Source organism: Neovison vison, chromosome 13, assembly GCF_020171115.1.
Source record: "Neovison vison isolate M4711 chromosome 13, ASM_NN_V1, whole genome shotgun sequence".
Lineage (NCBI taxonomy): Eukaryota > Metazoa > Chordata > Mammalia > Carnivora > Mustelidae > Neogale > Neogale vison.
In genome coordinates, this window is record NC_058103.1 from 148,092,690 (window position 1) to 148,162,624 (window position 69,935).

Genomic DNA, 69,935 nt, shown 5'->3' on the forward strand with positions numbered 1-69,935 from the left:
GGCGGATGCTCTGAGGGTGCCCTGCAGCCCCTGGGCCCCCCGCAGCAATGAACCCAGGTTCGGCTCCTGGATGGACGTGCAGTCTCAGCCTGTGGCCACAGGCGCACGATCCCCATGCATGGGGATCTGGGGACTTAGGTCTTTGGAATTGTTCCCCCATTTGGAAGAGGAACACTTCCCTCCTTCCCCAGGAGGGAAGAGCAGGGCTGGAGGCGTGGGGGCCCGCCTCCCCCGCTACAAGGCCACCCCGGGGACCAGCAGCATCTGCCTCTCAGCTGCTCACCGGCCCTTGCCTGCTCCCCAAGCTGCTGAGGCTTCTTCGTCCCCAACAGCCCCAAGCTGCCAGCCGGGCCTTCCTTGCCTGACAGGTAGGCTTCTCGGTTTTGGCACTTCTGACTTCTCTACCTCCTCTCTGTGCTCAGGGGACTCTCCCCACGTGTTCCTCTTGCCCCCGTGTGCTCCCGACTCCCGGTCTGCAGACCCCGATTGCCTCGGTGACCTGAGCTGGCGTGTGATCCATTCACGCGTCCGTCCGCTCGGCAGACGTACACGCAGCACCTCCTCCGTGCCGGGCCCTGCACTGACAGCCGCGGGAGGCACAGATACGTGAGGCAGTCTCAAAAGAGAAAGGGGTTCACGGGAAGGGTGTTGGGGCAGCTCCCAGAGCCAAAGGAGTAGTGAATGCTTGGGCTTGAGACAGTGGGAGCTGCTGCCGTGGGCGGGTCGGCACCAACCAGCCCGACTCCCTTCACTCGAGATTCGAATTCCCGTCCTAGAGCTCAGGGCACTGTGGAGAGGGACAGAGGCCGTCTTCCACAGGACCAGGATTCTTACCAGGAGAATGGTGGAGAGGAGGAGGGTAGAAAGGACTTGGTGGCAACAGCAAAGGTAACCCCCTCCCAACACGCACACTGTTCTTCCCCCCGACCTATTACGACTCTCCCACATAAAACCAAGAGCAAATTCCGCCCTGCCTGGGTGAGGCCGTTCAAGGTCACATCCGGTGACCGAGTCCAGGGGCTGCCATTCTCCAAATCCAGTGTCAGCAGTGACCCATTCTCCAGATCCAGCATCAGCAGTGACACTCTTCCCTCTGCTGTCACAATCCCATTTTGAAATTCTGCAACCTGGGATAAAAATGAACCATAGTCAACGCAAATTTTTGAACCCAGCGAAAGAGGCAGCACGGGTAAGGCCCGAGACCATTTCCAGAACAGCTCATGAGAACGAATGCTCCTGACTAGGGAATTTTCCACCTGTTGGAGTGACCCAAGCTTCCGTCCTGAAGTCCGGCTCCTTGGTGGTCCTGCCCTTGCGGCAGGAGTTTTTTTTAGCACGGCATACGGAGGCCCAGGAAGCACTCTTAGACCCCCCCCCCACCCCCAATGCCTCCATCTGTACTCCGGCCCCCTTCTAAGCAGCAGCAATCAAATTTTCCCTTGAAAGGGTTAATCACCCTACTACTCCCATGACCTCCTGCTGTGTGTCAAGCTCTAAGGAGCCTGTACCAGCCGGGTGTGCCTCAGTTTCCAGTGCATGTATTGCTATGACATTTTGAGGATGTGTCTCCTTGGAGAGCGAAGTCTCTCCCCTCTGCACTGCTTCCCAGCGTGTGAGGGCCAGTGAGCACCCGGAGATGCTCACCAGTTCCGAGAGCTTGTGCTGCCTCCAGCGGGTCGGTCCCAGCCACTGATCTAGCGCCCTGGCTGAGTTTCCCGCAAACCATCTCACCGTCCGAGCAAGCTGACTGCTCCTGGACCGCAGGGATCCTGATCCCAAGAGTGAATGCCATCGGCCCCCACCACTTGCTTTACTTCTGCCATAGAGTGTGTCCTTTGGTTGGATGCCCTGTGTGGGGTGTCACAGTGATGTTTCCGGCATCTGGTAATTCCATGGATATTGACGGTGGGAGAGGCATGATGGGGGGGAAAGCAAATCCACATGCAGATAAAGGGCCCATAGTGGTCGAAACCGATTCCTGTTCTCTTGAAATGACAGGTGTAGACTTGGGAGGTTCAGCGTAGGGCAGGAGGAGGGAGCATGGAAGGACGTGGGCGGAATTCATGCACGTGGCCTACCTGTGGCGTCAGAGCCCTGTCCTGGAGCATCTCCTTGATGCTCTGAATGCTTCTGGCCATGGCTCTGTGGCTGGGTGGTCAGAGAACCCCAGCTCATGGGGGGCAGCACAGCCCCCCGCTATGCTGTAACCAAACATTTAGGCTCCCCCAGAGCCCAGTGGCAAGCCAGAGCACCACGTCTCTAAAGGGAATGGTTCCTCGTTGGCCAGAGAATCACTTGGTTCTGAACGCTGGGTTTCCCTGCCATTCTCTTCTTGCTAGGACTTGCCACAAGCTTTATTAGCCCTCTGTTATGCCACAGGCCCCACACGGCCCCCCAATATGCCACAGAGGGACATACCAAGCCCCCTGGGATCTGTTGGGTCATGGGACTGGCAGGAGAACCGTCCTCCCAGCTGGAGAACCTTCACTTGCTCTCGGCCCAGCCCAAAGCTGGTGGCCCTCTATGTCACTCAGTACATAGGTCAGAACAAGAGGCCCTAAACTGGCATTTTTTATGGAACTGGGTCTTCGTGTTAAGGGATACAAAATGCGTTCATCTGTTCTATGTTGTGGAGGAAATATCCTGACCTCATCAGACCCCTCAACCTCTAGAAGCTTTACAAGACCTTTAGACCTATTTTTTTTTTCCATTTTCACATGATTTATCTCCCACCTCTGACTCACATACACCTTATCAAGGCATCTAGGGAAACTGCTGACTCCAGGCTCTATCAGCACGATGCGGTCAGTGTGAGACAACACTGTGCCAGTAGGGGCAGAGTCCCTGGGGGCCAGGTGGTGGCCCGAGCGGGTCAGCTAAGATATACTGCCCTCCTGCAGCCCAGCTGAAGATAAACGCCTTCTGAAGTTCTTTGTTCATCAAAATAGAAGAAAAAAATGAATTCACTAGATCAAAGGATTCGTACTGCACGTGAGGAGCTGGTATGAATTTGCTTGGCGAGAAGGCCATGTCTGGAAGGGCACCTGCCATGGGAGACGTCACTTTTTAAAGCTTACAGCAATCCAGAGACTTCCCCGTGTTTTGTGCTGACCAAGCGCAGCCGTGGTGGGAATCGCTAGGACTTCACTCTCGAGCCGTTGGTAGTTACACCGATTTCTACACTCCCCCTGGAAATAGAGTTCTACCTTTGATTTACCATTTTGGTAGGGAGGGGGATTCCAATGGCCTGTGCTTGTCGTATCCTACTCTGGTCGCTCTTACCCCACTCATCAGAGCGCCATTGTGGGAGGGATGCCTCTTTCAAAGTCGATCCGTTTCAACCAGTCAGTCAAAACAACCAGTGGCCGGCTTTGAGGTTCTTCTGTGTCTACCACGGTGCAAATTCAGTGCAACCATCCCCATGGGTTGGCAGACCGCATGCTTTTCTGTGCTGCCCAGAAACTGGACAGCTTGGAGCCAGTATCCTACGGAACTCCTCTCCCCAGGTTTGGGTATTTTTCTCTTCCTTCTATAGTTCCCAGATAAGTGGATGCAGATCACTTTGGGGAAGGCCAAGGAAGGTGGGCAATATGCATGAAGTGTTAAAGTAAGGTTTCCCTTCAACGATATTTGGCTTTCTCTCCATCGAAGATCTGGAAATTAGTGGAAGATTTTGACTCCATCTTGGCAGCTTGAGACAGAACTGTTTGCCCAACCGCAAGTCTTACGGTATTGGTATAACTAGATGATATCTAAGGGACTGTCTGGTCTTCTCTCCTGGGACCCCAGGGTTGATTAGCCGCAGCTGGAGGTCTGGTTTCCATGTCCATGACCATTGTGACGACGACTCTACTTTGTTCCTCGTATCCGTCTGAGAACAGGGTGCCCATTTTCATAGCAGCTCTTCCAACCAGCATTCCAGACCTGGAGAGGAAAGCCAACAGGGCCTCACCCACGTCTTTCTCATGGCAAGGAGCAAGTCCATCTTCTGGGGCCTGTCTGAGGACAGGGAGAGGTTGCATAGGCTGGATGCAGGCAAGGGACCCAATAAAGCGTTCTTTTCTCCTGAAATCTGTGAGCTCCTGTTTTCTTGGATAGTTGGTCTCTTTCATATAATGTAGCATTGGGTCAACGTTTTGGTCCAGATTTGTGTTATCCACCCCCCCAAGCTGCAATGGTTACAAACTATCCTGCTGTTTGAGATTCTGCATTAAATGTAGATTTCGCTGAGCAGACATATCAATAAATACAACCTGAAACAAAATTATATTCCACCTGTCTCGGTCCAACAGCCTTTAAAAAGTTTCCATAAATTTTCCCTATAGTTTTTGATCATGTGTATTAGCTATTTAATACAGTTTCTTCCAGGTGTAACTCTTCTTTTTCCTGCTCTGATTCTGCCTCTCATCCCCTGAGCTATGTTGAGTGTGGATTCTGGTTATTGGCCGATCAACAGTGTAGTAGGGGACAGGGTTGGGTCTCAATTTTATGACTCAATCGTGCCAGTACCCCGGTGCTGATAAAACTCAGGGAGGCTGTCTCATTCATTAAGCTTATGAGAAAACGGGATTTGTGCACCAAAAACCATCTCATTGATTTTTAATGAGAAGTTTAACCAACCAGGAAACCAGACACTTGCGTCGACCTGAGAAGCAAATTCTTCCCTTCTTTTTCCAAATGGAAAAGTTGTTAGGCAAGCTTAGAATGAGGGAGACAAACTCAAGTTCAGACCCAGCTTTCTTGGCCAGAGGAGTTGGAACCTGTTGCTTAAATTCCCTGAATTCTGCTGCCTCATCGTTGTTTAAATCCCTTTACTAGGACTTTCACAGACTGCCTATCATATATGACAATTATACATTCTGGGTACATAACAGTGAACAAAACAGACATAGACTCCTCCCCCAGGGAGCTTACAGTCTAGTGGAAGAGACAAACATTGAACAAACACACCAATAAACGTGTCATGGTGAATTGTGTGTTAAGTACTACACAGCAGAAGAATGGAAGAGAGCACCAGCAGAGTGTGGGACCCGAATTAGACTGGGGCTTTCAGGAGCCAACCTGAAGGCTTTGATACATGAGCTGAGATCAGAAGGCTGTTGGTCAGAGGAACGGGAAGAGCGTCCCAGGCAGGGGAAACAATCCAGTCAAGGTTCTGTGTCCAGTTGTAGCAGAGGGATGAAACGAAAACTCGTGTGGATAGTGCGCGGTCAGTAAGAACACTGTGGTATCGAAATACGAGGCTGAGAGACCAGCGGGGCTGGACATGGAAGGACATTTGCACTGAACCCGACGAGCAGTGGTGCCTCGGTAGGATCAGTGGTTACTGGAAATAGTAGAGAAGCCCTCCCATGGCAGTAGGGTTAAGCAAGACAGAGTTATTTCCTCCTCAGGAAGAGGTCCGTAGGTATTAGGAGATCTGGGCACGGCCCACGTAGGGCTGGCATGGTAGCTCTAGGATGTTGTCCAAGCCAAGGCTCCTCTGGGTCTCTTCTCTTTCCTGCCAACCCAAGCAGTAGCAACTGACCCCAAGTGCAATGTCATGAATAGAAGAACAAAAATGGTAATACAACTGTCAAACAAGAAAGCTGAATTCTCGTAGTATATAGTCAACAGAGAATGCCTGAAGTTGACAATAAAAAATAATGTCTACATATTTTTATCTATCAATCATCTATCCATCCATTTATCTGTCATTCGCCTATTTTATTTCTGGAGTTGGCTGTCAGAAGTGAATAGACAGTCTTTCTGTAGGTCGGGTTGAGGGTGGGTTGGTCTCTGGTTTTCCTGGTTCTTGTCTCCCTGAGACTGTCCAGGGGTGCCCTCCCTTTAAGTATCCTTTTTTGGTCATTTATGTGACTCTTACTTGAAACAAAAGTATCCACCTTGGGACCCCCAACTCCTTCTGCTTTAGGGACCACCTATCTGGGTCGTATCCCACTCAACCACGCAAATTGGAGCCCCGTTGTTGAATTGCAGTGGCAAGGACGAGGTTGATGGGACTCAGGCTCTAGGAGTTTCTGGATTCAGGAGGCTGCGGTTGTATGGCTGGAGCCAGCTCAGAGCAGGGGGTCCTGGAACCCATGAGGCACTGTCCTCTGGCCTCAGAACTCATATGGTTCACCAATGGCTCTTATCTATTGTTTCCAAAGGGTAATGAGGAATAGCAGCTGCTGTGCCCTCAGCCTCAGGGGACATGGCGCATGTGCAGACGGAGGGAGGCTCCTGACACTTTCCATACATCCCCGGGTGGCAGCGTTACAACAGGAGATGAGTCTGGGGATTCCCGGCCTGACGGAATGGTCTAGCCAACTGCTCTGGCCACTGTTTTTTTTAATGACTTGTCTAGTACTTCCAAGTCCAGTATAGGATATGGCCCTCATGGTTCAACCGGCTGTTGTCATTTCCAACCAAACTAGACACCCTGGTTTCACACTAAACCACTTTGGTTCCACTAAACCCTCCCATGAGATTGGAACAAGGCTGCAGACAAAGCCAGGGTCATGTACGAGACCCCCTGAGGCAGGCAGAGGACTGATGGGAAAGACTCTGGGCATGGGCCCAGGCCTGGGGTAACCCTGCAGCCTGCACCCTGCTTCCAGCAGCCTGGGAATGTGGGTGCCCTGCCCAGGCCCCTTTACTGGGGACCCATCCCCCAGGTGCTGTGAGTTAGTTAGCTCACAGCCACCCCTTGTCCGAAGAATTGCCCTGAGTCAAATGGAGGCCTCCTAATCCCTCCCCAGTCCTTGGCCCATGACCGACTGGTCTGGCCTGGCCTCAAGGTGTGACTAATCTATGGGAAGTTCGTGTTCCAGAGCTTTCCTGTGGAACCCAGCTAACGCCAGATTCTAGTCAAGACCACATTTTTATTTTTACCGTTGCCTCATTCGGTATCCCTTCCTCTCCTTCTGCCAAGAGCACCCCGTCCCTCGCAAATCACTTGGACAGGAATCCCCACCTCAGGCTAAAGAATGTACCTGAGACCATCAGGTGTCCTGTTGTGTGGACTCCACCATTGGAAGAGAAATTCCACTGGAGCTCTTCTTTTCTTTCAGGACAAAATGTATGTGTTTGTAGCAGTTGGAGTCAAATTACTCAGGCTCAGTGGGTGATTGTCCAGCATATCAGCCCCTGCAGAATTCTTGCTGGGTCTTGGGAAGTTGCTCAGAGACACAGTGTCCCAGATTTCACGGGGTCTGACCAGAGAACACAATATAGAGCCATCAGCTTTAAGAGTGAGCCCAGAATCCAGGTGCCAAGCAGCTGGCGAGGTGGAAACATGGGGTGGACAGTTTGTGTGCCCGACCCAGAACTCCCTGATACAAACATGTGTCACGATGCCCCATGGTTCTACTTGGGACTGTTCAACTTCTCCATGATGGCTCCATTTATGGCGGTGGTCCCCTCATCACACACCTGCATGGAGGACAGGTGGGGAGAAACAGTGGCGAGTACTGACCTTCATGGGTTATAATGGTTCATCAAGACCACACAGGTAGAGACCATAGCCCAGCCTGGCATATGCCAAGCTTCTCCCATCTTTTGGAACTATAGAATCCATCCCGGGGCCACTCACATGCTGCTCTTCTCCAAGGTGTGAGACCCTAGTGTCTCTCCCTTCTCTCAAGATGGGGTGGTTGACACAGATCTCTACCCTTGCCCCTGAAAACCATCTTGTCAACACTCATCCTGTGGGAGACACTCAGCACAGCCTCCTGACCCACAGGGTGGCCAGTGTTTAGCTCCTGGGATGGGCTCAGGCTCTCCACAAACCCCATGGCCATGGAGTGAAGGGAATTGGATCCAGCCTTTGGAATAAGAAACTTGCTTCTACAGGAAGAGTGAAATGGAAAGGAAATGTTTCAGAATGAGTCATGGTGTGTGACTGGCAGGTGCTCACAGGAGGAACAGTTGGTACTAGTCAGAGGAGAGGCAGAGGCGAGGCTATGTCTTTCATTCCATGGCTCGATGTTATCGGTGGAACTCCACCTGGGTGGAGGGAAGCAAGCTACACCTGGAAAGTTCCAATGTCTAGATGTGACACTCAGAGGTGTTCATTTTTGTTCTAACAATTGTATGTAATTTGTGAAACCCTCCTGGTCAGTACCTTTCCTATAGACACTACTGATCTGTGGTAGATTCATTTTATTGGCTGCTCCCAGGAGGCATAAGGTCCTCCTTGTGGAAACTTCTATAAAAATATCAGCCTTGGGGCTCCTGGGTAGCTCAAATCTGATTCCGACTTTTGATTTTGGCTCAGGTCATGGTCTTAGAGTACTGGGATGGTCAGTCTCTATGCTCAGAGGGGTGTCTGCTACTCCTTTCCTCTCCCTCTGCCTCTGCCCCTCCCCTCAGTCTCTCAAAAATAAATAAATGCAAAATCTTGAAAAAAAAAAAAAAACGGGCTTTGCGCTAAAGCTCAGTGGGGGTCCCATGAGACCACTTCTCTGACAGAGGAGAGGAGGGAACAATGAAGGACTTGTTTTTGCCTATGTAATGAACCAGCTTCTCAACTGTGACTCAGTGGGAGCTCTGGGCCAGCAAGGCCATGGAGATCCTAATTAGTAGCGCCCATGTCCCCTGTGGATGACTCGTGGAAAATGGTGCACCTCAGAGGGGGATTACAGCCTTTGGTATAAAATCTTTCAAAGCTAGAGACGTCATCCTTGAAGCCAACAGGCTGATGTGAATTATGACCTATCTTGGTTTGTAGAACATCTTAACTTGACCCAACTGAAAAGAAAACATCTCAGTCTCTCCTTACGTAAGAAGATGACAGGAGGTGGAAGGGTAGAGGGATAGAACAACAAGGGAAATGTTCAATGAAATGAACCACGAGGAATATAGACTTCACAAAATAGCAACCAGTTCAATATTTAGAGATAGTGATCTCTTAACTGTTCAGGGAAACTTCCCCTGCGTGGGTGTGGGACCAGGTGTCCTTATTTGCCCAGCTGACATAGATGAGCCCCAAAGTCATCCTCTCGTTCTCTTTTGGGTAATGGCCATTTGTGCCCATCTGTTCCCAATGAATGAGCAGGAGTGAGGGGTGGACTATATATCAGGGGACCCTTGGAGAGTCATGACAAGCCAGCTAGGGGTGGTGGTGGGCTGGGGCAGGGGGTGGGGGAAGGCTTTGGCCTGCTTCCTTCCCTTGTGAACACCTAGACATGTGGTAGAGTTCTAGGAAGAATGCCATCCTCTAAGTCTTGGGAGAGTCCATTCCCCAAATTTATAAAATTTATATGAGTTACAGTTTTTATACTAGAGGTTACAAAAACCTAAACTGTTTCTTCTGCTTTTGTAGTTTGCCCTGTGTATCTAGAATTTGTATGTCCCTTTGAGTTTGGAATATTTCTGCCACGACTACAGGAAGCCCATCTCTCAGCGCCCCAAGGACAGGAAACATCGGATGGGATCACCGGCTGTCCTTTCCGTCAACCAGCTGAGGAGTAAGAGACAGAAGCAGGTTTAGGAGAGAAGGATGACAAGCTCCTGTTTATGGACTCTGACAGCGAGAGCCTCTCTTGTGTACGGCCTGGACACGGGAAACGGTGCCACAGAAGGGCCTCATCTGGGAAGAGCCGGAGTGTGAGCACAGTCATGGGATGAGAGTGACGAGACCGGGGAACACACCTTCTGGTAACGTCTGCCTCTGACAGTTCGAAACAGCTCACTCACCGGCCCTACGAACGTTCTCTTTCTTCTGTCAGAGCCTGGCAAGGAGAAGGGTGCTCTCCCGCTCTGGCCAAGAATTCCCCCGACACAGGAAGTGGCCCCAGGGAAAACACACCAGAAGCAGGTGTGTGGCTGCCTCTGACAGAGTGGGACGGGGGTGGGAGAGGCAGAGCAGGCTCTTCCGTGCAAATCCTTTCAAGTGCTGTTTTGTTTTGATTGGAAGGGAAAACACACACACACACACACACACACACCACTGATATGGGAAGATAGAGACATAGAGATGTGGTCCTTGCCTCTGCCCTGGACCCAGCGTCCCCAGCTCAGTCCCAGGCTTCCCTCCCCCATTGCCGACCCCATGATGGGACAGACCTCAGAGACCACCTCCTCAGGAAGCAGGCATGCAGAGGGCCAGCTGAGGTCACTCAGCCAGAGGGTGGGGACAGCCAGGATGCCCAAGGTCCTCCAGCTCTGGGTTTTTCCCCGGGGATGTGGGAGCTGCTCACCCCAAACTATCCAGCTTCCCAACCTATCCAGCTTCCCAACCCCCAGCCTGGGGCTCTCGGCCAAATTCCACCTAAAAAAGTATTTGACTTCTGGGATCCAGGATCACTTGAGGAGATCTGGGGTCACTCCTCCAGACTCTCTCAGCTTGGAGAAGGAGAGCAGTGTCAAGGCATCCCCGAGATGGACCCTGTGACAGTGGTGACACCCACCAGCCTGACGGCACCAGGCTTTCTGCCGAACACCTCCCCTGCGTTAGCTCCTTGAAGCCCCATCAATATTTATTTCCGAGGTAGGTACTGTAACCCCCCTTGTTAACTTGAAAGAAACAAGTTAACTTTCAGAGTCTTTAGGGTCTAGCTCAGGATTCAAACCATGACACACTGCCTACGAAATCCGTGTTTTAGATCAGGGCACACAAAAATGTCAAGGGTTTTAGGTGCAGCATACGGAATGTTTGGTAGCAAGCTTGGCTGCTGCTGGCTGAGCTGTACTCTGTGGCTTTCCTCTGGGTGCCAAGAGAAACCAAGAGAGGAGGGGGGAGGCAAAGAGGGAGGAGGAAGGGGGAGTTGGAGGGGAGGCGAGGGGGAAGAGGCTAGAAGCAGGCAGAAACAGAGAAGCAGGTGCAGCCTCACTGGGGCTTGACCAGGCCCTCTGCTGGGACGGCTCCAAGCCCTTCCCTGGGGGGCCGCCCACGGAGACGGGCGTCCTTTAGGATAAGCCAGGTGGTGCCGTAGACACTGAGTTTACAATCAAGGCAACACAGGAGTCCCCAACAGAGTGGGGCAGGGGGTGGATCTCTGCCCCAGATGGCAAGAAAGCTGGTGTAGTCTCAGCCTCCTTTGAAAAAGCAATAACATAAAGGAAAAGTCTGGAGAACAATCCCACAGACTCTAGGTCGCCTTCAGGGGGCTCAGCTTCGAGGGGTCTTTAACTGGCTGTTGTCTGTTTATCTCTACAGTGTTCCATGAAGCACATGTAATGCTTTGATAATCACAGCGACGGACAAAAAATGTTTTTAAAGACAAGGGGCGCCCCCCCCCATCCATCACCCTGTCCAAACATCTAGAACAACCGGTGTACGCAGGTAACCCTCCAGCCTGTGTTACCAGGAAATGTTTATGCATCACATGGGGTTTTGTCCTGAGTGCACGTTATTAATTATTAAAGACATGTCGTCTACCCTGTCAGAACAGTTTAATGTTTAGTTGGAGGACTGAAACATTAATGTGTTTGTCCCTTGACTTCACATACTTTTGCTTAGGTGTTGGCTAAAAAAAAAAAAGAAGAAGAAGAAGAAGAAAGAAAGAAATGATTACATGGCATGTTAACTAACTGGAATTTAAGTAAAAATTTGAAAAAAAAAAAGAAAGAAAAAGAAACAAATTACTTATATGAGAAAGAAGGGAAAGAAAAGAAAGAGAAAGAAAGAAAGAAAGGAAGGAAGGAAGGAGGGAGGGAGGGAGAAAGAAAGGTGGCCAAACTGTGTGATTTCATTCCGTCGTCCTGACGTTTTGAAGGCTTGGACATGAGCCGCCGTCGCTGTTTGTGACAGCAGCCTGGTTTCCTTACCTTTGAGTGCGGGCAAAGAGCTTGCTGTCAGAATCACTAATTCTGTGAGGAGGGGGGCCTGGGGAGATGCGAGATGAAAAGCAAACACACATGATCCTCCAGCCTGGGTGACCTCGAGGGCCGGTGGAGAAGCGGGCCACGGGCTGGGTGGGGGCGAACATCAAAGAATGAGAATAGTGGAGACAGGCTTCCTGGAAGAGGTGGGCCCATGTGGGACCCGGGGAGAGTGGAGAGAAGGCATCTCAGAGGAGGAAGGCAGATGAAGTTTAAAAGCAGGAGCCCAGCAGGCCAGGCCCAGAGTGGGACCCACGGGCTCTGCGTCCCTTCTCCCTGAGGGCGGTTGGGGTCCCTGCCCTGGCCACCGCCCCGGGCTCTGGAGAGGGCACCGGACGGAACTAGGTGGGAGGCCCAACATCCAGGGTTCTGGACTCTGCCCAGGAACCGGCACTGAAAAGAGAAGACGGGCCGAAGTGCAAGCAGGTCAAAGTCATCTTGTCCCCGTGGAAATACACGCTCCTGTCCAGGCACGAAAGTAACTCGTTCACCACAAATACGTGAGTAGGACGGGGGTCCTGCCTGTCTCTGGTGGCTGTGCGTCTGCGCATGTGCGCTGGTAGCTAGGTACTCCTGGGCTCTGCCTGTCTGTGTGCTTGCACACGTCTCCTTGCTCGCGTGGGCACCCATGTATGTGCTTCTCACCGTGTGAGCTTAACCAGGCTGGGGTTTGGATCGAGTAGGGTGCTCCCCAAGGGGAAGAAACAGAGAGCAGACAGGAGTGGAGAGAGATGGGGCCTTAACTCAGGCTCTTATTCAGATGAGTAAAGCCTATGAACTTCAGGGAAAAAAAGACTATGTTGACTCTCAGAATTGAAAAGTCCAGTGGAAGGGCTAGTTTCAGGTCTGGTTGGACCCAGGGCCTGGAAGAGTCTTTGGGATATTATTTTTCCAGCTTTCAGAGAAGGGAGAGTATAATATGGTGAAGTGATCCCTTAGTGACAACGTTAGTCTTTAACCTGCTGTGGGAGTGCGGAAAGCTAGAGCCTCTTTTATAGAATCCTTTCCTTGACCTCCCCATGAGATGGACAGAATTTGCAAGGGCTTGGGCCCCACGGGTTCAGAAGTGAGTGCAGGAAGGGGCGCCTTCCTCTGCGGCCCCCCAGGCACAAGGAGGGTTGAGCTCTGGGGTGATGGAAGCAGCACCACGTGTCTCCTCCCCATTTCCATCCCTCTCCCATCCTCCTCCCTTCTCCAGGCCCCCTCCCTGGGTCCTGCCTCACCTTCTGCTTTCAGCTTTGGGTCCTGACTTTGTCTTTCAGCTGGAAGGTCTGACACATGGAAGACAAGACACCAAAACCAAGAGAGTCCATCTCGCTCACATCTGTGGCTAATGGTCTGGAGAACATGGGGGCTGAGTTCTTGGAAAGCCTGGTCTGTCTCCTTCCCCTTCCCTATTTTGGCTTGTGAGAGGGCCCTTTGTTCACCATCTTCCTTCACCCCCCTACGTCTTTGTTTGAAAACTTGGGAAACCCCCCCCCAACATGTTGGCCTCCTCCACACAGAGCAGCCCCTTTATTTCGCTCATTGTGCCCTTGTGGTGTGCTGGGACTACCTGCCCTGGTTGGAAGGGAGGTTTGAGCAGTGAGCTAAGAAACAAGGAGAGCCCACGTGACCAGAGGTGGGGTGGGGGTGGGGCTCTTTGGGGCTACCACCTTTAAGAAGCTGGCCATCTTGTCCTCGCTCTGGAATGGCCAAGTAGAGGCCCACCCCCCAGAACTCTGGAGCTAAATATGGCACCCTTTCCCCTCCCCACCATTCCCAACTCATGCCCCTGCCCCTTCAGCACAATGTGCAGCCCCGGGGTGTTCCTTTCACACTGTCCTCTGCAAGAGGAGCCCTTCTACCCCCCAAAACGCAACTCTGCAGACAAACGGAGGGCAGATAGTGTCCTGGGGCCATGCCATGAGTTGGCCCATCTGTGGCTTCCCCAACCAGCTGTCACTGAGCTTCCAGGGTCCCTCCTGCGTGCAGACTATGGGCTCCCTGAGGACAGGATGTGTCTGGTAATGAGTCCGCACACAGTAGGAACTCAATGTGTGCTTTGCAGAATTTAATGAAGTTGTCCTCTAATGACTTCCTGTGTGAAAGCCCAGCCGCCACCCCAGTCCCCTCCTGAGGTGCCCATGGTCATGCAGGTACCAGCCAAGGTCTCTCTCCGCTCTCACTGGTCCCTCTCTGGTGACTCTAGGAGGAAGGCCGGACCCCTGGCAACGTCTCAAATCCTGCAGAGGGTGGGGACAGCTGGACGGAGGCCCACCCGGAGCCCTTCTCAGGCTGGTAGGTGGTCTCCAGGAGGGACCCTGGCCTGGGGCGGAGGTCACTGTGGGGAGCAGGGACAGGAACCTGGTCTGCTGACAATAGGGAGGGACTCCCAGAACCTTTGTCACAGAAAGGAGCAAACGTGCTTTAGTCAACCAATGAGCACTGTGGGCAGCGGTGACCCAGGCCAGGAACTCCCAACCTGCCTTGAAGAGGCTGGAACAAAATCCCTGCAGGGACCTCAGTATATCCTGTGGGGCTCTTCTGACTGAAGCTGGCTGGGGGCCCCCGAAGCAGCCTGACCCACCCCCAACCTCTCCATCTACCTGCTACTCCATTTAGTCTCTGGGGCATCGCTGGACCTCCAGGCTTGGTTTGAAACCCCCTGAACCCGTCTGGTCCCCTCATTTCCCATGGGGTGGCTGAAGCCCTGAGAGGAAGAGAGACCAGCCCTGGTCACACAGGCAGCAAGTGGGAGCCTAGAACTCGGTCTCTGGATGCCCAGGCTCGCAGGGGTCCCCACTGGCCAGATCCTGAGCTGAGGAGAGCGGGAGGAGGAGGGTGGTGGAGGGGAGGTGGGGAAAGGCTGCTCCCCTTAGGAGGCTGGAGTTGGGGACAGGGACAAGAGGGGCGTCCCTAAAACAGCAGCTGGTGGCTGAAGTGAGCACCTCCTCCATGCCCAGCCTGTGGGGCCCCAGAGGCCATCCCAGTGCCCGCCTTTCCTCCCGGGATAGACAGGCGGCCCGGTGACCAGGCAAGAGCTGGCATTTGCACTGGGCCAGGAAGGCGGGTGCTGGGGGGCACTGCGGGCATGGAGTGGGCTTTCACAAGCTGCGAGGGGCTGCGACCCAGGGGGTGAGTCTCCCGTCCCCAGGAAGAATGCGGAGCTGGCAGCCTCCCCCACCAACCCCGGGCTCCGCGGACAGGTGGGCATGGGAGGGGCGGGCCGCGCGCGCGCCGCCCTGGTTTGCGCATGTCTGCAGCGGCCGGTTCCGCCTCAGCATCCGGGTCTCATCCCTCCCGAACCCGAGGGCCGCGTGCTGGGGCAGGCGGCGCGGCCGCTCCGGGCCGTTCCTCAGTTGGCTCTGGGGTCCTGTGACGTCGAGGCCGGCGCCCCGCTTGGCCCACGCCCGCACCTCGCTGGGGGTGTGCCTGGTGGCTTCTGCCCGAGGTGTTGGCAGGAGGGGTCTGGGGCCCCTGGCGGACCCTGCCGGTCCCCCCACAGGAGGAGCCTGTCGCCAGCCCTGAGGGCCCGACGCTTCTGCAGGGAGCACGCGCCGCGCTGTCGACGGATCTGCACCAGCCTGCTCTGTGCTGGTGAGCCTGGGGCCCCGCCCCACCTGGGAGACAGCCATGCCCCTCCCCCCAGGTCCCCTACCAGCGCCCACCACCCAGTCACCCATGTCCCAGGGCACCCGCTTCTCCAATAATTCACCACCCCACTCAGGGCCGGCTCCGGGCCAGAAGCTGGGATAGCAGAAGGAAGACAGATCAGGTCTTGTCCCCAAGGCCCTCTCTGCTCAGTCAGGGAGAGGGGAGCTAATGTTTCCCCATGACGCAGCCAGCCAGCTGGGAACACCAAGGAGGGATGGGAGTGATCGGGGAGGACTTCCAGGAGGAGGTGACCTTCAGGCCTCAGCAGTCGAACAGGAGCCAGCCAGGTGAAGCAGCCAGACGATAAGGGGTGAGGAAGCACTCCATGCAGGAGCCCCAGGAGCAGAGGTGAAGCCCGGCGCCGTGCGGGCAAGCTGCTCCGGGACCTGAATGTTACCCCAGAGCCAGAGAGCGCCACTGAGAGATTGAACAGGCAGGCGTTGGGCAGGATCCACGCTGTGGAAGCCTGGGAGAGGGAGGCAGGGAGGACGAGGAGGTGGTGAGGGCGGCCGTCCATGGGTGGGAAGACAGAGTGTAGGGGACGGGGAGGCCCTCGGGAATCTACTTCTCCAACAAACCCGGGAGACCAGCGAATGTGCAGGGTGAAGGACGCCCTGGAATCCGGGGTGCCTTGGGGTTCTACTCAGGCGGTCGGGTGCGTGATGGGACCTCCACAGCCGGGGAGCACGGAGTAGGCAGCTTTGTCAGGTGGAGAGATGGCCAGTTGTTTGGAACAGGGTGCTGAAGGCACCACAGCCAGGCCTTGGAGGAAGGGAGGGGGTCCCCAGGGACGCCTGGAGAATGAATGGAGAAGCGGGCAGTCTGGGGACCAGCTGAGGGTGTTGGCAGAGGAGGGGGCAGAGTGAGCCTGAGGGGATGTGGGGATGGGGGTGGGGGACGGGAGACCCAGGAGCCCCGGGGGGTAGGGGTGGTCAGGAGAGATGGAGGGCTCCTCTGCGGAAAGTGGGGCTGTGGAACAGGGACGGGGCGGTGCCTGGGGGATTTAGTGCCAAGCAGGTCACTCGGGGGCTGCGGAGGGAGGGGGGCTGGATTGCAGTGAATGGGAGGTGACGCAGGGTGGACGGCAAGGACAGACGTCTTTCCGGAGGGATTCTTTACGAGGACAGGTGGGAATGTTAACAAGCAGGGTGTGACAGTGTCGGGGAAGGTGTGTGTTGGAAACAGGAGACCCTTGGACCGTGTTTGTGAGCTGAGGTGGGGGGAGGGGGCATAGAGAGAAGGAGAAGGACGAGGAGACAGATGGCAGGTGGAGGGCAGCCCCCTAGACCTAGGGGAGGAGGGCAAGGGGCCCGCGTGGAGGGGCAGGTCACCTCGTCCTGCAGGTAGAGAGTGGAGAGGGTGTGGGTGTAGAGGCAGAGACCCCCGACAGGGGGCCGGGCAAGGAGAGGACGCAGAGCGCCATGATGGCAAGGGCCGGGGTCTCCATGTTAAAAGTGAAAGCAGGGCTGTCTGCTGAGAGGGGCTGGTTCGCGGCCCCTCGGAGCTTCCTTCTAGAGATGCCTGAGACGGGACGCCTGGGTGGCGCAGTTGGTTGGATGACTGCCTTCGGCTCAGGGCGTGATCCTGGAGTCCCGGGATCGAGTCCCACATTGGGCTCCCAGCTCCATGGGGAGTCTGCTTCGCTCTCTGACCTTCTCCTCGCTCATGCTCTCTCTCACTGTCTCTCTCTCTCAAATAAATAAATAAAATCTTTAGAGATGCCTGAGACAGTGAAGTCTTCTTTCGGCAGGATCTGAGCCCGGCCTTCTCTGCCCCTTGCTTCCACCCGCACTCAGACTCACACTGGCTTCTGCTGAAGAAATGCTTGAAGTAGGAGCTGCTGGTGGCTCAGCCGGTTAAGCCTCCAGCCCTTGATTGAGGCTCAGATCCCGATCTCGGGGTCCAGAGCGCGAGACCCTCCCTGCTCAGCAGGGCGTCTGCTTGAGCCTCTCTCCCTCTGCCCTCCCCCTCCTTGAATAAATAAATAAATTCTTTTAAAAAGGAAAGAAATGATTGAGGAAGATCATGAAAATGACCTGCCTCACCCTCTCTCGCCTTTGTCGTGGCTGTCAGTCTCTAAATGATCCTCACAACGCCCGTTCTCGATTTTCTCCACATTTGTGGTCTTGCTTTCCTCCCGCTGTTTGCTAACTTTACCGAATCAGGTCTTTTCTGTTGAGGCGTTTTGCGTACTTTCTGGGCGTAGGTGTGGCGGAGCAAGGAAGCTTATGTCCTGTCACCGTGTGTCTGAGCTGTCGGGGTCCTCCCCTCGTGTGGGCTCTCTCCGTGGGTGTGGAGATAGCCCTGGCCGCTCACCGACAGAGGGCCTCGGGGTCCCCAGTCTCAGCAGAAGTCCCTGTTTCTGGCCAGGTCACCAGCGGTCTTTCATTGCATCGCGTGCCCCTCCCTGGGCTCCCACTGCTAACGTGGGCTGGACATCACTGGACCACGGGGGCTCAGAGTGAGAGCAGACGCGTCCTGGCCCCAGAGGGGTTTACAGACCCTAGAAGAACACAAATAATTCCGAGGACACATCTCTCCATGCCCCGTCCGGGGACTGTCCACATTGCCCCATCTCGCACGGTGCGCCAGTCCTCCCCACCCTCTCAGAGGCAGACGGACCTAGGTAGGAATTTAAGCTCAGTTCCCTGCAGGTGTAAGTCACCCTGCTTTGCTGGCCTCAGGTGCCGCGTCTCTAACTGGGGATCAGCATAGACCTGGCTGCGGGTGGTTGGAGGCTGTGAGGTGCTGAGCGCAGCTCCCTCCCGCCCCAGCTGCCCCCCCGCAACCTCCCACAGCCTCCCTGGGCCTGCGTCCCAGCCCTGCCCTGCAGAGCCACACCAGCGTGCCCCCCTGTGACACCTGTGTAGGTCGGAGGCCCAGGCCACAGACCTCGGTGTGAGGGGAAGGGAGCTGGCTTTCTTAGAACTCGACTTCTGTTCCATTTCGGTTTCATCATCCCAGCTGCGTGATAGAAACTTAATTTCTGTCAATGTGGACTATCCCTTCACCCCTTTTCTCAGGGGTCCCCCAGGTCCTGACCTGCTCAGCTAGTCTGTCCTCCAACTAGTCTGCCCTCTGGCTAGTCTGCCCTCCAGTCAGTATCCTCTGACTAGTCTGGCAGCAGAGGGAGGAGGGTAGGATACTTCTACTTACACATACTCCAATTCTTACCCCGCGGAAGAACCGTAAGTCCTTTCCATTCTTCAGGGGCGCTGACTTCTGAAATCCGTAAGGCAGGGGAGACGTTTTTCCCTCTGCTCTCCACTGTCCTATTCCTTTCTCGAGCAGAGCACAGATTGACTTAGTGACTCGAAGAGGAGAGGAGCGAGCAGGGTGAAGGAAATTCTAGGAGGAAAATGGTCCATATTTTCAGAGTAGGATCCTGGCACACATGAGTGAACTCCTCCCCGGAGTGACTGACCCGTCTGTCTCCGCTCTCCGTGGAACCTCGCTCGTGTGGTCTGGGACAGAGCGTGCCCTCAAAGCCCCCTCCTTACATACCCGCGTCCCTCGCAGCCAGTCAGCAGGTTCAAAGCCCCTCCACACCCTTCCTCCAGCACAGCAGAGATGACTGTCCCCAACTCCAGATGAGGCAGCTGAGGCTCAGAGGTCCTCTGTGCTCGGGGTGGGACAAAGTGGACCTGGGGGGTAGGGCGGCCGACCCGTGTCATTGTCATTGACCCCTCTCTCTTTCATTCCCCCGCTGCTCCCAGCGTTTGCTGCCTTCCTGCTGATTGCCAGCCTCCTGGATTTCCAGAGGGCCCTGGCACTGTTCGTCCTCACCTGTGTGGGGCTCACTGTCCTCGCCCACGGCCTGCTGAAGAGACTGCTGGGGCCCCCACTGCGGAGGTGTGTGGAGCCTCTGGGACGTGACCGCCTGGGCCTCTGGTTTGAGAGGTGAGTGAGCTCAGAGCCCCAGGCGGGGTGGGCGGGCCGTGGCCAAGGCCTCTGGGTCACCGCTGGCCTGGGTGAGGGGGGCCTCAGTCCTTGCCCCACCTGGGTGTTCCTGGGCAATGGAGCACACACCACTCTGCTTGCCTCCCGGGAGCCTTAGTGAACCCCCAGGGGATTCTCACGCAGCCAGCCGTGTTCCTGGACAACAGTCTGAGATCCCCTGTTTTCAAACTGGGTTCCTTAGAGGTCTAGAAATCTTGGAGGTGCCACATACGGTGGGAGAGATTGGAGGCGAGAACATCAACCCCCGCCCCCAAATCTCCATTTCAACCAGGAAGCTCTATTTTATGTTTTATAAACTGAGGTTTGCAAAAAATAAAAGTAAAAATAAAAAGTTAGCTGGAAAAAAGGTTTGTGTGGCTTAAAAAAAACCTGAAGCCCCCCAGTCCATTTTAGGCCTCCCATTTTATTGATAAAGAAACGTGCTTGGGGCGCCTGGATGGCTTAGTTGGTTAAGCAACCGCCTTTGGCTCTGGTCGTGATCATGGAGTCCCAGGATCGAGTCCCGCATCGGGCTCCCAGCTCCGTGGGGAGTCTGCTTCTCCCTCTCATGCTGTCTCCCACTCTCTCTCAAATAAATAAACAAAATCTTCTTTAAAAATCCTCTTTAAAAAAAAAACAAAAAACAAAAAACTGGTGCTCAAGCATGTCAGTGACTAAGCGAGGGAGGTACCACAGCAAAATCATTTGGGCTGGTCTGTGGATGAGCACATGTTTTTCATCTAATTTATATATAAATGTATAATAAATAAAAATTATTATTAATAACATAATTTTTCATAATTTTAAAAGAATTAAAGTTTAAAATTAATGAATTACATAAACTGAGTAAAATTTTAAAAATTTATAATTTGTAATAATTAAAATAAATTTATAAATAGATTTTTTTTTTAATTGGACTTCTATTAAACTAGTACAGTATTAGCTCTGAGTAGATTGTGCTATGCTAAAGACACACATTGTAATCCCTGGAGCAGCTAAAAAAATTGGTAAAACACAAAAGGGTGTCACTTGAATACTAATAAAAAATTAAATAGTTTAATTTTTACTATTATTACTAGTAATATTACTAGTAATATTTACTATTATTACCGTGTAAGAGGACTTATTTTTACAGTCACCTTAATTGTGACAAATCATTGATACTGGTTGTCTATTTGAAGTATAGATATAAGGTTTTCTTTAAAAAATACATGCAGATTAATTAGACATTATGAAAAGTAAAAGCCTTTTTATTCAAAGGACACCATCAGGAGAGTAAAAGGACAACCCACAGAAAGGTTTTAAAATATTTGCGAATTAGGTATCTGATAAAGGACTTATATCTAGAATTATAACTCAGCAATAAAAAGACAACCCAACTGAAGAATGGGAAAAGGATTTGAATAGACATTTCTCCAAAGATATACAAATAGCCAGGGAGCACATGAAAACGTGCTTATCATCAACCATCAACAAAATGCAAACCCAAACCACATGAGCTAGCACTTCATGTTTACTGAGAAGATAACAAAAAGACAGATGGTGACAAGTGTTGACCCAGTTATGGAAGCCCTGAACCCCTCACCCACTGCTGGTAGAAATGGGAATCCACAGCTGCTTTAGAAAACATTAGTTCCAGGGGCACCGGGGTGGCTCAGTCAGTTAGGCGTCTGCCTTTGGTTAAGGTCCTGATCCTGGGGTCCTGGGATTGAGCCCCATGTTGGGCTCCCTGCTCAGCAGGGAGTCTGCTCCTCCCTGTCCCTCTGCCCCTCCCCTGTGCATGTGTGCTCTTCCCCCCCCCAAGAATAAATAAAATCTTAAAAAAGAAAGAGAGAAAGAAAGAGAACAGTTCCTCAGAATATTATGCATGGAGTTATATCGTAACTTGAGTTACCATATGTAACAATTCCACTCCTAGGTATATACCTGACAATTGAAAACATACGTCTTTTCAAAAACTTGTACACAGATGTTTATAGCAACTTTATAATAGCCCAAAGGTAGAAACAAACCAGGTGTCCATCAACTGTCCAACTAGTCTGTCCTCTAGCTAGTCTGCCCTCCAGCTAGTCTGTCCTCCAACTAGTATGTCCTGCAGCTAGTCTGTCCTCCAACTAGTCTGCCCTTCAGCTATTCTGCCTTCCAACTAGTCTGTGCTCCAGTTAGTCTGTCCTCGAACTAGTCTGCCTTCCAGCTGGCCTGCCCTCTGGCTAGTCTATCGTCTAGCTAGTCTGCCCTCCAGCTAGTCTGTCCTCCAGCTAGTCCTGCCCTCCAGCTAGTCTGTCTTCCAACTAGTCTGTCCTTCAGCTAGTCTGCCCTCCAGCTAGTGTGTCTTCCAGCTAGTCTGCCCTCCCAACTAGTCTACCCTCCAGCTAGTCTGCCCTCCAGCTAGTCCTGCCCTCCAGCTAGTCTGCCCTCCAGCTAGTCTGCCCTCCAGCTAGTCTGCCATACATTCCAATATGCATATCCATATAATGGAATATTATTTGGCCACAGAAAGGGAAGCTGTTGGCAGTAATAATGACGAAGCTTGAAAACACTATGCGACGTGAAAGAAACTAGTCACAAAGGACCATTTATATGAAGTGTCCAAATTAGAAAATCTATAGAGACAGAGAGTAGATTAGTGATCAACTAAGGTTGGGGGAGCGGATGGAAGGATTGGGGTGATGGCTAGAGGTGCTGGGTTCTTCTCTGGGCTGATGAAAATATTCTGAAATTGATCATAGTGATGTCACACAACTCTGAATATACTGAGGGCCATTATATTATATAATTGATTTTATTTTTTTGAAAGATTGTATTTATTTTTTTGACAGAAAGAGACAGGGAGAGAGCACAAGCAGGGTGAGTGGCAGGCAGAGGGAGAAGGAGAAGCAGACTCCCAGCTGAGCAGGGAGCCTGAGGCAGGACTGGATCCCGGGACCCGAAGGCAGATGCTTAACCAACTGACCCACCCAGGCACCCCATACTTTGTATACTTTAAATGGGCAAATTGTATGGTATGTGAATTTTGTTTCAATTTAAAAAACACATGTATTTGGGACGCCTGGGTGGCGCAGTTGGTTGGACGACTGCCTTCGGCTCAGGGCGTGATCCTGGAGTCCCAGGATCGAGTCCCACATCGGGCTCCCAGCTCCATGGGGAGTCTGCTTCGCTCTCTGACCTTCTCCTCGCTCATGCTCTCTCTCACTGTCTCTCTCTCTCAAATAAAAAAAAAACAAAAACAAACAAACAAACAAAAAAACACATGTATTTGATGTATTGGCTTCCAGTCAAGATGGAGTAACAGAGACAACTAAAGAACTGGAACAAATATACGAAACAATAGCTCTTAAAATACTAAGACATTAATATTTTACATATTTTAACATCAGGCCGCAGAAGACAGTGATCCTGGAGAAACAGGAAACAAGGGAGATGCGCCCTTTGATTGCCCCCCACTTACTGCATTGAGAGTTTCCAGGCCACAGTGCAGGGAAAGGGAACCAAGGTGGGCCAGCAGATTCTGTGGGTTGAGGATACAGGGCTGAGAAGCCAGGGAAGCCAAGGTGGTGGGAGCTCACGATACAGAGTATGAGAGAAGACAGTGGCACAGAGAGAAAACTCCAGAAATTCACAGAGGGTCCTCTCTGAGTATACAGCTGAGTTCTGATCAGTGAATGCATATGAGAAAATCATCCAAGGCCTAGGAAAGACCCATCCGAAAGGATTAGAGGGAACAGAGCCTGGAACGTGAAGCTGTGCTCATCAAGACAATATGGTTGTCAGCGTTAAAGCAGACAGCTACATCAGTGGCACCGAATAGAGTCCAGAAATGGAGCCACATATATGTAGCCAATTGCCTTTTGACAAGAATGGTAAGGCAATTCAGTGGAGAAATAATCATTTCAACAAATTATGCTTCAACAATGGTATATTTAGGGGTGCCTGGGTGGCTCAGTGTGTTAAGCCGCTGCCTTCGGCTCAGGTCATGATCCCAGGGTCCTGGGATCGAGCCCCACGTTGGGCTCTCTGCTCAGCAGGGAGCCTGCTTCCTCCCCTCTCTCTCTCTGCCTTCCTCTCTGTCTGCTTGTGATCTCTGTCTGTCAAATAAATAAATAAATAAATCTTTTTAAAAAAAAAAAAAACAATGGTATATTTATAGTCAAAAGGAAGAAGATGAGAAATGAAATAATAATTCATGCCTCCATCGTATATGGAAAATTAGCTGAAAACGGAGACAAAATGTAAATTGGAAACCTGGAAGTATAAAACTTCTATAAGAAAATGTAGGAGAAAATCTTTGTGTTAACATAAATTTCTTAGATACAAAACCCAAATCACAATCCATGAAAAAATTGGGCAAAGTGAGTTTCATGAGAATTAAGAACTTCTGTTCAAAAAACATGTCTAAGAGAATAAGAAGAGGAGGCATGGCTATGAGAAAAGTTTTGCAAATCACACGTTTGACAAAGGACTTGTGTCCAGACTCTGTTAAGCTCTCTCAAAATTCAATAATAAGAAAAGCCACCCAATTAAAGAATGGGCTCAAGCTGGGAGCAGACATTGCATTAAAGAAGAAATGTAAGTTGTAAATCACCACATGAAAAGAGGCTCAACATCATTAGTTATGAGGAAAGTCCAAACCGCAAAGAGATACTACTGTGTGTCGACTAAAATGACTAGAGTTTGGAAGATTGACCATCAGAAGTGACCAAAATATAGAGAAACTGGAACTGTTATTACATACCGCTGGTGGGGGGTGTAAAATTGTGTGGTCAGTTTGGGAAACAGTTTGACAAACTCCTACAAAGTGAGGTCTACTGTGTGATTCACCCGTTTCACTCCCCCAAGCATTACCCAAGTGATACTGACCCAAGAAAAGTGAAAGCGTGCATCTGTGCAAAGACTTGCCCTGGAACGTCTGAAAGTTCATAGACGCTTTATCGGCCACAGCCAAGCAGTGGAAACAACCTCAGCGTCCTTCAGCTGGGGAACAGATAAGCCAGTGGTGACGCACCCCCGTGATGGAAAACTGCTCAGCGATAAAAAGGAACGAGTCACTGATACCTGCAAAAACGTAGAGGAATCTCAAAATAGTTACACTGAGCAAAAGAAATCAGGTTAAAAAGGGATATGTATGGGCTGATCCTGTTTATATAAAATCCTGGAAAATGCAAGCTAATCTAGTGACAGAGGACAGATCAGTTGTTGCCTGGGGATGAAGGAGGAGGCCCGGAAAGACAGAGGGGCGTGAAGAACCTTTTGAGGGTAATGGGTATGATAAGTTCACTCTCTTAATTGTGCTGATAGTCTCAAGGTCATACATAAACTCATCAAATTATATGCTTTTTTCTCTTTGAGAGAAAGAGAGTATGTGTGTGCAAGTGGGAGGGGGTGGCAGGAGAGAGAATCTCAAGCAGGCTCCCTGCTGAGTGCGGAGCCTGACACAGAGCTTGATCTCCTGACCTTGAGAGCATGACCTGATCTAGAGTCAGATGCTTAACCAACTGAGCCATCCAGAAGCCCTTCTTTGAAAAAATGTTTTAATTGTACTTTTCAATATATTCTATTTATCATATGCCAAATGTACCTTTGCAAAGCTGTTAAAAACAAATGACAACAACAAAAACCCAACCCCAAACACGCACTTGTTATTTTTATTTTATTTTAAGTCGGCTCCACACCTAATGTGGGGCTTGAACTCATGACCCCGAGACTAAGAGTTGCGTGCTCTACTGACTGAGCCAGCCAGGTTCCCCTGTGCTTAAGTTTTTATAAAGCGACTTAGCATGAGGAGAAATAGTAAGGCAAGTGCACAGAGACGGGGCGAGAGCTGTGCATATGGCCCCGGGGGTGTTAGGTGCTTGGAAACACGGGCAGAAGTGAGCAGTGAGCTCTGGCCATGACCCGTGTGGGCTCCGGTCCTGTGTCTGCCTCTTACCAGCTGGTGGCCGTGCGCAGATCTAATTAAGAGGACAGGCTTGCTTCCTGCTGCCTGGGTTAAAATCTCATGTCTGCTACCGTTCAGATGGGCGGCTGTGGCCAAGTCATTCAGACTCACTGTGCCTCAGTTTCTTCACCTCTAAAATGGGCAGGAAACATACCTCTCTCGAGATCCGGTGTAGTTCCTGATATCCCGTAGGTGCTCCATGAACACGAGCCGCTCTCAGGGGTTCCGAGGGAGTTGAGGACCGGGTGAGGGGCAGGTCTCAAGCTCCCCGTGCCCAGCCCTCCTGGACAAGCCAGCTTCATCCAGGCACAGGGAGGAAAGCATGGCTGTGAAGGTTGCTTCCAGGCCTCGCGCTCAGGCGCTTGGCTCACCTGCCCAGACCGACATTATTGCCTCCGGAGTGCAGAGCCCACGGAGCTGACTGCCTTGTCCTGGGCCACACAGGCCCCGCGTCAGCCTGGCCAGGCTGGGCTGAGCATCGTGGCGGCTGTGGGAGCTCCTGCCCCTTGCTGGAGCCCCGTGCCCGGCCCTGTGTCAAGCTCAGTCCCTGCGTTCTCCTCTTTCGTCCTCTGAGCAGCCAGCAGACATGCAGGTCTTTGGCTTCATTCCCCCAATTTCCAGAGAGGCCGGGTGGTCTGTGTGAGGTCACACAGCTTTCTCTCCTCCCATCAGCCGTGAGCACCCTTTCCCTGCAGCCCTGGGTGCTATCATGTGGGGGTGGGGAGATGCCAAGAGTGGTAGCTTTCTGCCTCTCCCCTGCAGGGGTCTGGCCCTTGCTGCTTGCCTGGGCTTGGTCTTCTGGCTGGTTCTGGACACTTCCCAGCGACCTGAGCAGCTAGTGTCCTTTGCAGGAATCTGCGTGTTCGTCAGCCTCCTCTTTGCCTGCTCCAAGCATCACCGCGCAGTGAGTGCTGAGCTGTCAGGCCCGGCCTGGGCTTCTCTCCCTGCCCTCCTGGGCCTTGCAGCCACCCCCGGCAGCCAGGACCCCTCCCCGGTTCACAGTGTGGCCAGCGTCCCCGTCAGCCTCCAGCCAAGCCTCCCAGAGATCCGCATGCACACCTGAGTTTGGGGACCAATACTAAGGATCATTAAATGCCGAGAGGCAGCAGCCGCCCTCCGGCAGGGGTGTGGACATCGAGGGAATGGGGTCAGGGCAGCCGGGAGCCCTGCGTGTAGAGCAGGGGTGGGGGAAGGTGGGACAGACGCCACAACTCCAGCTCTGCCCACCCAGTGATGAGCCGGCCCGGGGGCCATGGCAGGTTGGAGCCTGCTTGCGTCTCGCATGTGCCCTCAGACCTCGCCCCACCCCTGACCACTGCCCCAGGCCCATGGCTGCTAAGAGTGTGGCCTGCTCTGACTCCAGGGTGGAGGTGACCATTGGCCACAGGCCCAGAGTTCTGGCTAGCTCCAGTCTCCGTCCTACAGACCAGCCTAACACCGTGCTCTCTGGCCTTGCCCCGTGCTGTTCCCTGCAGATACCCCCTTCCTCTCCCCCCCCCGCCCCCAGACTGAGCTCACCAGACCTTTCTGTCGGGTGGCAGGTGTCCTGGAGGGCTGTGTCCTGGGGCCTTGGGCTGCAGTTTGCACTCGGACTCTTCGTCATCAGAACGGAACCGGGATTTATCGCATTCCGGTGGATGGGCAACCAGATCCAGGTACATAGATGGGGCCCAGCGCCCCCTGAACATGGGAACACATCTTGAGCTGCCAGGAAATGGAGGAGAGGCCGCTCTGTTGGGGGATGCTGGGTGGTGAGGCCGTAGGGAGGGATTGGGACCGGGCCCGTGGGTGTGCCCCAGGGCCCAGACCACGTGAGCAGCTGGCGTCTGAGCAGCAGGGCAGCCGCTCCCCTCGGGCCTGGCACCACCTGTGTGGACGGAGCTGTCCCTGCAGAGGCTGGTGTGATGTGGAAGGGTGTCTCAGGACAGGAAGCTTCTTAGGGAACCTGGGCACAAGGCACGTGGCTCTCGGCGGTCATGTGTGATAGGGAATTTATAACACTTAAAAGTGCAAAAAGAAAATTCCAGATGATTTCCTTTGTGTATGTGTGTGCCTATAAATAATGTTCAGTTTGCTGAAGTCCCATTTTTAAATTCCATTGTTTTTGTAGTAAATACACATACCACGAAATCTACCATTTTTGCCATCTTTAAGGGTCATGAAGCTCATTCACATCGTGTAACCATCATGAGCTATTCTTTTAACTGTAAAGTATCAGGGGCGCGTGGCTAACCTCACCCCAACCTCGCCGGCTCGGATTTCTCTGTGCCGTCTGGAGGGACTGGGGACATCGGTGTGTCCCGGCACCAACTGTGTCTGCCCACGAGTCGTGGAGGAGGAGACGGAGCTGTTACCTTGGTCCCCGCCGTCATTTTACAGACGGGACTCCCGAGGTCTGGGCAAGAGAACTGACTTGTCCCTGCAGTCACAATGCAGGTTCAGGACCAGAAATCAGCTCTGCAGAAGGGTGGCCACCGGCCTGGGGTGGGGACAGGAGGGCGGCTGTGCCGTTGGACAGAGGGGAGTAAGTAGGTGCAGAAGGCACCGCCGAGGAGAGCCTTCCCCTACGTCTGGCTCCCGGTCTTCTTTGCTTTCCCGAAGCACACTGCCAGCTGGTGCCCCGGCCCCGTGAGGCCCAGGAGGCCCGCCGTCCCTCCTCTGCTGGGCTGCCAGGTCTCTCCAGCTCACCCAGCCCCGGCCTCCAGGCCACCATTTCTCCCTCCTCACTTCCTGGCTTCCCTCCAGGCTTTTGCTTTTTTTGTGTTTTGCTTTCAGATCTTCCTGAGCTACACGGACGTCGGCTCCAGCTTCGTGTTTGGGGAGGTGATGGTCAGGGGTGTCTTTGCCTTTCAGGTCAGCTCAACTCTTTTTTTTTTTTTTTAAAGATTTTATTTATTTATTTGACAGAGAGAAATTACAAGTAGGCAGAGAGGCAGGCAGAAAGAGAGAGGGAAGCAGGCTCCCTGCTGAGCAGAGAGCCCGATGCGGGACTCGATCCCAGGACTCTGAGATCATGACCTGAGCCGAAGGCAGTGGCTTAACCCACTGAGCCACCCAGGCGCCCAGGTCAGCTCAACTCTTGGCCCACGAGGCCTTTAGCCACGGGTGCCTGGTGTGTGCAGCTGGCCGGAGTCTGGGCGAGCCGGTGGCCCAGGGGGAGGGGAGGCCTCTTGCGGGTGGAGCGGTATCATGGGCAGCAAGAAGCCTGGGCCTCACGGCTGAGTAGGGGCCCTCCAATGTGCTCCCCGGCTGGTGTGTTTTCAGTGTACATGGTAACATTTGCAAAGTAAGATAGGTCTGTATTCTTTTCCTTAAAAATGAACCCCCAGATGCTGGAATTGTGCAAAGCTGAGGACAAGAAGGGAGGGTAGGGACATTCTTTTGTAGGACAAGAAGGTAGGTAGGGACATGCTTATGCCAGGAGGGCTGGCACCTGCTTTTGCATTAGCTGCCACCATGCTGGGGACCCGAGGCCTGTGAAGGACACTTTCCAGGACCCCTTAGTCGCAAACGACCCTCTAGGGCTGCTTCTACCTCAGGGCCCTCACGGGCCACCTCTGCAGGAAGCCAGCCCTGATCACCAGCAGCAGGCTAGGCCACCCTCCTCTGGACTCTCTTGGACCTACAGCCCCTCCCTCCCTCCTTCCCGCTGTTTATTGCATGCCTGCTGCCTGCACAGTACGACAGAGGAACCAGCGGGAAGGCTCCAGGGCCTTGTTGTGCGTGGTAGAGCCCCGACCGTGCCTCCAAGCGGGGCAGCCTGTGCTGGGTTTGCTGGTGCAACCACTCCCCTGTGCTGCCTGGAAATGCGCGTGTATTTCTGCTTTCTCCGATTGACTGCCCGAGCACCCACTTGCCTCCTTCCCTAAGACCTCTGCTGGGGCTCCCCTCTCCCCGCCTGACCCCCGAGCTGTCTAAAGACCCTGAAGCCCCCTCCCGGCTTAAGTTCCACTTGTGATGCCAGCGGTGGGGTGGGGACGGGGGGACACTCTGCCATTGTTGCCACGATGCCATGGACATGATCCCATGCTGCCTACACGCGTGTGCCCCAGACCACTGTCCATGTGGTGCTGCCGTATGGGCTCCACGTGTAGGTTTTAGAGGCTTCTGCTTTCTATTATTCTGGCCCTTGTTTCTGGATCCTCCCACTGCTCAGTGCTAGGGTGGAGGGTGTTGGGCCCCGGAGGCTTCCGGCCTGAGCTGTGGGCTCGGCTCTGCCCTGCTGGGCTGATGTTCAGTCAGCTGGTGAGTCTGGCCATCTCCAGGTCGGCTTCCCCTGCCACTGGGTGGTGGAGAGGCGGTCTTGGCTTCACAGCGTCTGCCTCAGCCAGCAGCTCTCAGGGAGGTGTCCACTCTCGCCAAGGCGTTCTGATAATGTCAGTGCTGGGAGGAGCCTGTTTCCTGTCCTCTCAGGAGTCTGGTGTGCCCTGGGACGAGCTGGTCAATCACGTTTCTCGGAGACCAGCTCTGGGTGGAGAGGGGACGTGGAGGGGCAGCCTCTGGCGGCCCCCTCCAAAGGTCCCTGAACACCATTCCCGTAGGGCAAGGCTCGCTTCACATTTGCATTTCCAAGTAGGGGCCTCCCAGGGCTGCAGCGAGAGGCAGAGACTGGCTGATTTACTGTGTTCACCAGACAGAGAGACAGCAGCCCGCATCCTCTCAGTCTTTAAAAGACAAATGTACAACACTCTGCAGCTTGACCTCCCCAGGAAGCCAGGTTCAAGTGCAGTTGGCACAAGGAAAAATGCCCAGGCGGTCCCTTTAGGGAGGGATGGCTTCCGCCGGGGACAGTGAGGATGGCGCCCCCCAGAGGCGGTGTTTGCTGTGGAGCTGCAGGACAGGCAGGACAGGAGAGATCTGGATGAAGTTCACGGGACAAGCACCGAGGGGAGAACCTGCAGGTGTGTCCCAAGTACAGCTGGAGTTCTGTGTGACGGCTCAGGAGCTACTGGGAGGAAAGCATGGGTCAGGGCACAACCCGGATGTGTGGCAGGGCTGTACCTGGAAGGGCCTGAAATGCCAGGCAGAGGCCCCTGGGTTTTGTCCCCAGGAAATGGGATCTATTGAAGGTTTTTGAGCAGGGAGGGACTTTTGTGGAGCTTTGGGACTGTTACCATGTCAACAGTGGGTGGGAAAGGTTGTAGTCAGGATGCTTGCGATAGAGGACCAGAGGAGGTTGCCTCATCCCCACGTGGCGACCTGGGGCCACCAGGCTGCCACGGTGCAGGAGAGAGGTCACCGCGGGGAAGGGAGGCTGAGGGGGCCTGCAGGAAGCACGTCACTGCTGTTGTAGCCGTGTTTGCATTTAGCTACTGGAGGGCAAGGCCTGGGTCTTACTCCTCCTTGTGTCCCTTGACTGACCCTGAGCCCCACAAAGCCCCGCCCAGGGCCTGAACACTGCTCTTTGCTGAGCAAATGGTGGTTCTCCGAGGCCTGCACATGGGACGTCCCTCTGTGCCTGCTGGGAAGGTCCGGCTCTGTGGGCCGCCACTGTGGGTTGGGCCCCTCTCCCTGGCGGGGCCACCATTCCCCTGACTGTGTGGTCCTGAGCTGCTCTCCCTTTAGCCCAAGACCAGGGCCAAGCTCTTCTTCCTCCAAACCTCCCCGGGATTGAGCCCCGCAGGGCCAAGAGCTACACATAGGCTTTCCACCAGCTCCAGGGCCACCAGAAACCATTTTGTCCCCCTCCAAGACCTTGGTGAGCAGAGTAGAAAAGAACCAGGAGAAGGAAATCATAGTAAGAGCCCCTGGCTGTGGAGTCAGAGCCGTCTGCCAGGCACTCGCTTTACCCTCCCAGCCACCCACAGGGGGAATGCTGTCATTATCCTCTTTTTCACAGATGAGGATACTGAGGTTCAGAGTGGCTGTTACTTGCACAGAGTCACAAAGCTGGTGACTGCTGGGATTAAGATTGGAACTCAGGTCCAAAGCTCCTTGTATTAGCTTCTGTGCCTTGATATCAAAGCGCTTTCCTTGGTAGGCAGTGGTGACAAAGGGCCTGGATCTTAGGTGTTTGTTTTTCCCTTCGTTTGGAAGAAAAGAGTATTCACTTAAAAAAAAAAAAGCTTTATTTATTTATTCACAAGAGACACAGAAGAGAGAGGCAGGAGGCAGAGGGAGAAGCAGGGTCTCCGCTAAGCAGGGAGCCCGATGCGGGGCTCAATCCCAGGACCCCAGATCATGACCTGAGCCAAAGGCAGATGCTTAACGGACTGAGGGTCCCAGAAAAGAGTATTTTTGAGGAGTGTTTGGCTGCAAGGGACAGAGATCCATTTAAAACTTGCTTTAAAGGGAGGAGGAAAGGAGGGCTGTTTCTGGCCTCACACGTGGGAAGGCGTGGTAGAGCAGGTCAGGCTGGACCCAGGCCAGTCAGGTTCACGGCCCTCAGCCCCACATTTCTGCTTATGCCAGGACATTGGCTTCACTTTGGCTCACCAGATCCCCCCCGGGGCCCCCAGCAACATCAAGGGCCCATTCTCACAGCAAGTGAGGGAGGCTCTTCTCTGCCAGCCCAAAGCAAAAAATCCTGGGGCAGGCTTCAGACTGCTCTGCCTCGGGTCATGTGACCATTCCTGGACCAATCGCTAGGCCCAGGGCCTGGGATCCTACAGTGGCCACAACTGGGACTTGTGCTCTGGCCCAAAGCCAGGAAGTGGGGTGCTCTGGCTGAGGGGACGCCACCCTGAGAAGCTCGACACTGCAAGGAACACAGCCCAGGGGAGCCAGTGCCATCCCTCCAGGACAGAAAACAAGGCAGCCAGCTCCCTGTAGGATCTGTTCTTTCAGGGAGCCCTTGTGTTCCACAGGGGGTTTTGTGGCCTAATACAGGAGTAGGGCCCAGGTGAGAGCTAGCACACCTGCCTGGGAGAAGCAGCAGGGGCATTGACCCTTTGATCTATGTTCCTCTCAGCCGTATCGTGGGGACATATTTGGGTGGCTGGGTGGGTGCTTAAGTCAAAAAAAGAAACAAAACAGAACTAAAAAAATCAAGATTGATTTTATAACTGAGAAGTCCAGGGGTCTCGGACCCTGCCAGATATGGGTACTGGGCGTCACCTGGGACCCACCTGGGCTGTGTCTTGGTTTTGTGTTCTTGGTGTTGGTTTTAGACTTAGTCTCAGGCAGGCTCCCTTGAGGTAGAGGCAAAGAGATACCAGGTTTATGCCCAACCAACTTAGCAACCTTACTTTGCAGGGAGAGAGAGAGAGAGGGCGCATGCCTGATTTCCGCTAGCTCTAGCAGGGAACCCAGGAATGGGTTCTTCTTGGCCTGGCTTGGAGTATATGCCATCTTCAGATTATAGCCAGGGAGGATAAATGGCCTGGATCCATGAGACCTGGAGTCCACAGAGGGAGAGTGGAGGGGGGGGGTGTCTCAAAGTTTTGCTACCAAAAGCAGCAGGGGGAGGGGGACAGGGCCGGCCAAGCAGCCACTGTCCACTACCTTGCTTCTCTCCCAGTCTGGCACTGAAACGATCACCTGCCTGGTCTGCTGCTGTCTCCATCCCTTTTCCAGTGCTTTCTGTGTGCCCTCCCATCTCTTCTCCCTTTCTGGAAGAACATGTGCACATTGCTACTTGTCTGTCTCCCCAGTCACCCTGTACAGCCATGGCTTCATCGACTGTCGGGCTGGAAGGGAGCTCATGGATCTTTGGGCCCCCCTTAACATTACCGATGGTCAAACCACACCCCAGAAAGGAGTGGTCACCTGGGCACAGTCGCTCAGTGAGTTAGGGCAGAGCCGGGGCTAGAACGGGGTGACTGGACTGCCAGCCAAGTGCCGGTTTCTTCTCACACCGTAAGGTGAAGTCAGGGACATTGCATCTCCGTTCCAAATACAAAAAGCAACCTTAATGCTGATAATGTTAAATTTAAAACATATTAAATGGTTGCTAAAGACTTGGAGTTTGGATGTTCAGCCAAAAGAGAAAAAACAAGGGAGGAGGGTTTATCATTAGCCAGACTCAGCGTTTCCCAGCAAACACTAACTGTTTTTTGGCTCCTGGGAAGCCCTGTCCTCTGGCCAAACTCGTGGTTAGTGGATTAGCCAGTGGCCTCCTTCGCTAAGACAGACCAGATCAGCAAGGATTTAAATGTTCCATGGCCATGGAATTCCCTTCTCCACAGGATTCATTAATCACGACTTTTCACTTGCCCACCCCACCCCCTCCCTGCGTTGGGCACACACTCACACACACACACACACACACACACACACAGAGGCACAAGTACTTGCTAAACCCTGGGGCTAGCCCTCAAGGTGGGAGTGGTTTTGTTGGTGCTGAGTCGAATGGAAGTCTTGAGAGCTCTTCCTTTGCCTTCTTTCCATGGGTCATGGGACCGTGGTCCAAGGCCTTTGGCTCCTGATGGCCTGGGGAAGTCTTCTCTGAGCTCACTCAGATGTTCAGAATCCACGCTGTTTCCTGCTGGGCCACGGGCCAGCTCATCACTTCTCCAGGAAGCTGAGCCTCAGCCCAGGCCTTCTGGGTCATCCCTCCACCTCCCCTGGCCTGGAGTCCAGCACCCGTCGACGTGGCAGCCTCCTCTTGGCTGTATCATCTTGATTAGTCATCCCACCTTGGCTCCATCTCCCTTCTGGTAATTTCCCACCCACACGGTCACCTCCCCCGAGGCTCCTGCTTCCTTCCTGGGTCTGGTGGACCGGGTCGCGCTTGCTCATTGGTTCCGACGCTGTGGCTCCCGCCTCTGGAACGTGCACCCACGTGCCGAGCTCAGCAGTGCTGCCCACATGTTCTCCCTGAGGAACAGCTGGGGGAAAGAAAATGGTTTCCTCTCCCAAGAGTTTCAGGGGGTCTGCCCGCTGTAGCCTCGGCCATCCCCAGTGGTCGATGGTGCCACATCTGGCCAAAAATAAAATCGAGTAAGAAATGGGCTAAAAGGCACCGACTGTGGTTGACTTAGTAACCAGGGGGGCCTTGGTAACCTCAGTGAGCGTGATTCTCGGGGGAGGGAGGGGGAAGTAAGTGGAAACTGGGGTCGGTGCTAGAAGGAAGGAGGTGGGATGACGGGACTGCGAAGAGCTTGTGAGAATCTGGTGTCTGCAAAGGTCTGGGAAGGAGACTCTGCCCGGCAGTAGGGTGCAAGAGAGCAGTGGTGAGGTCATTCGGGGCAAGGGGCAGCGGGAGCAAGAGATCAGGAGGCATGTCCACTTTTTGTGACCATGGAGTAAGTGTCCTCTGCCCCCGTAAGGCATTGGGCCATCTCCCTCCCCAGAGGGATCGTCTGGCTTTGCGTTACTGCGTGTGTATGTGGCTGGTGTGTGTGTGTGGTTCTCTTTTTCCTTCCTTTTCCTTCATTTTTACTGAAGTGTAACTGACATGACACCCTATTCATGTCAGGTATATATCACAGAGCTTTGATATTTTTAGACATTATGACATGATCCCCATAATAACTCATCTTAGAAGTCATCCGTCACTGTACAAAGCTAGTCCGGTATTATCAACTGTATTCCCTAGCTGAGCTTTGCAGCCCTGTGACTTATTTACTTTTAGAAACTTTTTTGGTTTTATTTATTTATTTTAATTAAGTTCCACATCTAGCGTGGCGCCCAACGCGAGGCCCCATCTCACAAACCTGAGATCATGACCTGCGCAGGGACTGATTAGCTGAGCCACCCAGGCGCCCCTCTTGGGTTTTTTGATGATAGCGAATCTGACCAGCGTGAGGTGGTCTCTTGTGGTTTCGATTTGCATTTTCCTGCTGACAAGTGATACTGAGCATCTTTTCGTGTGTCTGTTGGCCATCTGGGTGTCTTTGGGAAAATATCTATTCAGGTTCTCTGCCCATTTTTTAATCAGGTTACTTTGGGAGAGTATTAAGTTAATTATGTAAGTTCTTTATCTGTTTTTTATATTAACACCTTAACAGATAAATGATCAGCAAATATCTTCTCCCATTCAGTAGGTTGCCTTTGTTTTATAGTTGCCTTCCTTCATTGTGCAGAAACTTTTTTTTTTAATTTTTAAATTCTTTTAGGAATTTATTTGACAGACAGAGATCTCAAGTAGGAGGAAAGGCAGGCAGAGAGAGGGAAGCAGGCTCCCCGCTGAGCAGAGAGCCCCATGTAGGGCTCTATCTCAGGACCCTTAGATCATGACCTGAGGGGAAGGCAGAGGCTTTAACCCACTGAGCCACCCAGGTGCCCCATGCAGAAACTTTAATCGGATGTAATCACATTTGTTTATTTTAGCGTTAGTTGCCCTTGCCGGAGGGGACCGCTCCAAAAACATCCCTCAGACACGGATCAGAGAGCTCACTGCCTCTGTTTTCTCCTAGGGGGTTACACTTTCAGGCCTTACATTCAAGTCTTTAATCCATTTTAGTTTATCTTTGTGTCTGGTGTAAGAAAGTCGCTGGGTTTCATTCTTCTGCATGTGGCTGTCCGTCTTCCCAGCACTATTTGTTGAAGAGACTGTCTTTTCCCCATTGGATATTTTGCCTCCTTGTTGTAGGTTAACTGACCACATAAACATGGGTTTGTTTCTGAGCTCTCTGGTCTGTTCCATTGATCCACGTGTCTGTTTTCGTGCCAGGACTGTACTGTTGTGACTACTATAGGCTCGGAGTGTAGCTTGAGATCAGGGAGCGTGCTACCTCCAGCTCTGTTTTTCTTTCTCAAGATTCCCTTGGCTATTCAGGGTCTTCTGTGGTTCTAGACAAGTTTTTGTATTATTTGTTCTGTTCGTGAAAAATGCCGTTGGTGTTTTGATGGATTGCATAGGATTTGTAGATAATTTGGGGTAGCGTGGGCATTTTGACAATATTAATTCTTCCAATCCTTGTGTGTGGGATATCTTTACGTTTATTTGTATCATCTTTAATTTCTTTCACCAGTGTCTTTTTTTAAAGATCTTTTATTTATTTGAGAGAGAAAAGGAGTGAGTGAGCACGAGTGGTGGGGGAGGGGCAGAGGCCGAGGGAGACGGAGACTCCCTGTAGAGCAGGGAGCCTGACTCGGACTTGATCCCAGGACCCCGGAATCGTGACCTGAGAGGAAGGCAGACGCCTAACCGCCTGACCCACCCAGTCGACCAGTGTCTTATAATTTTTCTGATAGCTCGTTATTAGTATATAGGAGCACAACTGATTTGTGTGTGTTAATTTTATATCCTGCAACTTCAGTGATTCATTTAGTAGTTCTAGTAATTGTTTGATGGAGTCTTTAGGGACATTTTAAATATGTAGTATCATGTTATCTGCAAATAGTGACAGTTTTACCCTTCCTTTCCAGTTTGGATACATTTTGTTATTTTTTCACGACTGATTGCTCTGGCTAGGAGTTCTAGGTCAAATAGAAGTGGTGAGGGTGGACATCCTTGTCTTGCTCCTGATCTTAGAGCAAAAGCTCTCATCCTTTCACCACCAAGGACGATGCAGACTATGGGTGCATCGTGTGTGGCCTTATCATGTCCAGGTACGTTCCTTCCACATCCACTTTGCTGAGAGTTTTTATCAAGCACGGATGTTGGATTTTTGTCAGATGCTTTTTCTGCCTAGGGTGAGAGGATCGTGTATTTTTATCCTTTGTTCTGTTAATGGGATGTATCACGTTGATTGACTCGCTGATGTTGAACCACTCCTGCTTCTCTAGAATAAATCCCAAATACTGATGGTGTAGAACCCTTTTAACATATTGTTGGATGACTTTGGATTTTGTGGTTTGGGGTTTTTGTGTTTTTTTTGTGGCTCTGGCGATAGGGCCCTATCTGTGTGCTTAGGCCTTTGGAGCTGGGGGTTTGGAGGTTCAAGCATCAGGAAGAGCAGTGGTTCTCAGACTGTGACCCCCAGGCCAGCAGCACCAGCAGCATCTGGCAATGCTCATGTCCAGATCCTCAGGCCCACCCTAGACCTATGGAATCTGAAACTCTGGGGGTGGCGCTCAACATTGGCATTTCTAGCAAAATCTCGGTTGATACTGCTGGTCCGGGGACCATACTTTGAGAACCAGTGGCCTAGACCAGCTAGAAGTCCCCCTTCCTTCAGTGATGGTTGAGCCTCAGCACTAGACAGACCAGCTGGCTGTGGTCAGAACTTACAAGACGCTCTCGCTCTTGGAGGAGATGAATGCTTCTATGGAGACATAGAAATGCGGATCCAGGACTGGCCCCAGGGAAACCACCTCAGGGTCACAGCAGGGCCTCAGCAACCTGCTGGAGACCAGGAAGGGCTCTGTCTTTTGCAGGTGTGTGACCTTGGGCAGGTAACCCACATCTCACACTCTCAGCGTGCCCACTGGGGAAGTGGATTTACATCTACCGCAGTTGGTGTGAGGACAGAAGAGTCACCACACCCTGGCCTAGGTAGGGCTGCGTGTGGACACACAGGAGGGCCGCGTGTACTTCCCCTCCCTGACCACGGCAACACCGGCTTCTGCTGCCTGTCCCCTCTCCTGGCTCCTCACACACGACATAGGCCCCAGAGTTGTTCCCCAGGCTGAGAGATCCCGTAGGCCTCAGGGACCGTACTGATTATGAAATGTCCCGCTTGAGAAATTTGGAGGTCACCTCTCTTCCATTGCATTTATCTCCCCTCCCAAGACAGTCACGGTGTAATGCAAAACACAGCCTCCCTTCCACCCCAAACTCCACGTCGCACGGGTAGAAAATGTCTCTCGCTTGCTGCCGGGAGAGTCCCGAATCTGCAGTCTGGTCCAGCCGGCCCGGGCTCTCTCCGCCCTGATGAGGGCCCTGCCTGCAGGCCTGCCAGGCCCTCGCCGCCGGGCAGTCCCTCTCATGATAAATTGGACAAGCGGTCTAGACACTACGTGATTGTCTCTGTGTCTGGCTGCGAGGGCGGGTGGATGACGTCAGCAGCCTCGTGCTGGGGGCGTGGCCGGCTCCGGGCAGCCAGGGCAGTCACGAGTCGCCGGCAGGAGAAGGGCTCCTCCACGCACAGCCTGTGTTCCCTGTGGGATGACATCCCCGCTGCAGGGAGGCTGGAGACGGGGCGGGGGTGTGGGGCCGGTCCAGAGAAAACCGCAGCGTCCGTGTGGACTGGGGCAGGGGAAGCACCTCAGCTGGGGCCTGATTCTCGTCTCCAGTGGAGCTGCCTGGGATGGAGCCTCTGTCTTCCTCTGGGCCCTTCTGCAGTCCGCATTCATCTTGAACCAGAGCCCGAGTGTGATTCCAAGACTCCCCTTATTAAAAACAAAACAGCTCCTCCTTTGTTCCTCACCTCTCCTCACAGCCTTTCCTCTGCACAGCTGAGCTTCTCGAAAGAGCGGCCTGTTCTTGCTGTCTCCACCAGGGACCCCTGGATTCCTAGCTGTCAAGGGTCCGTGTCACTCCTCACCTTTCTGGAATGCTCGGACGCATCTGGCAGAGGTGACCGACTGTCCTGCTTGAAAAGCTGTCCTCAGTGTCCATCACAGCCCTGGCCTGGCCATCCTCCATCCTCTCTATTTCTTCTCTGCCCCCTCCCTGTGCCCCTCCTTCCCTCTCCCTGTTCTGTGAGGCTGACCCCAGTGCCCTGTCCTTCCTCAGTGCTCTCCTCCCTCAGGGCGATATCCTCGGGAAATTACATCTGTCCTGTGGCCTCAGTCTATACTCTTGGGCAAACAGGTCCAAACCAGGCCTGGCCCAGACCTTTCCTCTGAGCTCCCGACCCTCTTATCCACCTGCCCACTCCACACTCCCCTTGCTCTTTGCACAGGCGTCTCAAACCAGCATGTCCAGAACGCAGCTGATGAGCCTCCCCAAGCCTCCCCTCTGCCCGTGCTCCCCTCCCTCGAGAGGTGTATCCTTTTACAGAAAATGACAGGAGCAGATGAGAAATTGGAAATACAGAAAAAGAAACCGCATTTCCCTAGTCCCAGCACACAGAGCAGCTACTTGCTGTTGGCATGTACTGACTTCCAGCCTTTCTACTATGCTTTTAAGATCTAGTTTCTCCACCTAACATTTTAGCGTAAGGATGCACCTGCTATTACCAATTCTGTGTAACTTATTTTAAAATTGTTCGGAGGGTCACCTGGGTGGCTCATTTGGTGAAGTGTCTGCCTTTGGCTCAGGTCCTGATCCGAGGGTCTTAGGATAGAGCCCCATATCAGGCTCCTTGCTCGGTGGGGAGTCTGCTCCCCCCCATCCCTCTGCTGCTCCCCTCCCCAGCTCGTGCATACACGTGTGTGCACACACACACACTCTCTCTCTCTGTGTCAAATAAATAGAATCTTTAAAATAAGAAAATACTAAAACTTAAAAAACAATAGAACTGTTTGCAACAACTAACATATTCTTTTTTTTTTTTTTTAAGATTTTATTTATTTATTTGACAGAGATCCCAAGTAGGCAGGGAGGCGGGCAGAGAGAGAGGAAAGGAAGCAGGCTCCCCGCTGAGCAGAGAGTCCACACGGGGCTCAATCCCAGGACCCTGGGATCATGACCTGAGCTGAAGGCAGAGGCTTTAACCCACTGAGCCACCCAGGCGCCCCTAACATATTCTTAACAGTACAGAAGGGGACATAGTAAAACACAAGTCTGCCTCCCACCTGGACCCCTGCCCCCTGGTTCCCTCCCCAAGGCGACTGCCCACATTTGCCCTCTTTTAACGCTACTTGGTGCCCACACAGCGCCAGTCACCCTTCCTGGCCCAGAGACCAGCACCGCGCACACCCTGTTGACATCTGCCCCTTTCCCGTTAAAGACGCGGTCTTGGAAATCATTCCCTGATGGCCCGCGGAGAGCCTCATTCCCGTTCCCGCCCTCCCCGTGCGCTGCTGCCTGGTCAGCCGAGCTCAGGAGGCTGGCCGTCCACCGACAGACGTCTGAGTGGTCGGCAGCTGCGGCTGTTCTCTGTCAGACTGGAGGGGACACGCGCTGGGATGGCGCCAGGCCCCCGGCGAGGAGGGAAGGGGTGTGAGGGCAGTTTTGAAGGAAGAATTGATGAGGCCTGGAGTAGGCAGAGCGGTGACAAGCCTGGTGACAGGGACTGCAGGTCCGCCGTGACTCCAGTCCTGAGCTCGTTGGTCTTGACGGGGAGGGAATTCTAGAGAGATGAGAGGCCTCTCCTTCGGGCCCCAGGCTCGGGAGGGAGGCTAAGCCCAGAGGCCGGGGCCTGGGACTGAGCTCACGCAGGAGGGGGGCCGCTGTGCAAGGTGCTGGGCCCCGAGCCGGTTCCTTTGCTTCTCGCAGCTATTCGGGAAATCGGCATCATCCCCACTTTACAGACGAGGGGATAAAAAGTGCGGGACTCGAGTCCTGCTTCCCTGCCACGGCGCAGGCCTCCTCTGTGGGCGGGAGGGGACAGGGAGACGCGGCTAGGCCGGTTGGCAGCGGAGAGGACCGAGGTGCCTCCAAAGAGGCCCCGTTCGTGACCTCAGGCACTGAATTCGGACCTTGTTCCTCGACCCGGTCAGGTGTCCGCGTGGCAAGGCCTTGGATCGAGTGGGCTGTCTGGGGTCTCCTAGGCCCTGGGTACCCTGCCGGCTTTCTGCCCCTCACCCCGGGACCTGTGCTCTCCCCTGATAGGTTCTGCCCATTGTCATCTTCTTCAGCTGTGTCATGTCCATGCTCTACCACGTGGGCCTCATGCAGTGGGTGATCCAGAAGGTGAGTTCCCAGTGCCATGGGCTGGGCTGTCCCGGGACCACCTACTCATGGGGCTCATGCTCTCCCAGAAGGGCTTGCACCCAGAGCCCAGACTGTTGCTCACTTCCCAGCTCGGAGAGCCTGAACCTTCCCAGAATCAGGTCCACACCCTCCCAGAATCCTGCTCCCAGCGTCTACACCTCCCACTCAGAGTCTACTGTTAGTCAAACACCTTCCCCAGAGTCTCCTGTCATGATCCTGTCATGATCCTAAGGAGAAATGGCACCAAGTCCAATGTGATCTTCGTGTGAGGAAAGTTTGCAGAATTGAGGCCACTTTGAGAAGAAGGGGAGGAAAAGAGATCATTTGTACTGAAAAGACCTTAAGAGATGGGAGCAGTGGGCCATGTGGGCCAGACTTAGCTGGTGTAACAGTCAAAGCCTGTGCTTATGTTCATAAAATGTATAGCACAGAACCAGGATTCAGGAGGTGGTACTGGGCAGGCGTTGGACCTGGTGATGAGGGCAGGTCTGAGGTTTTAGCCGATTGAGCTCAGGACAAATCAGTCGCAGCAGGGGACCGCCAGAAAGGCAAAACCCACCTGCATTATGGGAAGAGTGCCCAGCTCGGGGCAGGAGGGAGGAAGGTCTCTCCAAATCTAGAGCATGTGTTCAGCCAAGGGGCTATAACAACTGAAGCCTCAGGGGCCAGTGATGGGCCTAATGCCATGCCCTCTACAGGATGGTGGCAAGAAGTAGGGCTGGTAAGCCCTGCTGGGCTGGAGAAGAGAAGTGTGGGGCAGGAGGAGGTGAGGGTAGGAGAGCTGTCTCCAAATACCTAGAGAAGAAAGGTTAGGGGAAGGGAAGCCAGAGAGGTTCCTGCAGTGGGAGAGATTCCAAGGAAGCAGACTTCATCTTGATTGAAAGGGAGAACTTTTTTTTTTTTAAGAATTTATTTATTTATTTGACAGACAAAGATCACAAGTAGGCAGAGAGGCAGGCAGAGAGAGGGGGAAGCAGGCTCCGGCCGAGCAGGGAGCCCAGTGGGGGTACTCAATCCCAGGACCCTGATGATCATGACCTGAGCTGAAGGCAGAGGCTTAACACTGAGCCACCCAGGTGCCCCAAAAGGGAGAACTTTCTAATACAATGTTTCCCAAAGGCTTTTTCTTCTTTTTTTTTTTTTTTAGATTTTTTATTTATTTATCAGAGAGAGAGAGGGAGAGAGAGCGAGCACAGGCAGACAGAATGGCAGGCAGAGGCAGAGGGAGAAGCAGGCTCCCCGCCGAGCAAGGAGCCCGATGTGGGACTCGATCCCAGGACCCTGGGACCATGACCTGAGCCGAAGGCAGCTGCTTAACCAACTGAGCCACCCAGGCGTCCTGTCCCAAAGGCTTTTTCACAAAACTCCAGCTCCATAGTGGGTTAACACATGTTACTAGGTAAAGGGATCCCACAGTCAAATACTTCTGTGAGGCTGGGGTAGACAACTTTGAACAAATTTTTGTGCAGGACTTTTCAGAGCCTTTACTAACCTGCTATGTATTTGATAACCTCCAAGATGTGCAAGTACAGCAATTCTCAAGTACATTGGGCCAGGGAATGCTTTTGTATAGAGACAGAGAACATGCATTTTAGAAGTGCTACTGTAGTGATTGGAGCTATCCTAAGGTGAAGTGGGGGGTGGGACTTAGGAAATGGTAAGCCCCCGTGAGTGGAGGTGTGGAGGGAGAAACGGAGGTGAGGGTTTCCTACGCTGGGCTGGAAATCAGAAGGAAGACTTATTAGGTGTGTCCACCTCACACCTGACTCTCTCCAACTCTGGGGTCTGCGGGTGCCCTCCCGCCCACAAAGAGTGCTCTGCCTCCTAGATCAGCTGGCTGATGCAGGCCACCATGGGCACCACGGCCACAGAGACCCTGAGTGTGGCTGGAAACATCTTTGTGAGCCAGGTGGGTACTGCAGCTCCCTGCCCTCTTGGTCAGCGGCAGCATCCCCGGGGAAGGTGGGTGCCCTGGGTCCCCGGAGCTAGATTCAGTCAGTGGAAGAGGCTCTCAGACCTTCTCCCAGGGTCACCAAAGGCCACTGCCCTGGGGATGCTCCGTCTGGGGAGGCACTCTTTCCCTGGGTCGCTCCGGGGAGGATGGCCTCTATCTGGCACCTTCTACCACTCTAGGCCGTGGAGGTCTTCATCAGCTCAGAGACTCACAAATCGTACAGGTGGCATCCACCTTCCTCCCTTCCAGCACAAACAGGCTTGAGGGTGGGAACAGCTTGCCAGGACCCCGCAGTGTAAGTCAGGACTTAGAGCCCAGCTGTGCCCTTCCTGGGCAGCATTCCTGACATGACCTCATTTTGTCTTCTTTCCTCCCCTTTCTTTCTGAAATGCATTTTCCAAAGTAAGTGTGACTCTGAAAGCACCTGTCAGTCCCGAGCCCCTTCCAGAAGGCCCAGCCCTCCTGAGGGTGAGACCCCAAAGCCCGTTCCAGGGACCCAGCCCATTGGACCAACTGTGGAGTCACCAAAAGACATACTTGCCACAGAATGCCATGTTCGCGTCTTTTGGCTGTAGTACCGGTGTGTTGATTTCAAAGGTTTTTTAAAACCCTTTAAGGACAGATGCGCTCCTGTTTCAAATCCCTTAAAATGTTTTTTTTTTTTAAGATTTTATTTATTTCTTTGACAGACAGATCAGAAGTAGGCAGAGAGGCAGGCAGAGAGAGAGAGAGGAGGAAGCAGGCTCCCCACTAAGCAGAGAGCCCGATGCGAGGCTCGATCCCAGAACCCTGGGATCACGACCTGAGTCGAAAGCAGAGGCTTTAACCCACTGAGCCACCCAGATGCTCCCCCGCTAAAATGTTTAAAGTGAAGCAAAAGTGAAAGAAATACGGAAACACAAAAGCATTTATTTAAATTAAATGTGGCAAATGTGCTCCATGGTTTTTGCTGACAAAATACAAGTTTTCAGGTGAATGGGTTTTGGGTGATGTGAAGAGCTCCCCAAGTGAACTGACTGTCGACCAGTTGGCGGCCACATTGACCTAGACCCCTGGGTCTTTGCCTCGATTCCCCCAAGGGAACGGGGAGCCTCTGAGGGTCAATGGCATCATCTCAGCCCCAGCGTTGGCAGCCTGTGCCGTTTTCTCTGGGCACACTCTGTCCTATAAGCCCCATGGTTTAACTACTGATGGCACCTGTGGTGTGTGATGTCATCTCCTTGGGATGGCCTTTGCTTATTACTCAATTCTAAATACTCTGCACCCACTAGGGATTCGCCCGCACGTATCTCCATAGCTTTTAGCATCGTCTATGAGACACTTTATCTCCTAGGTTCCTTTTTGGGTGTCCATTTCTTCCCATAGCCCACCCTCCTTCACTACTCCCAGGATAAAAGCTCCACGCGGTCAGGGCTCTATCTTGTTTAATCCCCATCCGTATTCTATAGAACAGTCTGGAACATAGGAGGTGCTCAGTAAGTGTTTATTAAGTGACTACATGAATGACTCCAGGCTTCCCCAGATGCCCTGCAGTAAATACCACCAAATGCCCATCTCCTTTTTTTCTGGCAAACCCTATGGCTTCATTAAAAGCTCAGGCCTGGAGTTCCATCTGCTTCTGGGCCCTTGCATGAACAGAGGTAATTCTCTGAATCTGTCTGATTCTCTGTGTGCTCTCCTGGGAAAGGGGGATGACCACTTCTTTCCCAGATCATGAGTGACACATGTAAGGTGCTTGTGGGATGCCAGGACCTAGTGGGCACTTGACCCAAGGGAGCAAACCAGGCCAAGAGGAAGGGCTGGAGGTCCTTCCAGAGAGCAAGGCCAATGCCGAGGTCCAGGGAGGCCCACCCAAGCACAAACTATGGCCCCAACCCCGTCTCTGCCGCTGGGGTCCCCAGGACCCACTGTGACGTCCCCACTCCCGGGGGGCAGAGGGAGGAGACACCCTGGGGTCCACACTGGCCTGGCCAGCTCTGTCTGTCTGACATCTCTCCTGTTTGCAGACTGAGGCTCCTCTGCTGATCCGGCCCTACCTGGCCGACATGACCCTCTCTGAGATCCACGCGGTCATGACCGGAGGCTACGCCACCATTGCCGGCAGCCTGCTGGGCGCCTACATCTCTTTTGGGGTATGTCGAGCTCTCCCTTTGCTTGCTGAAAACCTCAAGAACCTGAAACCTTCCTGGGTGGGAGCCCCACACAACCCATGGCCAGAGCAACCTAGAGTCTTCTCTCGTGGGCTGTGTCTAGAACCTGGGCTGCTGCGATGCCCCTGAATGAAAGTGGGCCAGGTGGGCTGGACCCTTCCGACTTCTCACGTGGCCACTGGGGGCAAGAGGTCCCAGTGTTCCTCCTACTGAGCACACTCACGTACCAGGCAAAGTGCTAGGTATCTTGACATCCCCATTTTACAGATGAGGAAGTTGAGGCCCAGAGACTAGGTGGGATGCCCCAGTCGGGATTCGAACCAGCATCTGACTCTAAGACTCCTATACACGGTCCCTCACCTGGGCTGTCCCTGGAGATCTGTCCTACTCCCCCTGCCCTCCTCTTCCCCACACCCTTGCTGGGCACAAGTCCCTCGTCTGCCCCTAAATTATTGCTTGTGCAGCTTTTGAGAGCAATGCATTTCTAGGTCAAATTCCAATGGTGTGACTCGAGCCCTCACCCCAGTCCCCATCCTGCGTGGCAAGCAGGCATGCATCTTCCCACACGTCCCTTACCAAGTGCCTGGTAATAGCCTCCTACATTTGTCCAACACTCTGTACTTCTTTGAGCTTTCACATGCAAATCTTTAAAGATCTTAATGTTTTTCTTAACTATCAAAGAAATTCTTGCTTATTGCAGAAGCGAAGAAAGTAAAAAAAAAAGAAAAAAAAAACTTCAAACCCACTTCTCAAGGGAACTGCTTTTACTAGATTAGAAGATTCCAGCAGCAGTTTGACTGGAAGCTTGTTAGAAATGCAAATTCTTGGGCCCCAGCCCAGACCTGCTGAATGAGAAACACTGGGAAGGGGGCTGTCTTCCAGTATTATTACAAGCCTTCCAGATGACTCTAGTGCTCAATTAGAGAACCACTGACTTAAAATTCATCATTCCAGATCCGTCTGTGTCGTCATTTAAGTATCTATACCTGAATATGCATATACTTGCCTTTTTTTTTTTTTTTGGCTAAAAATGAGGTAATTCTACCCATGCTTTTCTGCAGTTTGATATTTTCTTGCAAAATCTGAGCATGATATGAAATCCAGAAGTATAAGGGAAAAGGCTGACAGAGCTACTAATAAAAATGAAAGATGTCTGTATGGTGAAAGTCACAATGTTTAAAAAGTTCAAATGATTGATTAGGTGAAAATAGTTCATAAATCATGAAAAGATCTTCCAGCTCACTGATGGTCAAAGAAATTAAAACATTAGTAACCTCTGTTTCTTCTGGAAGATGTGTAGCATTTTATATGCCTCTATTAAAAAAAAAAAAATGCTTGACTTGCCAGAGAAAGAGGGAGCACAGGCAGGGGGAGCAGCAGGCAGAGGGAGAAGCAGACTCCCCAAAGGGAGCCTGACTCGGGGCTCGATCCCAGGATGCTGAGATCTGGACCTGAGCTGAAGGCAGACCCTTCATAGACTGAGCCACCCAGGAATTCTTTGTGTGCTTCTAACTGGCAAGACTATGGGACACCGTTAACAGGAGTGTAATTTGCCGTCACCTTTGGGAGAACATCCGTCAGTTCAAATACTCCTTCTCGGGTGCCTGGCTGGCTCAGTCAGTTAAGCGCCTGCCTTGGGCTCAGGTCATGATCACGGGGTCCTGGATCAAGGTCCCTGCTTGTTGGGGAGTCTGCTTCTCCCTTTCCCTTTGCTCCTCTCCCTCTGCCCCTCCCTGTTCCTGCTCTCTCTCCTGCTCTCTCTCTTTCAAATAAATAATTAAAATATTTTTAAAGATACTCTTTCCCTTTCATCCGGTTAGGACTATTATGATACAGAAATATTTTCATAAGTGGTTGAAAAATGCCAAATGCCAACATTATTTGTAATAACCAAAAAAAGGGAAGGAAAGAAAGAAAGAGCTACAGCCTGAGTGTGGTCCCTGTTATGCCCTGGGGCTCAGCCCCTAGAGTGAGGCGGGCCTCCTGGTGCGCATGCGGGGGGTGTGTGTGTGTGTGTGTGTGTGTGTGTGTGTGTGTGTGTAGGGGGGAATGCTAGAATGACCCACCCTGTCCCCTCCTCTGGTCCCAAATTCCCCCTGTCTTTCTCATCTCCGTCTTCCAAGGGGGCAGGGTAATGGGCCAACCTGCCCTCAGGGCACAGGGGTCACAGAGGCCACACACACACCCCCCAGCAGCACAGAGGCTGTGGGACTTTCCCAAAACTCCCCCTGTGCTCTGGGGTTCGGTTCTTCTGGGCTTGGCCCTCTCCCGACGAGAATCTTAGAGATCGCCTGGTTCCCACTTGTATCACCGAGGCCCAGGAGAGCCCCCCTACCCTGAACTGATTTTGGAAGGAATTGGATGTTTCAAAAATGGGAGCCCACAACTTTGTTTCTGAAACTTTTGTCATGGTAGCGTGTTGGCGGGGAGGGGTCAGTAAAAGAAGGGCATTCTTCCCACCGGGGAAGCCTTGCTGCCCTGACCGGTCCACTTCCCTTTAGCTCAACAGAATGTGCAGAGGCCGCCAGATCTCCTGCACCGGCCCTGGTACGAGGCCCCAGCCCCGCCCCTAGCTGGTCCAGGTGGAAAGCGCCCCCCAGACCTTCCTTTCCTCCTTCCCTCCCTGCTCTGGAAGGTCCTCTAGTGTGGTAAAAAAGAAGCTCTCTTCTGCCCCCACCTGGCTCTTGGCTGCCACTGCAGCAGCCCCAGGGCACCACTGCTGGGGCCGCCCCCCTCACCCCCCCACAGCAGGGGGCCTTACACACACCGCCCCCCCTTTCTCTCCCAACCCCAGGCAAATCCTCACTGTTTCTTTGACTCTGCCCTCAGCCCCTGAATTCCAGAAGGATCCCTCTCGCATGCTCCTCCCTTCTCTCCCTTGCTGTCCGAATGAAACCCTGACCACTAGCCACACGTGGCTGCTGAGCTGCGAAATGTGGCTGGTCTGAGGGGAGGTGTGCTGTGAGACTCCATGCAGCAAAAATGGATATATTTTATGGATAAGTCTTATACTGATTGCATGAAGGGAAAGGTGATGTTTTGGATATGTTGGGTTTAGTAAAATGCATTACCGAAAATAATTTTACCTGTTTCTCTTTACTTTTTTAATTGGCCACTAGAGAATTTAAAATCACAGACGTGGTTCTCATTGTATTTGTATTGGACGACACTGGTCTAGACCTCCTCCCCTGCTCTGAGGTCCCAGGGCTCCCTTGACTGAATTCTTTCATTGCGATCTTTTCATATGTCTCCCTTTTCTTTTCCTTTCTTGTTTTTTATTTTTTTTTTAAGGGTATTTATTTATTTATTTGTCAGAGAGAAAGAGAGCTCAAGCAGCGTGAGGGGCCGAGGGAGAAGCCATATGGGATTCGATCCCAGGCCCCTGGGATTATGACCTGAGCAGAAAGCAGACGCTTCACTGACTGAGCCACCCAGGCGCCCCAGTAAAGTTATTTTTTTTTTTTAAGATTTTATTTATTTATTTGACAGAGAGAGAGATCACAAACAGGCAGAGAGGCAGGCAGAGAGAGAGGAGGAAGCAGGCTCCCTGCTGAGCAGAGAGCCTGATGTGGGGCTCGATCCCAGGTCCCCAGGATCATGACCTGAGCCGAAGGCAGAGGCTTAACCTACTGAGCCATCCAGGTGCCCCAGTAAAGTTATTTTTGATGGAGGGCTCATACCCTCTCTCCCTCTCCACATGGGACACCTTTGGGTAGAGAGGAGAAAGCTTTGAGCAGTAGGCGGCCCTGGGATTCTGGAACAGGTGTTCCTGACAGGGTGCCTGCCGGCAGGACTGGAAATGTCACAGCCTGAGATGTCGCTGGCAGTGGGGAGTCCGTGTGTGGACTGACCCAGTGCCCCAGGGAGGCCAGCCGGGGCAGAACTCAGCCCTTTCCAAGCTGAAATGACCAGCCGGAGCCCTTGAGGGGCTCAGTGTCCAGGAATGTGACACTCAGTGTCCAGGAATGTGACACCGGTAGGATGTGTACCCTGCTCAGGCTGGCAAGGCAGAGGTGACCTCCAAAGTGCAGTAGGAAGAGTGTCCTGGCTGCTGGAGGGGAAAGCCCTAGATTCTGGTTTGGCACAGTCCCCATGGGATCTGCGCAGCCCCGTGGAGGCTGGTGATGTTCCAAAGCCTAGCCTGGAACGTGGAGAGGAGACCACTGCCCCGAGGCTGGTCTCTTCCTGCAAAGAGGGGGCCCTGCACACCCAGGGCCTAGGACAGGTGTGCAGGAGGTGGGCATTGGTGCTGATACTTGGGTTAAGGGGTTTCTACTCCCCACTGAAAATAAATGAAGGGGTTTTAGAAGAACAGGAAGGAAGAGCCCCTGGGTGGTTCAGTCGGTTAAATGTCTGACTCTTGATGTCGGCTCAGGTCATGACCTCACACAGAGCCTCCCCGTGGCGGCTTGACAATGCTTAGCCGTTCCCTTGAGTTAGATGTTTGGGTTGGTTCTGGTTTTTCCACTTGGTAAATAATACAGTGTTGGAAAAACATCCCATCCATCTCTGGAGCGGAAAACAGGGAAGCAGGGGCTGGGGGGCTCAGTCAGTTCAGCATCCGCCTCTGGGTCAGCTCATGATCTTGGGGTCCTGGGACTGAGCCCCATAGCAGGCTCCCTGCGCAGCAGGAAGTCTGTTTCTCCATCTCCCTCTGCCCCTCCCCACCAGCTCATGCTCTCTCCCTCCAATAAATAAAGAAAACCTTAAAACACACACATACACTCACAGGAAAGGGAAGGGTTTGAGGCCAGAGTGAGGATAATAGCTCAGGAAGGACAAATCCCTGAGGCTCAGGTTGCTGGGCCATCGTGCTGGGCAGGAATTCCATAGCGTGTCTCCTGTGGACAGACCCAGGGCCAAAGGGGGCCTGCTTTGGTGGCTCTCTGACCACGGCAGTGGGTGTGATGAGCTGCCTCGAAATGGTAAGCTCCCTTCCCAGTAAGTATTCAAGACAAGAATCCTATAGAGGAAGGACATTCCTCTATCATGAGGTCAAATTAGGTCACAGTTTGGATCCATCCCAACTCCTGTCCTCTGAGCTTTGTCTGAAACCCTCACAAAGCCTTCAGGGGATGGTGGACCAGCCTTCAGATGAGTGCCCCAAGGGGGACAGCCCAGAAGGGAAGGAAGAACTCTGAACTTGGAACCCAAAGACATGAAGGTTCTAATTCCTTCTCTGTCTTCCTTCTGGGCAGGTCACATTTAGTGTTGGGGGGGCCCCCTCAGTTTCCTTGTCCGGACAGTGGGCTAACACTACTTGCTTGGCTCCACTGATGAAGTCCTGCAGGGAACTAGCATGTTCCGAGAATACAGCCAGAAAAGGTGTCCCTCCTGTCACCACGGATGACAGCAGTACTGCCAGGATGACCCAGTGAGGCAGAGCATCTGTGCACCCAGCTGCCCTGGGCTGCACTCCTGTCTCTCTCTGTCTCCCAGTAAGCCTCACTCCCAACCCTGCAGATCGATGCGGCCTCCCTGATTGCTGCCTCCGTGATGGCCGCCCCTTGTGCCTTGGCCCTCTCCAAGCTGGTCTACCCGGAGGTGGAGGAGTCCAAGTTTAAGGGCACGGAAGGGGTGAAACTGACCACAGGGTGAGCACTGCAGGAGGGTGGCCTGGGGGGTGGTTCGGGGGGCATGCCACGGTGTGGGGGGAGAGCGAGGGAGGAGGAAGGTTCTGGGGGAGAGAGAGGAGGTTCCGGGAGAGGGGGAGGAGGGGAGGGAGGAGCAGCAGTGTCTCTGCTCTCAGCCCAGCCCCAGGCCCTCTCCTTGTTCCCTGCCCGGCTTGTGGCTTCACTCACAAAACACCTGGACTCTGGTCCTGCATCTTAACTTCCTGGCTGCGTCCAGAGGGAAAGGACCAGCAGGTCCCATGGGAGAGCAGCCTGGTGGTGTGTGTGCTGGGGAGCATCCTGGAAAGTCCCCCCCACCTGTTCCCCTTGCCTTGACCTCCCCCGCCAGGGGGGCCACATACAGACTCAGCACCTCCCTGATTTCCCTCCCCTGCTAACATCTCTCATCACAGCCCAGCGACCACTGTGTAACACGGACTTTGTTAAAAGCGTTGAGAAGGCCCTTTTGACCAGTGTGCTTGGGGACACGGCAGGCAGGTCTAGAGCAGTGCTGCCCCATGGAACTGGAGTGTGGGCCCCATCTGGAATGCTAAAGGCAAAAGAAACAAGTGATTTTAATAACATATTTAACAACATAATCCAATGTGTCTAAAATACTGTCATTTCGACATGTAATCAATATAAAACATTATTAATGAGCTATTTCATGGTTTGTTTGGGGTTTTTTTCTGTCCTGAATCTCTGAAATCTCGTCTGTGTTTAGGCTTACAACACACCTCCATGTTGACCAGCCTCCTTTCAAGTTCTCCAAAGCCCTAAGTGGCCGCTGGCAGTCCGGGCCTTTCCGGACCCGGGGTCTCAGAAACAAAACAAGGTCCCTCAGCTCCGAAATACTTTGTCCAGTTCCTCTCAGAGCCTACAGGATGAGGAGCCCCGCTGTGTGTGGGGACAGGCCCATCATGGTGGTTCTTGGTCCCCCAAACAGAGATGCTCAGAACCTCTTGGAAGCCGCCAGCAGCGGGGCCGCCATCTCGGTGAAGCTGGTTGGGAACATTGGAGCTAACCTGATTGCCTTCCTGGCGTTGTTGGCCTTCGTCAACGCGGCCCTCTCCTGGCTGGGAGCCATGGTGGGTGCCCAGGAGCTCAGCTTCCAGGTACCGCTTGGCTGCCTGCTTGGCCTGCAAGGGGCAGCCCGGGGCCGGGAGGGGGGCGGCTCTGGGGGACACCTGGCAGAGGCCCAGCCAGCCCTGGTCCCAGCAGCTGCCCTTGCCTTGTGTCTCAGCTCATCTGCTCCTACGCCCTGAGGCCCGTGGCCTTCTTGATGGGGGTGGCCTGGGAGGACTGCCCGGTGGTGGCGGAGCTGCTGGGGACCAAGCTGTTCCTGAACGAGTTCGTGGCCTACCAGGAACTGGCCCAGTACAAGCAGCGCCGCCTTGCGGGAGCAGAGGAGTGGATCGGCACCAAGAAGCAGTGGATCTCCGTGAGTGTCCGGGCCCCTCCCTGTGGCGGGGGCATGATGCTGCTGCTCCCGGGCCCTGGGCAACAGCTGTCCCGGCTCCTGGACAGGCAGAGGACACCCGGAGGTGGTGCCCAGCCTCCCAGTCCTAGTGCCCTGAGCGACAAGATAGCCTTGGGCTTCGCTGCCTCCTTCCCGAAGCCTCTTAGGAGGCTTCTGCCCTGTGTTGGAGCTGGCTTTTCCCACCCCGACTGTTAGAGGACAGAAACATCATTTCTGACGGATGCATTCTGATGTATTTAACCAACCCCTTGCTGTTGGGCCCCTTGGGTTAATGGTCTTGTTTGGTGATTTTACTCAGTGCTAAAAGGAAGAGCTCTGTGCACCGAACTTCTCCCTCCTCTTGGCTCATTTCCTCCAGAGCTTTCCCAGATGTGGGACAACTGGACTGAATCACGTGGCATGAACCCTCCTGTGGTCACTCCCAGTAACTTTCCCAAAGGGTGGCACCGACGGAAACCGCCCCCAGCTGGGCTGCAAGCTCAGACTTTACCGCACACCAAACAGCACCGAGCAGCCTCCTTAAAAAAAGTTGTGCTTACTTTAACAGGCAAATAATAGCTCATTGCTTTAATTTGCATCTCTTGGGGTGCAAGCACTTCGAAGGGGAAATATTTTTTCTTGTCTTTTAAATTATGATTTAAATTGTAAGGGAATGTAGCCTTCCGTTTAGTGAGACCAAAAGCACAGATCTCCCCTTCCTCCTTGTCCTTAAACCCTGTCTCAGTCTCTCTAGAGATAGTGGATGGGCTGCTCCTTTAGAATCTTTTTTTAGGAGCTTTGTTCCTCTAGCAAGTACTGGTTGAGACTGCTAGGGTACCAGGCACTCTGCTAGGCACCAGAAATTTAAAAAGGGGAAGTAGACAGATGTGGTCCTATTGTCATGGAATGTACATCTGGTGAAAAGCCCAGGGAAGCGAAGCAAAACAAAGTAAACCACAATTTGAATGAAGTTCTACAAAGGAAACAAGAGGAGGAAACAGAGGGGTCTTCCTTGGCTGGGCTGGTCAGAAAAGCGCCCCTCAGAGGTATAGCATTTAGGCCCAGACTTGGAGAGAGGCAAAGGGGCCAGGTGAAGCTGGGAAGAGCATTCCAGACAAAGAAAAGACATGTGCAAAGGCCCTGGGGTTGAAAAGCACTTGTTTGGAGAACCGAAAGGAGAGAAGCACAGTTAGAGCAGGTGGTAATTGTAGCAGAGGTGGGCCGAGGAGCAGCAGAACGTTCCTGAAGATTTGACATTTTACATTTTAAGATTCCATGAGCTGCTGTAGAGAGGGGTGATGGTAGGTGAGCAAGCAGGATGCAGGAGCCTTAATATTTTTCCATCCATTGGTGTAAACTCTTTATGTTACAAAGACATTAACCTTTTTCTATTTTATTTTATATGTATATATTTCCTAGTTTTCTTCCCCCCCTTATTTTTGCATTTGGGGATTTTTTCTTTTAACAGATTTTACACCAAAACTTTCCTTTGTGATTTCTACTATAATTTCTAAACTTAGAAAGTTATCTCCATTCCAAAAATCTGGTAGGTGTTACATTCCTGAGACAATATAGTGAAATACCTAAAATCATGAGTTTCGCAGCCAGACAGAACTGAATTCCAGTTCTGACATAGCCACCTTCTGGCTGTGTGAACTGCCTCAGTTACTTAAACTCTCTGAGTCTCATTTTGCTCCTCTCCAAAATGAAAGTAATAATGCTACCTTATAAGGATCATTATCATTTCCCTATATTTTCTATTATTTGCTGTTTAAGATAACCGTATTTATCTGCTTCAGTGCTCTAGAATTGATTTTTTTTTAATATGGTGTGAGGTATGATCTAAGCCTTTTTTTTTTTTTTTTTTTTTTGAATTCCAAATCGTTCCATTTGGCTCTTAACACCTCTTTTTGGGAAATGAGATAACTGTTCATTGGGAGGGGAAGGAAAATTACTTTGCTTAAATTCTGGTCCTCCCCCACACTGTGTGACCCCGACAACAGCCCTTCAGACAGGTGCTGTCACTCCCACGCTGCAGACGGAGATGGCACATCGTAAAGAGGCTGCTGACTTGCTCCGTCTGGTCATAGGTGGGGACACGCGTGGAGCCCAGCCAGCTGGACTCTCAGGGCCTCACTGTCTTAGGAGCTGCACTGTTTCCTCTCTCAGCCTGAAATCCCCTGCAGGAAGACAAACTCCCATCTACAGGGTTAGGAAAGCCAATTCACCAAGTGCCCCGGGGCCCAGGGCTTAGTAGGGCCAAAGCCACAGAGCATGGCTACCCTGAATCAGACCCGGAGGGCTGGCAATTAAGATAAGGGAACTAAAGGGCATGGGAAGGGGGCTATTTCTCAGGCAGTACGGCCTGAACGGACCTAGAGGCCAGTCTGCAAGGCCTGGGGTTGGGGGTTGGCAAGCACTGTGGGCCGCAAAGATCAAAGACACACAGGGGTGGATGCAAGTAGGGCAGGGAGTCAGGGTGGGCGTCAGGGTGGTGTGGGGGTGTCCGACCCCATGTGAGGGGCAAGGCCGTCCTCCCTGCTCTTCTGTTTTCTCAGGTCAGAGCAGAAATCCTCACGACCTTCGCCCTCTGTGGATTTGCCAACTTCAGTTCCATTGGGATCATGCTGGGAGGCCTGAGTGAGTCCTGGGGGCCTCCCCAGCACCCTGGGCGGTGGGGGGCCTGGCTCTGAGACAGCCTTCTGGGGGATCGTTAGGTCTCAGTCCTCCTGTGTGTCCAGGGTGGGGCCTGAGCAAGATGGTTGTGGAGGCTCCTCCCAGGCCCAGGAGACCTCTGTGGCCCCGGGACACCCCAGGGTTTAGCACCTGGCTCAGGAGTCTGCGGAGGGAGGGAAGGTGCGGGGCTGGCCTGTCCCCTGAGGCTTTGGCCTGCCGGTTCCCATGGTTCCCATACCCGTGGTGGACAGGCAGCCCTGGTGAGACCTAGGGAGGAGAGCCCTGCACGGTTCTGAGCAGCTCCACTCCTCACTGATCCCCTGCCCGGTGGTATAACCATCCCATTTTACAGAGAAGGAAACTGGTCATGGAGAAGGGAAGTGATGGCCCCAGTCACTCAGCTCCTAGTGGCTGAGCCTGCATTGACTTCCAGGTCTGCCTGACCGAAAACTACATCTGCCTCTGATGGTGGCCGGTGTGGGGCACTACCTGGGGAACTCCATAGGTGGTCAGGAGGACAACATCTATCCCTCCGGCTGCCCAGAAGGGGAAAGGGAGTCAGCAGAGGCATCCAGAGGTGCAGACTGTGGGCCGAGGGCCGAGGTCTTCCTGGCCCTCAACACCCATTTCCTCGCAGCCTCCATGGCCCCCCAGCGGAAGAGCGACTTCTCCCAGATAGTGCTCCGGGCGCTCTGCACGGGGACCTGTGTGTCCCTGGTGAATGCCTGCGTGGCAGGTGAGTGCTGGTCTGTCCAGGGTGGGACACCGGGGCTCCAGCTCTCTGGAAGTTCCCAGCAGGAGTGGGGGTGAGGGGACAGACCCTGCCCATCAGCTGTCTTCCCTGCCCAGGGATCCTCTATGTGCCCCGGGGGGCGGCCGACTGCATGACCCTCCTGAACACAACCATCGGCAGCAGCAGCTTTGAGGTGTACCAGTGCTGCCGTGAGGCCTTCCAGAGGTGAGGCCCGGGCTGGGGGCTCTGGGGCCCTGACAGTGACGGGGTGCAGAGAGCCCAAGTGCCTCGGGGGTGCTTCTGGCTCTGGGGCGAGGGGTAGGAATGCTCAGGCCGTGGCTGATGTGGGGCTTGAAAAGCGGACTTGGAGAGGAATTGTGGACCAGAGGCATGAAGCAACTTTCCCAGGGTTGCACAGCCCTTTGTGGCCAGCAGAGCCAGGTCTGGAGCCAAACCACAGCCTTTGCTTCTTTGCAGCCCCAGCCCAGCGGTCAGCCAAGAGGCCCTGGACGTCTGCTGCCGATTCTACAACGACACGATCTGTGTGTAGCGGGGACAGCCTGTTTTTGGCCTCCTGGGGGCTACTCTTCCCCATGACACGGCTGTCCCCACCTTTCTCTCTCCAGGACCCCCCTGGTGGAGGCCAAGGGGCTGAGACTCCCCTCAGTCACATGGTTGGGAAGGAAGGATGGGGTGAGCGGGCCGGGACTGGGTGGTGTGGACATAGTGATGGCTGCCCCCGGTCTTTGCTCCCTTCCTGTTCCCTCCCGAAATGCGAGTCCTCAGGGTCACCTCTGCCTCCTCTTCTCTCCCCTCCATATCCAAACAGCACCCTGGTAGTCTCTGTCTCCCCACTGTGCATCTCTCACATGCACCCTTCCCTCCAGTTATGGGGTCCGTCACTGGGCTTTGCACCCTCCCTCCTCTCACACTGGAATCTTGCCGTGGCTTGCCCGAGCCAGACGGGTTCTCCTGGGATCCCCTTCCTTTCTTTCAGAGGCTCCCCTGCTGCCTTTGCCCTAAGCATTCCCAAACTGGTGTCCGTGGAACACTGCCCCATGAGGTGTTCAGAAGGTTCATGACCCACCAGGCTTGGAAAACACCGGGCTAAATAAAGCTAGATGGGTTTTTCTTTAGGGTTTGTCTTTCTTTTACAGTGGACTCCCCAGTCTTGATCAAGATATGATAGGAGACGTTTTCCAAATTTTTTTTTAACTCTAAGAACCTTTTGGACAGGAGCATCTCTTAGGGATCCCATGGAACACAATTAAATAGTGATTAATGTTTGACCTGCTTTACATAATCATGACCCTCTCAACTGTTTATGCGGTACTATATGCCAGGTACTGTCCTGGGTGCTTTGTACATTCTCAGTCAACCTTAACAACAGCCTTAGGAAGTCAGGTACTATTATTATCCCTGGTTGAGGAATCAGAGGCCCAGAGAAGTTAAGTAACTTGCCCAAAGCACCACAGCTAAGAAGAGGAAGAGGCAAGATTTGAACACGGGCCTTCCGGCTTTCACAAGTGGTGTTTAATCTCTGGGGTGGGCTGCCGGCATTAAAGGAACTGGGCTGTGAGACTTGCCCCAGACCTCCTCCCCTGGCCCTTCCTCTTCAGCCCATGTCTGCCACTCCAGGCGGCCAGGCTTCACACGTGTATCTGCCTCTGAGCCTTCTTCATTCCTGGCATCCCGTCATCCAGCAGGCCCTGTCCCTGTCCCTGCCATCTGTGCTGCTCCTGCCTCACCTCTCATTTCCCAGCGGCTTTGGCAGAGTGACCTGCGATGCCCCTGTCCCTGTGACCGCTGGGTCGCGGCTCCGTCACTCAGCCATGTCGCCCCAGGCTTCCCCGTTGCAGGCAGCCCTGGGCCGAGGTGTTCTCAGCTCAGCACTGCTCTGATCAAGGGGCAGGCCCAGAAGGGCTCCTCAGCCATTGGACTTTCCCTCCACCCCCGTGCCCCTTGCTTCTCACTGGGCACCTGCAGAAGTCGGGGGCCCTTTGAGGGTGGGATGCCCAACCCCTGCTGGTGCCGGATACGTCTGAGGCGGCAGCTCTGATGCATTCCTACCCCATCAAGATTGGCATAACCCCCTATACTGGCCCCTTCCACGGCCGTGACAGACATTGCTAATTGATCACAGCACTCCCACACCGAGCAGGACCTCCAGAATCCCCATCCGAGTGGGGCTGGAGGATTCCACCACCAAGGGATTCAAGGTGCCTTTTGGGGAGAAAACTATTTGTTGCCCCTCTACTGAGAAGTAGACAGTAAAAACCCGAGTTACCATTGATATTATGTCACTGGGCTGGGAAGGGCTGGGGTTCTTACAAAAGACTCTGGAAACAAAAGGTGTTGAAGCAGAGAAGGATCCTTGCAATGAAGGAGACCTGTGTCCGGGATCTGTCCGCTCCAGGATCATGCACTGCTTGTTGATTCAGTCAGGGAATGTCCGTGGAGCACCCGCCACAAGGTACCGCATGCTGGGTGGCTTAAGCAGACCTTAGTTTTGTCCTCGTTTTGGAGGCTGGAAGCCCAAGTTCAGGGCATTGGCACGATCAGTGTCTAGCGACGTCCCCTTGCTAACTTGCAGATGGCCTCCCGTGGCAGAGAGAGACAGGGAGACAGCAAGCTCTCGGTGTTTCTTCTTGTAAGGGCACCCATCCCACCACGGGAACACCACCCTCGTGACCTCATGGGACCCCACTGTCATCCCCGAGGCCCCATCTCCAAACACCATCGCCTTGGAGGTGAGGGCCTCAGTACACCATTCAGCCTGTGACACCTAACAAGTGCCAAGTTCTGAGCTAGACGGGAACAGCAGGGAACCAAAAGCTGAGAAGCTGAAGAACCGGCTTCGAGACGAAGTTGGCTGGGAAGGGAGCCCCCCAGACACAGGAGCTGACTCCCGGGAGGTAACCTTGAGAAGAGGGAGGGGAAAGATCTTCAGCGCCACTCCTCAGGTGTCCCTAGGTGGCATGGCTGATGGCATTTTTCAAGGCTCTTAGTATATTGGAAAGTGAAAATAATACCAGAACAGGATTACACATATTATGATTTATACTGTCATATGTTTGAACACAGAACACACTGTAATACTGGGTTATCCCCAAGGTAATGACAGGATTTATTTTCAGCTACAGCCCAACCAAAGAGTCTAAGGAGCCATTTTTATTAATCTCAAAAATCTCACTGTGATTGCCTGTTTTTATACATTAGGTTTCTTGAAATCTGTAGGTTCTGTGCCTTTCTGTTTTTAGTGTAATAGCAAGCCCCATAGAAGATCTAATGATTAGGTTAAAGGAAGTCCTGGTGGGGCGGTCTGCTGAGGAATTTTTTCAGCCCGCGTGACTATGTGAATGACCTAATTTGGAGAGGTCAGCAGAAGTCTACATTGGAAAACAAAGAAAAAAGTCTGTATGGGAAAGCCCGCGTGGAAGTGAGGCTGTGCCCCCTGCTGCCCCCTGCATGGGCCCGGCCACGAGTGAAAGGAATCGAATGGGCTTCAGTCATGGAAAGGCCTGAGGCCTGGAACACGGTGAGAGCAGACCCCTCCCAACTGTCCAGGGAGCTGACGGCAGACTTGGGGCGGGGGGATGCTCTCTCCAGGGCGCCACAGAGGGGCTGTCCAGCCTGGGGGTGGGAAGATGGGGCAGGAGGAATGCTCCATAGGGAGATGTCACACCATGAGCTGGGGGGGGCAGTGAGGCCCCGGCCTCCGCCTCCCATGCAGGGGGACAAGCACGTGTGGGTGTGAGTGAGGGGAAAGGAGAAGCCCCACGACCCAGACCCCATGTGAGGCACACACAGCGAGGCCCACAGTCTGCGCTGAAGACCATTTTCCCCAGTCCCGCCTTGAACTCATCCTGTATAACAGACAATAGAAGTTAGCTACTAGGAAAACAGGACCTACAAGCCCCAGTTCTCTGTTGTCAGCCAGCAAACATTCAGTGCCTCTGTCAAATCGTCCCGCATGTCAGCTTCTCTATTCATTCATTTATTTGAAAATTTTTTAATTAAATTTTAATTTTTAAAAAATTGCATAGACAGTAGAATTCCAAATAATTTATGCAAATACTTCCCTCAAGGGGTGGGGCAGAGGCTCCTAACCCTTAAAAGTGAGGTGTGCTTAGTGACTTGCTTCCGAAGACTACGGTAAAGAAATGGGGGCAGTAAGAAAGTAACTTTGCTGTGGAGAAAAATCTGGCAAACACTTCCGTAGCCAGGTGATCATGGTTAACGTAATCCGTGACAAATCCAGGTGATAACACACATCCTTGACTGGCTGTGTTGAGAGCAACACTACAGCTCTGGGGCCTTTCTCTTAAAGCCCATAACCCTGGTCTGAGCAGGAGAAGAACATCAGACAAACTCCGCTCTAGAGACAGGCTACGAAACCTCGGACCAGGAATCCTCAAAGCAGTCAGGGTCATGAGAAGCAGCAAAAGTCCGAGAAACTGTCCCCTCCCAAGGAGCCTAAGGAACATGATGACTCCGTGTAATGTGGTATTACAGGGGGTAGACTGCATCTGCCTCCAAAAGATCTGCCCAAGTCCCAGCTCCCAGTACCTGTGGTGGTGACCTTAGGTGGAAATAGGGTCTTATAGACGTCAGTAGGTTAAAAATCTCAAGAGGAGATTATTCTGAATTTAGGATGAGCCCTAAATCCAGTGACTGGTGTTTTTATAAGAGAAAGGAGAGGGAAATTTGAAATACACAAAGGAGGGGCGCCTGGGGGCTCAGTCTTTAAGTGTCTGCCTTTGGCTCCGGTCATGGTTCCTGGGTCCCAGCATCGGGCTCCCTGCTCGGTGGGAGGTCTGCTTCTCCCTCTCCCACTCCCCCTGCTTGTGTTCCCTCTCTTGCTGTGTGTCTCTGTCAAATAATTTTAAATAAATAAATAAACAAATAAGTAAATAAAATCGATCTTTGAAATATACCAAGGAATCCACGTGAAGACGCAGGTGGAGAACGGAGTCATCCCTTGAAGACCGCCTCCGCCACGGTGATGAGCGGGGGAACAGCTGCAGCCACTCTCCCTTGGCGCCTGCGGAGGACTCATGCCCTACAGGGTTAGGACTTCTGGCCTCCAGAACCGTGAGCGCATGGTTTCCGGGTTTGGGGCGACTTGTGGTGGTGGCCCCGGGAAACAGATACAGGTGTCGTGGGTGGGATCCTGGAGCAGAAAAAGGACGGTAGGGAAAAGCCAATGAAACCCCATTCAGGCACGGAGTTTAGATACAAATACATTAACCGCAGCTTGTTCAATGTGCTGTACAATGTGCTACAGTAATGGAAGAGGTTAGCAAGAGGGGACCCTAGGGACCGGCTGTATGGGGGCCCCATGCTCTTTGTGCAGCCTCTTTCTCTATGCATCTAAAATTATTTGAAAAAAAGAGGAGTTTATTTTAGAAACGGCATCAACACAAGTGCAAGGCGACTTGTAATTCAGCCTGGGGGCGGCTCTGATCTAGACTATGCGTGTCCCAGCAGGGAGCCCACCCGAGACTGCCAAGTGACCCTGAGCATTTCTTCCTTTTCCACCACTTCTCCCCGTGGCCCTGCCGTCACCTCTGCCACCCCCTCCCCATAGTTCGGCTCGTGACTCTGGCTGAAGATGAATTAGTCCCGCCCTCCTTATGGCCACATAAAGAATATCATCTACTTGAAATTACTTTTGACTCAGAATCAGTGAGTGCTGTTGGACAGGACCCTCAAGATCAGTTGGGGGGTGTCTGCCCTTCCAACTGTTCTGAGAACGTTAACACCCCCTGCATGGTTGGTCTCGGTCTCAGTGATTTTATGTTCGAATCACGAGACTCCGCCCCCGCAACCGTCTGTGATCGAACCGGGACTGAACACCAGACTCGGGGGGAGCCAAACCCGGAGTCTTGCCAATGGCCCCTCAGATCCTCAGGAAAGAATCCGAACTAAAAAAATCTAGCAACAGAGCTGGGAGCTGAGTCACCGCCGTGGGGTAGGCTCCGAGCTGATCTCATTGCCGTCCCTCCAGGAGCCTAGGAGCTTGGCTTAGCTCTCACCGTTGATGAGAGCTGAATTCTTTACAAAAATCCCCTCTAATCTGAGCTGATGCGAGAAGGTTCCTTTTGCTTTGCCATCAAAAGGATACTGCCCAGGCCAGCCACTTTGTTGAACCCCTCATTCTGCTTGGAGTCAAGTGGTTATTATTGCTTGAATACCACCAAAAACAGACTCTCACTACCTGTCCAGGCAACCCAGTTCAGGTCGGACAGCTTCTTACAAGGTCCTTTTTGATTTTGTATCAAAAAGAGTTTCGCTTTGGTCTCAGTTTTGCCATTCTGGGCCATTCGGAACAAGTGCCACCTCATGGATGTATCTTTGTTTGTTTGTTTAAGTTTAGATTTATTTACCAAAGGGATGCTTGTTCATGGGCTTTAAAAATCAAATCTTGGGGGCGCCTGGGTGGCTCAGTGGGTTAAAGCCTCTGCCTTCAGCTCAGGTCATGATCCCAGCGTCATGGGATCGAGCCCCGCATCGGGCTCTCTGCTCTGCAGAGAGCCTGCTTCCTCCTCTCTCTGCCTGCCTCTCTGCCTGCTTGTGATCTCTCTCTCTGTCAAATAAATAAATAAAATCTTTTTTTAAAAAAAATCAGATCTTGCAGAAATCTTATAGAGGTGTTCTCATCCCTTTTCCACATGGCAGCTCTTCAACTGTTGGAAGATGGCAAGGATCCAGGCTTCGCTTTTCTGAGTAGGGACCCTTAGTCCTTTCCTTTGTCTCTCACACAGCACATAATGCTTTCAAAATTTGCCCCAGACCTGATTCTTCTTTTTTTTTTAAAGATTTTATTTATTTATTTGACAGAGATCACTAGTAGGTAGAGAGGCAGGCAGAGAGAGAGGGGGGAAGCAGGCTCCCTGCTGAGCAGAGAGCCTGATGCGGGGCTCGATCCCAGGACCCTGAGATCATGACCTGAGCTGAAGGCAGAGGCTTTAACCCACTGAGCCACACAGGCACTCCCGCAGACCTGATTCTTAGCTGTTCTGCGTTCATATGCAGACATTGCATGAGTCATGAGCGAGTTCCAGATTGAAGCCAGAGCACAGGGTGAGAAATATGATCTCATGGGTGAAACCAAGATGATGTGATGGGATCAGAGCCTCGAGGTAGCCTAGGGAGGATATTTGGAAGAGGCAGACCTCTAAGGAGAATGTAAGAAGCTACATGCCGGCTCCAGAAACACTCCAAGCCACGGGCTGGCATGTTGAGGGTGAAATGTCCTGGAGGGAGGAGAGAATAAGAGAAAGTCCTGTCCCAGAGCACAAATGGGACCAGAGAAAGGCTAGGAAAGGGGTGGGTGGATTTGGAAGAGGCAGACCTCTAAGGAGAATGTAAGAAGCTACATGCCGGCTCCAGAAACACTCCAAGCCACGGGCTGGCATGTTGAGGGTGAAATGTCCTGGAGGGAGGAGAGAATAAGAGAAAGTCCTGTCCCAGAGCACAAATGGGACCAGAGAAAGGCTAGGAAAGGGGTGGGTGGTACCTTACCTGTTGGGACAGCTGCTGAGGCTCCTACTTACTACCATCAAGGATGCAAAGTTCATGACTTCCCTAGAGGAGGAATTCCATCCCTGGAGGTAAAGGGAATTGCTGCTTTTTCTTTTTTAAGATTTTTATTGTTACGTAATCTCTACACCCAACATGGGGCTCGAACTGATAATCCTGAGACCAAGAGTCGCTGGCTCTGCTGACTGACAAGGCCGTCAGGACCAAGTTGGACCTTGTCGGGACCTTGTCAGGACCAAGTTCTGACAAGGCCGTGGATGGATGGAGTGGGAGGAGCCAGGGCAGCAGAGACCTTGTGCCTGGAAGGGAAGGGGAGGCGAAGTCTCGGGCTGACCCTGCCTGAGAGGAAGGGGCTCATCGTCCCCAGTACGTTTCGGTGTTGCTCCATGCCATTTGGAATACGGATCGGAAGATGAACCCACTTAGATGGAAACAAATTCCACACCATAGGGATGGGGCAACCACAAGTTAGGAGGAGCCTGGACCTCTGGTGTCTTGGCTGAACAGGGTGCCGTGACAGTGCAGAACCCAGCAATGCTGGTTCTCCTGTTTATGGCATCATCTGGTGTGTCTGTGACACACGCCCTGCCAACGGACAAGAGCAAGATGTGGCGGGAAAGAGTGGGTTGGCCTCTTCCCCACGGGGGTCCTGATGAAAAAATGGGAGACGAGACATGACTCCCGGGTGCCTGGCATCCGTGGCATTCCTGATTCTCTGACGGTTTGGAGCTGGTGAATTCCACCGGAGCCCTAAATAGGACCGTTCCCTGTGACAAAGTCCAAATCTGGAATGTACCACCCACCTGCCACCAAGATTTAGATGGAAGAGCAGGTCCTGACACACGTGAGTGGGAATGTGGAGAGAGAGCCACGTGCCCAAACTGCAAAACTTTCCAAGTCAGCTTCGTTCCCCTTAAAAATAAAACTGCCAGTTATTTCACCAGGAAGAGAAGGGTTTATTCGAGAAGACCAGAGAACGGCAACCCAGGACACGCAAGAACAAAGGAGAGGTACGCTCTTGCGTAGAGGAAAGGCCGTTGTAAACACAAGGTCCGTCAGCGTCCCCTGGGAGCGGATGTAGGGCGGCTTCTCATGGCGGGAGCGTCCGTCACTGGCTGGGCTGTGGTGGGGGAGGAGAGCCTTGCCTCCTCCTGATGCGGCAGCGAAGTTGAAACCACGTGCAAGGTGAACGAGGTCCGTCTCCTCCTGCGGGATGTGCAGGAGAGCTCCCCTGTCCCCCCCACCTCCCGACTGAAGGCCTCCTCTCTGGATTTCCCAGCTTCACGGCAGGAAAGCACCAGCAAGAGACAGAAGGAAAGAAGGGGCAAGGCAGGGTCCCATCGGCTTCACTCCTCAGACCACAGATGCGGGAAACAGGAAGGAGGCCGACCAGCCATGCAGGACGAGTTCAAGTACAATGACCCGGCCCACGAGTAGCCGAGCCCATAACGCAGCCTCTGCCCAGACAGATCTTGGCCTCCTCCTCTTGGAGAACAGCAAGATGGAGCTAGAAGGACCTTCCTTCCCAGTCCCCAGCCAGCTCCCCCGGCACACGCCACACATTGCAAAGTATAGTCGCAGCGTAAAAGAACAAGGAAGAGGTCATTCCAGAAAGACTAGAACACACCTCACGTCCTCCTGCAGGTTTATGTCGCTCGCTCTGCCTTCTCTCCACACAGACACCTTCCCTGTCTTTCCACGACACTGGCTTCTCGTCTGTAAGAGAGGCGGGCACAACCATGGGTCACGGCTGTCCACCGGACTGGCACGCAGAATGTCACCCGCTCCAGGGTGTCAGGTGACAGCCGGAGCCCTCAGCCCCGGGGAAGTGAGCTCGGGGAGGCGGGGGCCCTCCAGCCGGCTGCCCCGAATGACCAAGGACACAGTTTTCCCCAAGGAAACCATTCTTGTTTTTCTTTCCATGAAAAAAAGAAGTCATTTAGGGACGGGACGGGAAACTCACTTTATAAACTAAAGATGGCTTTTATCTCCTCAGCTTAGCTTCTGAATAAGATTCTTTTCTACTTTTAGAGACATCGTTTGTTTATGTTCTAACCAAACTATTTTTTCCCCCGAAGCCAACGCCTCAGTTAGAGGAGAGATGAACAGTACCAGAGCACATGGCTTTCAAGGGGTTTTTTCTCGGGCAGTGCCCAGAGGGCACGTGTGTCTAATCTCCGGTCTTCTTTCTCTGAGCCTGGAGTGGGGGGACAGCAGCCCTGGGCCCAGTGTGGCCAAACTGCAGGCGAGGCCCAAGGGTCATCTTGTTAGGACAGAACCTAGAGGCAAGAAAGCCTGACGACAGGTATGGAAAAGGGGGCCTCCCGAAGGGTTTCCTTGCCCAGAGCATCATGTTCAAGGACGGAAGCTGCAGTGACTTTCAGGAAACTCAAGTCAGCAGGGAACTCTCCACACTTGGGTCACTTTCGAGGTGTGTCAGAGTCATGCCCTTGTTTCCTTGGAGCAGCGAATGTACTGGACTTTATGGACAATTCACCTTCCTAATAAAACAATGTGTAAGTCAGAGTAGTCGGTGACTCAGAATTCTTGTGGCTGTAAAGAAAGAAAACAATTCACAGGAAGGGACGGACTCTGTCACCAGAAAGGTGCAGAAGGACAGCTGTGGGCACCCGGCCGCGGGACCTCATGGTACCAGGACCCGCTGTGTACCTCCTGTTCCTGCTTCTCATGCTGTCTTCCTGCATGATGACCTCCTTTCGTTGAGCTGGTTTCTCCACAAGGCTGGGATCGTGGCTGTCAGAAAATCCTGGATTCGAGGGGCAGCTCGTGTCCCTCACAGGTAGTTGACAATAGAGGGGCAAAATCTCCAAGAAAGTGATCGACTCTCTGGGGTCATGCGCCCTTCTCCAGACCAGTCATGAAGGTGCAAGGTGGGATGTGATGACCCCAGTCCAGCTTTTTGGTCAGTGACTGGAGCAATCACTGGGACTGGCTGGCAGAAGATGGCCACTCCCATTTGGACACGTTGGTTGGCAGCAGGGGGGACGAGCGGTTCCCCGAAAGAATGGGGGTGTTGTCCCCTGAAGAGAGACAGCTCTTCTTTCCCTATCTCTGTGAAGATGCGCCACAGTAGCAAACCTTGGCACGTCTGAGATAATAGAAATAATGGAAATTTAGCTTCTGAGGTAATGTAAGGAAAAGAGACTACCATTTTCTGAATGCCTCCTGTGGCCCAAGTTCTTCACATCTCCTGCCCTGTGTTATCCTCAAGAAAAAAAAAACAAAACCCATACCCAAACCCAGTAAGGTAGATGTTATTATCCTCGTGTTGACAGTGAGGAAACGGAGATGTGGAGACGGGAAGTGTCTTGTTTCCAGACACACAGTCCTGTGGCTGAGCCAGTTTGAATTCAGTTCTGTTTGATTTTAACCTTAGACTCCTTCTCTCTCTCTCTCTCTCTCTCTCTAAGAGACAGAGCGTGCATGAGTGGCAGGGTGGGGGGCAGAAGGAGAAGGAGAGAGAGAATTCTAAGCAGGCTCCATGCCCAGTGCAGAGAGCGGAGCCCCGGAGGGTCTGGGTGTAGCTGCTGCTGGGAGTCTCCTTCTTTGGAGGAGGGCAATGCCTCTGAGGGAGGGTAAGACCTAAAACAAAAAAGGCCATGCCGGGGGCTCCCCCTCTCGACCCTGAGATCACGACCTGAGCCAAAATCAAGAGTCAGGCCCTCAACCACCTGAGCCACCCAGGTGCCCCTTAATCTTAGACTCTTAACCATTGAGGAAGCCATGTTGGCTTCCTCATCATGTACCCAGTGTACAGATATATGTGTAAAGTACCTTAAGGTAAACCTTTCTGATTCTGACAAATAGTATTGGGGGTTTGTGGCTCCAAGTACTGTAACGCTGCTCCCAGCCAGAGGCCAGCGTGTGTCCGCCCTCTCCTTTCTCAGACAGGCTCATGGCCACTCAGACCAACAGAGTCCTGTGGAAATGGCCCTCTGGGCCTTCTGTGGCTGGTGTCCCAGTCAACTCGGGCTGCTGGCACAAAACACCACAGACTGGGTGGCTTAAATGACAAACATTGATTTCTCACAGTTCTGGAGCTGGGAAGTCCCAGGTCAAGTGCTGGCAGATTTGGTATCTGGCGAGAGCTCTCTTCCTGGTTTGCAGATGGCGGCCTTCTGGCTGTGTCCTCACATGGCAGAGAGAGAAAGCTCTGGTCTCTCTTTGTCTTCTTATGGGGGCACCAATGCCATCATAGGGGCCCCACTCTCATGACCTCATCTAAACCCAATTACTTCCCAGAGGCACCGGGGTGGCTCAGTCAGTCGAGCATCTGACTCGATTTCGGCTCAGGTCATAATCACGAGATGGAGCCCCAAGTCAGGCTCTGTGCTCAGCAGAGTCTGCTTGAGATTCTCTCTCTCTCTGCCCCTCCCCTTGCTCTCCTCTCTCTCTCTGAAAATAAATAAAGAAAATCTTTTTTTTTTTAAGATTTTATTTATTTATTTGACAGAGATCACAAGTAGGCAGAGAGGCAGGCAGAGAGAGAGAGGAGGAAGCAGGCTCCCCGCTGAGCAGAGAGCCCGATGTGGGCCTCGATCCCAGGACCCTGAGATCATGACCTGAGCCGAAGGCAGCGGCTTAACCCACTGAGCCACCCAGGCGCCCCATAAATAAAATCTTTAAACCTAATTATCTCCCAGAGGCTTCGCTACTAAAAACCACCATACGGGAGATGAAGATTTCAACACATGAGCCTCGGGAAGACGCAGACATCAGTCTGTCGCACTGGGTCATAAAAGGCCAGGCAGCTTCGGCCTCGTTCGCCGGGATACCCACTCGACACCCTGACCCACCACGTCAGAGGCCTCGCCACTCGGAAGACACTAGCCCCACGGAGGGGCAGCCTGGAGGCCCCGAGCTCCCCCGCTTCCCGCCATCCCAGCCAAAATGCTCGATGTGCGCCGCGCAGCGTCCGGCTGGCCCCCGCCCCCGGCCAGCTGAGCCTTCCCAGGCGCGGCTTCAGACGTCCTGGAGCAGAAACAACCCCCCGGGGTACCCCGTCCGAATTCCGGCCCACGGAATCTGGCAGCCTCGTGGACGGCGGCAGTTTGAGGCAGCCAGCTTTCACGGCTTACGACACAGCAGGGGGCGACTGGAACAGCTCCAGGGTAGGGATCAAAGGCATCTGGTTATGGAGCATCTGAAGGAAGAGGAAGAGAAAACTGAAGACTGTCTTTTAGCCATAAAGGAGCAAAGCTGCGATTCTTCCTGACCGGGAGGCCGCGGCAAAAATCCCGATAGCTTCGGGCTGCAATCTCCCTTCCTCCACCAGGTGGGGCGGGTGCGTTGGTGGCTCCCTCTCAGCCCGGTCCCCGGGCCGCGGCGAGACCGGGTCCGCCGGCCCCGCACCGCCGCGGAGGACCCCAGGCCAGCCGGGATCCTGGGCTCGGAGGCTGCAGAGAGCGGAGCCCCGGAGGGTCTGGGTGTAGCTGCTGCTGGGAGTCTCCTTCTTTGGAGGAGGGCAATGCCTCTGAGGGAGGGTAAGACCTAAAACAAAATCATCCTGGCTGGATCCACCATGCCCACCACAGGAGGATGTCCTCTCCCTGTGTAATGGGACCCCTTCCATATTGCTCACCTTCCCTTCACATTGGACTTGGGGAAGGGGCACCGCCCCCAACCCTCCTGATCAAGGGCTGGGATCCACGGGGGTTCCCCGATTCACTGCCTCCCTCCCTCATTCACTTCCTTTTACGTCCTTTCCCATCAACATTCTACATATACATCATTTAAAAAAAAAAAAACTTTTAAGATTTTTATTTATCTATTTGACAAAGAGAGAGATCACAAGCAGGCAGAGAGGCAGGCAGAGAGAGAGGAGGAAGCAGGCTCCCTGCTGAGCAGAGAGCCCGATGTGGGCTTGATTCTAGGACCCTGAGACCATGACCTGAACCAAAGGCAGAGGCTTAACCTACTGAGCCACCCAGGCGCCCTTCTTTTTTTTTTTTTTTTTTTAATCCCAAACCCAGAGACCTAGTTTCTGGAGGGTCAAAGGCTCAGATGCTATGTCTGATTCACATTTTCCCTGGAGACATTCGTCCCAAAGCACGCACACACACACACCCCCATTCTCCAACCCAGCCCACTGCACAGCTGCCCCCCTGGGCTTCCCTGAACCTTTCTCCTGTGTGCGTCCAGTACTGTTGGATTCCTTATCTTTCTTTTTGGTTGACTTTCTTTGGAGGAGAGAGCATACACAGGAGATAAAATTTTCCAAAGGATGGCATATCTGAAAATGTCTCTTTTCCATCATTACCCTGGCTTGCTGGTTTGTCAGGGAAGAGAATGTACATTTGGAAATCATTTCTTCTTATAGTTCCGAACATTATCCGTCTGCATTCTGGCTCTCGGTGTTGGCGTTGAGAAATCTGATGCCATTCATTCTGATTCTTGACGACTTGCTCATGGACAGCTTTTTCCTTCTTGGAAGCTTTTGGATAATTTCTTCAACCTTGGTGTTCTAATGCCATAATGGATTTTTTTTTTTTCCCTTCGTTGTCTTGGGAATTAGGTGGGACTTTCTCTTTTTTTTTTTTAAGATTTTATTTATTTATTTGACAGAGAGAGATTACAAGTGGACAGAGAGGCAGGCAGAGAGAGAGAGAGAGGAGGAAGCAGGCTCCCTGCTGAGCAGAGAGCCCGATGCGGGACTCGATCCCAGGACCCTGAGATCATGACCTGAGCCGAAGGCAGCGGCTTAACCCACTGAGCCACCCAGGTGGCCGGGAATTAGGTGGGACTTTCAATTTGCAGTTCCATGTCGTGGAACTTTGGGAAGTCTTAGATCCTTTCTTGGGTCATTTCCTCTTCTCTCTTTCTGGAACTCTTATTGGAATGTTGGACCCTCTTGTACTTAACCTTTCTGCTCTGTGGTT

The 69,935-nt window shown here is 52.9% G+C and overlaps 1 protein-coding gene across 2 annotated transcripts; it reads left to right on the forward strand.

Moving 5' to 3' along the window:
* Positions 1 to 11,594: 11,594 nt before the first annotated feature.
* On the forward strand, positions 11,595 to 56,627 carry SLC28A1 (solute carrier family 28 member 1). Of its 2 annotated transcripts, none has more exons than XM_044230864.1 (18): positions 11,595 to 12,308; positions 13,071 to 13,182; positions 14,000 to 14,088; positions 15,296 to 15,387; positions 19,161 to 19,344; positions 26,081 to 26,222; positions 26,860 to 26,973; positions 28,094 to 28,171; positions 40,806 to 40,886; positions 42,736 to 42,816; positions 44,868 to 44,993; positions 50,475 to 50,605; positions 51,570 to 51,738; positions 51,867 to 52,064; positions 54,641 to 54,722; positions 55,396 to 55,494; positions 55,608 to 55,716; positions 55,969 to 56,627. In XM_044230864.1, the coding sequence occupies exons 2-18, from the start codon at positions 13,087 to 13,089 to the stop codon at positions 56,039 to 56,041; spliced, it is 1,944 nt and encodes a 647-aa protein (XP_044086799.1). In that variant the 5' UTR covers positions 11,595 to 12,308; positions 13,071 to 13,086; the 3' UTR covers positions 56,042 to 56,627. The 2 variants fall into 2 exon arrangements, with proteins under 2 accessions (XP_044086799.1, XP_044086800.1); XM_044230865.1 differs by having other exon boundaries at positions 12,196 to 12,308; positions 51,570 to 51,711.
* Positions 56,628 to 69,935: the final 13,308 nt, after the last annotated feature.

Coding starts and splice junctions, on each gene's coding strand:
- SLC28A1 (XM_044230864.1), top strand. CDS start 13,087: ATGGAAGACAAGACACCAAAACCAAGAGAGTCCATCTCGCTCACATCT. Junction 26,974..28,093: donor GGATGGGCAACCAGATCCAG/GTACATAGATGG, acceptor TTTTGCTTTCAG/ATCTTCCTGAGCTACACGGA. Junction 28,172..40,805: donor GGGGTGTCTTTGCCTTTCAG/GTCAGCTCAACT, acceptor CTCCCCTGATAG/GTTCTGCCCATTGTCATCTT.